This window comes from Helianthus annuus, chromosome 3 (assembly GCF_002127325.2).
Source record: "Helianthus annuus cultivar XRQ/B chromosome 3, HanXRQr2.0-SUNRISE, whole genome shotgun sequence".
Taxonomy (NCBI): domain Eukaryota; kingdom Viridiplantae; phylum Streptophyta; class Magnoliopsida; order Asterales; family Asteraceae; genus Helianthus; species Helianthus annuus.
In genome coordinates, this window is record NC_035435.2 from 175400378 (window position 1) to 175461325 (window position 60948).

General features: G+C 38.1%; 6 protein-coding genes across 6 annotated transcripts; 5 read left to right on the forward strand and 1 right to left on the reverse strand.

Moving 5' to 3' along the window:
- Positions 1-10901: 10901 nt before the first annotated feature.
- Positions 10902-13110, forward strand: LOC110931036 (pectinesterase 2). The gene is made up of 2 exons (XM_022174433.2): positions 10902-11818; positions 12248-13110. The coding sequence occupies exons 1-2, from the start codon at positions 10948-10950 to the stop codon at positions 12934-12936; spliced, it is 1560 nt and encodes a 519-aa protein (XP_022030125.1). The 5' UTR covers positions 10902-10947; the 3' UTR covers positions 12937-13110.
- Positions 13111-13428: 318 nt separating this feature from the next.
- On the reverse strand, positions 13429-13794 carry LOC110932658. Its single transcript, XM_022175978.1, has one exon. It carries the CDS (start codon positions 13792-13794, stop codon positions 13429-13431), a length of 366 nt encoding a protein of 121 aa, XP_022031670.1.
- A 15899-nt stretch (positions 13795-29693) lies between these two features.
- LOC110931114 (pectinesterase 2) lies at positions 29694-33520 on the forward strand. The gene is made up of 4 exons (XM_022174521.2): positions 29694-29865; positions 29999-30025; positions 31765-32607; positions 32832-33520. The coding sequence occupies exons 1-4, from the start codon at positions 29694-29696 to the stop codon at positions 33518-33520; spliced, it is 1731 nt and encodes a 576-aa protein (XP_022030213.2).
- A 4310-nt stretch (positions 33521-37830) lies between these two features.
- LOC110932667 (putative nuclease HARBI1) lies at positions 37831-42425 on the forward strand. Its single transcript, XM_022175987.1, has 3 exons — positions 37831-38014; positions 38069-38160; positions 41658-42425. Exons 1-3 carry the CDS (start codon positions 37831-37833, stop codon positions 42423-42425), a joined length of 1044 nt encoding a protein of 347 aa, XP_022031679.1.
- Positions 42426-43230: 805 nt separating this feature from the next.
- On the forward strand, positions 43231-44017 carry LOC118490575 (probable pectinesterase/pectinesterase inhibitor 17). The gene is made up of 2 exons (XM_035988288.1): positions 43231-43946; positions 44011-44017. The coding sequence occupies exons 1-2, from the start codon at positions 43231-43233 to the stop codon at positions 44015-44017; spliced, it is 723 nt and encodes a 240-aa protein (XP_035844181.1).
- LOC110931112 (pectinesterase 2-like) lies at positions 43962-60359 on the forward strand. Its single transcript, XM_022174519.2, has 3 exons — positions 43962-44107; positions 44328-44626; positions 59869-60359. Exons 1-3 carry the CDS (start codon positions 44017-44019, stop codon positions 60259-60261), a joined length of 783 nt encoding a protein of 260 aa, XP_022030211.2. The 5' UTR covers positions 43962-44016; the 3' UTR covers positions 60262-60359.
- Positions 60360-60948: the final 589 nt, after the last annotated feature.

The following is a 60948-nucleotide window of genomic DNA, read 5'->3' on the forward strand; positions in this document are numbered from 1 at the left end:
GTAATTGGAAAACAAATTCCAAAACTTTAAGTATGTCATTTAGACTATCCTTGAACAGCCAAATCAAAGAATTAATGATAAACTGAGAATTAATATTGTTGAATTTCTAAACTTCAACAATTTAACATGACGAAAACTTATCAATTGATACAAATCCATAAGGAGCAAAATAAGTTGAATCAAATAATATTATGTTTCTACGCTTTGCAAAAGAAAAGAGGGTATATCTCGAATTCGTATACTATAAAGTAATATGCATCGAAAGAGATGAATTCGATAACAGTACATGTCCAGCCGTGGGATTTTTTTCTTTGAGAAGGTGAAACTGAAGAGTGATGTTTCTGTGAGAGAGAGAGAGAGAGAGAGCGCTTATTTTTGAACCAAGGTGATAAGCATCTTTTAAGTTTAATAAGGGTAATTTAGTCATTACAAAAAGAGGGGAAATATGCAATTTCATTTTAGGTTTGGGTAAATATGCAATTGAAAGTAATTGTTAAGGGGAAATATGCAATTATTCCTTTTTTAAACATATACTTTTTTAAACATATAGGAGATGTATGTGTTGATTCAGTTCTGTTTGTGCATGAAGGAAAACAATATAAATCATACCTGTCACAGCAGATAGTGCAGAGGAGAATCCAGTAATGGAGTTCGACATGCTTGTCATCTTGATCTGGTTCCTCCTTAGGGTGCTGACTGATGATGGGGACTTAGAAAACCGAAAAGGGTATCGGTTAGGAGAGGAGGTTTCGTGATGATGTTATGGCTTATGGGGTGTGTGTAATTGTGTAACTGAGTAACCCTTAAACCTCCACATAACTCTCCTTATATAAGCACCCAGGAGGAAACCTAATTAGTTACTAAGGGTAATATGGTCCATCAACAATTACCAACTAATTAAATAATAGGTTCTAATATATTTTGATCTCTATAATGTAAATGATTATGATGGCTATAGATTAAATATTAATACGTAATATATTTAATCTTACATTCTCCCACTTAGCCGAGTAATCATTTACTATGAGTATTAGATAAGCCTGATCAGGAGTTAACACTCATTTTAGCCTTAAACAAGTACTATAGCAGAAAAATACAGCCGTTGAATCATTATGCGACTCAGGACCCCCATTAATCATACTATAGCCTTAATTTAAAACCTAATCATCATGATCAAAATACGCGTAAGCCCTTTGTTTGATTTGTAACTTTTATTTGTCTATATGCCATTATACCGGTTGAACATATTCTAACAGACATACAAAATCAAACTTGAGGAAAATTAACTAATACTTAGTCATTCATAGTACGATATGCAATTGCGCACGACTATTAATTAATACCCGTCTATGAGCTCTCTTAATAAGACTTATGGGTAATAGCCCTTCAGTTATAGGATCCTTAAGCATATCATGAATGTATTCGATACAAAACTTAGTTTCCTCAATTCGTTCATAAACGAATAATTAATTGCGTATCGAAACTTAATGCAGCACCTCTTGAACTGTTACTGTTCAAGGAGTTATGGTAGCTGACTTTATCACACTAATTCTTCAAAACATTATATGGAGTTAATAAACTTATGAGTCCACTGATTAAATTTCCAACAACATTTAGTGACCATGTTATGTCGTTATAACTTAGGTTGTTAATATCAGTGCATTATGACTCCTCCATGAAATAGGTTTTTGTCTGCTGACATAAAGATATACCCGAAACTGCATTTTATAATCTTTGAATATCTCAAAGTTAGAGTAATAAACCGGTTTTAATTCTCACTTCTTCTTTAAATTGTAGTCTCTCGTTTCTTTTAAAGATATTGTAATACTCCATTAGATGCTACACATTAATCTAGACATATCTAGTGTGTTGCAATATGAGTAATATCTAAACGAGTATAGACTTAAACTTACATAAGGCTTCTAATTAATGAAGCGTAAATAAATAATCTCCTATTATCCTCTAAAGGAGAGCAATATTGATTGTTACATATGTAAGGACCCATTTAATGTTAAACTTATGGAACGAAACTAATATCCCATTGGGTCTATCTCAGTATGTTATGATATCAATCACGTAAGAGATATCTCTGAGTTTTATTATATCAAAGTTTGTGTTAACAATGCTTTGACTTATGTAACATATGCTTGTCAAAGAATGTCATCTATATAGACAAGTTTATTTTAGTTGCTCCCACTCATCTTGAGGTAGGTACATTAATCCACTTGATTCTTGATGAAAATAATTACGTTAGCTTTTCATCACATTATGATGTTTGCATTAACCCATACATGGATATTATTGGCTTACAAATAAAGTGTTCTTTAACCTTCAGTTTGAAACTTTAGGTTGTTATCTAATGAACATGTAAATGTGTCAGCCATTTATTAGGGAAAACGTTTTAATGTTCGTCTAATGTAGCTTAAAACTATTATAAGCTACTAGAACAGTAATGATCCTCAAAGAAATCTCTTGTTAGATATGCAATAAAGATTCTTTAATAATTTATCTCTTCCTGAGAACAACCTTTGACAACCAATCATGCTTTTGATTGTCTTAACGCTTATATTAGGATTTGGTTTAGTTATGAACACTCTAAGGTAATTCAATCAAATCCCAAATGTTACACAAACACATAAAATCAGTTTTACTAGAAAACTGTTTTATTCCATTCAAATGATTGATTTACACTAATGGCTTAATTTGAAGAGATAGGATCAGTAAACATTTCCAAAATCCATTTCAACTTCATTAAGGAGGTTATGTAATCATCAAAGTTAGTAGGCTTTTAAACCTAGATGACCTCCTGAGTTGATTATTGGGTTCATTAGAAGTTTCAGTTTTATGGATTAGCTCTTGGTTAGGTTGCTATCATTTTCATTCTAAGTTTGTAAGGGTTGGTGCAGTATGATATACAAGAGGTGTAATCGAAGTTAAATTCGGAGTGAAATTTAATGACACTCTTCCCCCCGCCTCTTGTATTCCTTGCAAATCATGATAAGGACTTTGACTGCTCCCACCGAGCTTAGAAATTTTTAGGAACTCAGCATGCTTAGGGTCAATACTTAACGACCAACAAATTCTAATAGAGAAAACAAATTAATGACATTAGTCGTTGTAGTTTCTCTTGTTGAGGATTATGTTAGTTTAGGTAAGAAATCTAAGTGCGCCCACAATTAAGCAACAATGAAACTTTTGTAAGAGTAGCATTAGATTTAAGGAGATAAGGTTTGATTGAACAGTGTCGTGATGGAACGATGTCTTGTACAAGAGGTGGAAATTTAAAATTTTCAATCCCCATCTCTTGCAACTATTGCAAGTTATTTTTAAGACACTTAATGCTCCCACTGATCTTTAATATCTCTAGAATGCTACAAGAGAAGTTTCAATGAGCTACGTGACGTGGGAACCTATCACATATACGTTAGACTTTATTTGATTTCTTTAATGTCCAGACATCATAAGAAACTTTAAGGACATATTTAATAGAAATCTGATTAACTACATATATGAATAGAGTTCTTCTAAGACCGTAGGCCATATGCGACAAAATTTAGATACAAGTTGATAGTCTTTCAAATGATAAATGAATTATGTCTGAATATTCCATTTGGAATAAGTTCCACGAATGTCAATGAATGACTTATGATAGACCCATACTTATTCCTTAAGCCAAGTAATATTTAGGGCTGTAACGTCATGATTTAGAATCACTGAAAATGAGATTAGATGAAAAAATCATCCTCATTAACCATGTTATGATTTCTCATGAATTTTGGTTCTAATGGATGAAATTTATAAGTCTCATTTTCCTTTTGTCAAATTCTCATTTGCATGATGACAAAAGTTGTGAAAAAGTAAGGTATCATCTAGTTTCATCACAGTAATGTTTCTATCCAGATATTTAGAACAAATAAGATGAGAATTTAAGATAAGTGTGACTTTATGTTGACTATGCAAACCTCACAACCTTCATAACATTGCTTAATTATGATACTATATTCTGATTAATCAGAATATACAAGGTATCGAAAACGTTGTTGGAAGACTGTTCATTATGGTTCTTATAGTCTTAACATTTAATTTTGTCACTAACTCTCATGTTAGTTATTTGTCGAGTTCTGGTAAGGAAACGTATGGAACTAGAGTCAACTAATCATGTGTTAATTGGAATATTAAAATTATCAGACTTAAATATCATTAGTAAGTTACTATCTAATTAATTTATCCAACTGTTCTTTAGAATAATGGATAGTCTCGTTGCTTATGCCTAGTCTAATGACATAATTATGCAGTGAGATTTTCCCTTGAAGAACCTTAACGTTGGGATTAGCACTTGTAATTTGTCTATGGACCTTAGAACAATCCTCTTGTAAAGTTCTTAGTGGTTGTAAGGTGAATAACATCTTATTTTCCAGTTTCAAACATTTATTTCTATGTACATATGTTGCTTATCAACACACTCGTTATACTTTGGTACTTTTGAGTGTTATAGCTGATTTATAATGCATCAAATTGTACAAATGAAAAAAAACTTAGTATGTAATGTACTGGGAAATGTACTTATTTCCATGCGTAATCCCTTAACTTTACGGGTCATGGTATTGTACATTATAATATATTCACATATACCACTTAACCTTATAATTTATAATTTTAAATGAAGACATGCACCTTAGGAGTTCTTGTGATTATTCCACAATTATAGATTAGTCTTAGGAAAAACTTAATCTGGAATAACTTAGTGATAGCAATTATGTTAGAGAGTTCTTGATTATCATAAGAGACATCATGTTCGATTTATCCTAATCATCATGCTCTACTTTTCTTCCGTAGTGCCTTATCAGAAGAGAGCAATAAGGTTATCGTGTCTTAAGAGATAATCAAGGATTTAATTTAAGAGCTAATTCTTATAGAAACTTTAAATAAAGCAAAACATTTTAGGCTTAGGAATTAGAGTGGATGAGATATAGATTTATAGAAGAAAATTATAGTGAGAAAAATATGGGTACTAAGAATAAGGCACACAAAATGATCACAAAAATTAATTGAGGATCATTCATATAAGGATCATTATGTGAAGAGGTTGTGATATGTCTATTACTAACATCAAAATAATAGACTACTTAAAGTTCTACTTAAACGAAGACAAAACAGCTTTGGCCAGAAGTGTAATCATTTAAGCATATGTGCAAAGTGGTTGTAACAAATCAGCTTTGGCCAGAAATTGAGACAAACACTTTAGTTATGCACTTGTTGAGTATGCCATCTATGAATGAATTAGATCAGCTTTGGCCAGAAATTAAGACATTCATGCTTATGATGCACACACAACATAGCTTTCGTAATACTTGGATGATAAGTAGATGCATCAAGTCAGCTTTGGCCAGAAATGATGCATCAGAAGCTCATTCAAGTAAAGCCATTTTGGTTTTGTAAAACATTATTTGATCCTCATTAATTAACTAAATAATTACAAAACCAATCATTTAGTTCACATTTAAACAGCTTAAAATAATGAGATTGCGAGTCGCAACCACGATCTCGACTAATGACGTTATGGTTGCGAGTAGCAACTACGGTCTCGACTAATCACGTTATGGTTGCGAGTCGCAACTACGGTCTCGACTAATCACGTTATGGTTGCGAGTCGTAACTACGGTCTCGACTAATCACGTTATGGTTGCGAGTCGCAACTACGGTCTCGACTAATCACGTTATGGTTGCGAGTAGCAACCTCATGGTCTCGAGTGATGACGTAATGGTTGCGAGTAGCAACCTCATGGTTGCGAGTGATGACGTTATGGTTGCGAGTAGCAACCTCATGGTTGCGAGTGATGACGTTATGGTTGCGAGTAGCAACCTCATGGTTGCGAGTAGCAACCTCGCTAACAACTGTTAATTGTGATATCATAACCGAAAATTCGAAATCTAAGGGATTAAGAGATATTCTTTCCTGTTTTAAGCTGATCTAATTTTGTCAACAGATTTCGAAATTGCAATCTCTTTATCTTTTAACAGTTTTCTAAAAACTTTAGAGGACAAAATAGATCAAAACCAGGAAAAAACACTTAATAATCCGAAACATATTCCAAATCATAACAGAATACTTCGAATTTTCTCAAGAACATGATGAACCCTAAAACATAAAACATAAATTCTGGAACCCGAAACCTGAATTTTAATAGTTTTTTTTTTTTTTTTCTAAACAGATTTCGGCTAAACATAAACAAGTTAATTCCGAATGAACATATCATTAATCTTTTTCCGAAAATCATGATTTCGAGTCGATCTTCATGACTGAAACCGGCTGTGACGGTTTTGAAAAATTATAAAGAAAATAATCCGTTTTCCAAGTTTCAATCCCAGAATTATGGATACGAAAACAGAACTGACTAATCAACATATGCTCTGATACCACATGTTGGTTCAGTTCTGTTTGTGCATGAAGGAAAACAATATAAATCATACCTGTCACAGCAGATAGTGCAGAGGAGAATCCAGTAATGGAGTTCGACATGCTTGTCATCTTGATCTGGTTCCTCCTTAGGGTGCTGACTGATGATGGGGACTTAGAAAACCGAAAAGGGTATCGGTTAGGAGAGGAGGTTTCGTGATGATGTTATGGCTTATGGGGTGTGTGTAATTGTGTAACTGAGTAACCCTTAAACCTCCACATAACTCTCCTTATATAAGCACCCAGGAGGAAACCTAATTAGTTACTAAGGGTAATATGGTCCATCAACAATTACCAACTAATTAAATAATAGGTTCTAATATATTTTGATCTCTATAATGTAAATGATTATGATGGCTATAGATTAAATATTAATACGTAATATATTTAATCTTACAGTATGCTTATCAACTTCAAGAGATATGTTGACGTTGAGCGAGCACTACACCTACAGATAACACACAAAAGTGTATCGATCTTCCTAGCCTGAAACCAGACCTTATTTGTACTTAGGATATAAGAGACACACTAAGGATGGGATTTTGGTTTATTCGGTTCCAAATGTAACACCACCACAAATGATGTTGGATGCGATTTTGAGATAATTAACCCAAGCTTTATATCGAAGGAAAAGCTTGAAAATGTTAGAAATTGGAATCAGGTTCATGGACAACAAACCGCCTCAATTGACTTTGGATGATTTTTTATTAGCATTTTGGTTCATTAATGGGGTCCCCTTCACCCTCGCAGGGCCGTTTCTAGAATTTTGAAGGCGCAAAGCGAATTAAAAATTCGAGACTCTTTGTAATTTTTTTACGCTTATAATTTCGGTTTGTATCTGACATGAAATATATTAGGAAGAAACTTAGAAAGCACTTAACCATTATATAAAGTAGATGATTTCCATAATCAAATAATGTTGGGATCTAATACATAAATCAAATCTAAGTTAGTCAAAAGAGTTTAACTTAACAAATAACAACTTACATTATTTGTGAAAGGAATTAAAAATGCTACTTATTTTAAGTATGCTATTGTTATTAGTTAGAAACGATTTTTTTTTTAAATAAAATTTTACATGGGCATATCATGTTAAAAATTGTGTGGACAGAATATTTTAGCTTATTAAATTAAGAGACGTGACTAAAAAAGATTCATTTATAACCCTTTGACTTAATTACGGTTTTCGTCCATGTGGTTTGTCAAAAATCACTATTTCAGTCCATTAGTTTAAAAATTGCGATTTCAGTCCCTGTGGTCTCACTTTCGTAACGATTTCACTCCCTGTGGTTTCCCTTTCGTAACCATTTCAATCCATTATTCTGTTAAGAACAGGGACTGAAATGGTTACGAGGTGCACTGAAATGGTTACGGAAGTGAAACCATAGGGACTGAAATCGCAATTTTTAAACTAATGGACTGAAATAGTGATTTTTGACAAACCACAGGGACGAAACAGTAATTAACTCTAACCCTTTATTAAAATAGTGAGTGAGATGATTAATAATTTTGAAAATGGGTAGCATGTGGGTTTCGGACCCAGCCCTCTACAAAAACCAAATTTTGTTCTCACCACCAGACTACACTTGTATTAATGTTAACAAATATTACCGTAATATAATATACTTTTTCTTATAAATATAGTTGTTATTTTATATTTTGGAGGCCCTATTTTTTTTGAAGACCCTAAGACGTTGCCTAGCCCAATTACACTAACGGGCCGGCCCTGCACCCTCGCATAAGATGTCAATATAATACCAAATTAACAAAGCTTTAATTACGGTTATTAACTAATTTATCTATTTATCAATACTTCTATTTTATTTACCATTTCCTAAAGAACATTTTACCAAAGATGTGGCTTGTGTGCATTGTAATAAGTATGAAAAACATACGGAATCTCTAATTATGATCGAGTTAGAACAAACTGAGTTAACTACACATACCCTTTTTTTCATGAAGAACATTTTACTAAAGATGTGGCATGTGTGCATTGTGTTATAAGCAAGAAAAACATAACAGTCGAGTTAGAACAAATTGAGTTAACTACAATACCTTTTCTTCATAGGCTCTTAATTTTTTTGAATAGTTAGTTTACCAACTTATTAAATATGGTTAAAACATACTTGGAGATTATAATAATTCAAATATCCACTCAAACCACCACTTTTTTCGATCGGGCCACTATGTTTATGGTTGATTAGTTGTGTTTGCTTAACTCTACCTTTTCAACACCAAACTATAAACGAAAAGACTCTTCAGCAACCCTTCAATTTCTATTGACATTAAAGAAGATAAGGGTTTATTGATTCGTTGTATGATGACATCAAACATTTAACCCAATTAATTTTGTTTGTATACGTACATAAATGATGTATTTACGTACACATGCACGCAAACACAATTTTTTAAATTTAGTATTGTGAGATATATATATGCACACAGACATTTTTCATAATTATTATATGAAATTGAAATAGAATTTAATAAATTATTAATTAAAAGCAAAAGCAAACTGATAGACAACACCAGCAAGATCAAGACTTGCTAACAAGAATTCACTCCATCAAATGATATGCATGAAGACTTCCTGGTTGTGTATTATTTTTTAGATATAGTTATTAATTTATTTTCTTTTCAAACACTTCTGTTTAATGAAGAAATTAACAATAGTCATAAAAGTAAAGCTTTTGATAATATCCAAGATATGTTACTAACGAGCTAGCCTATTATTATGTATACATTTTTTAGTAAAGATTTTATAACTAATATACATTTTATAGTAAAGATTTTATAATTAATAAGGAGTAAAGACTAAGGGGTTGTTTGGTAGCCTCTTAATGACCATTCAGATGTTACCTCTTAATGGTTTAAAACCTCTGAATGAATAAGAGGTAACCTCAAGTCTGAATGGTTAAGAGGTAACCTCTGAATGATTAATCATCACATGTCACATTCTTCTACCTTTTCATTGGTAAAATTCTTAATGATTTCATTAAGAGGTAGCCTATTAATGACCATTTAGAGGCTACCAAACAGCTCTAAAGAGTTGTTTTCTCTAATATGCAAATTCAGTGACGTCGCATTCAATTCGAATGTAGTTGCATAATTCTAATTGGTCCTCGGTTAAAAGTCAAACATTTGACAATAAAATGTTATCTCAAGTTACGTTGTATTTTGACTGAGAGACAAAAAAATGATTAATCAAGTATAAACTTTATTAAATCCAAGATGTGTTATTGGATGTGATTTTCTGTTTGCTACTAGTAGAACATATATTAATTAATTGAGAACACCACAAGAACATATAAATATTGTATAAAAGTCGTCATGCAAAAAGGTTATTCAAAACCCTCTTCCTTCAAATCCTTTTGGCACACTCTTGACGACTTACAAAATTACGTGCTTCCCGTCGGTTGTAATCACCACATGCATAAATAAAGCATGCAAATGAAATATGACATTTTTTTTATTAAGATTAATAAAATTCCCACACTTTTATTTTTTGTATTTCTTTTATAGGAAACTATCACTATTTTAAATATTATTTACGTACTCTGTATCTTAGAATTGAGATTTGTATGAAAGGAGTTTTACTTTCAACATATTAAATCAGCTTGTTACGCTGGGGAGTTTCACATAAAAAAAAGTCATTGCATAATTTTCTTGCATATATGATTTCTCTTGATAAATATTTTTTTTATAAATACAATTAACTGATATAAATAACTAATTTACAATTTTTTTTTCTGTCAAATATTTGAACGTGTCTTGCATGAAAACAGCGGCGGAACTAGCCCAAAAATTTAGGGGTATCCCAATTTTTTATTTTTAGACCAGGGGTATCCTTTGTATAACGGAGACGAAGTTACGGGGTATTTTTACACTACGGAAACGGAGTTAAGAAGTATTTTTACACTACGGAGACGAGGTTAAGGAGTATCACGTGCTACCCCTACTAACATTGTAAATCCGCCACTGCATGAAAATGTAACCTACGAACTTATTTTTATTCTTTTTAATTCTAAAGAATAAAACTATAAGTGCCAATTTTGTTAAAAAATGGAAACTTAACATGTCTTGTTTTTTTTTTTTTTTTTTTTTTTGAACGGCAAATTTTGGATCACTGACGGACCACTGGAGTATCATCGTGCCACCAGCGGAACCACCCGATCATATCCATCTCCACTAGGCATATTGCCTATACACCAATTCAGGAGGAAACCCAATAAATATGGGAAAAACCCCCTTTGTGGGAATCGAACCGAGAACCTATTGGTCCCAAAGCCTTATCCCACCCCCAAGATACCACTAGGCTATAAAGCCATGGGTAACATGTCTTGTTTTGGAACTAACCAGCTGAAAGTGCACCCTTTAATTGGTTGGATTCACTTCTATATAAACCAACCCTTTGCAGCAAACACTCACCACAACCAAAAAACCCTCAGCTTTATCTAAACCTATTTTTGTTAACAATTTGTTTTATTCAGATGACAACCTTTCCATTTTTTGCAACCCTAATTTCATATCTGGTCCTTCTTCTACCTCTAGTAGCGTACGGATACAATAAGTTGGATATTACTTCATGGTGTGACCAAACACCACACCCGGAATCATGCAACTATTTCTTGGCCAATAATCAATATTCAGGTCAAGTGAAACAAAAATCTGACTTCATTAAGGCGTTATTAAAGGTGACCTTAGAGAGGGCGCAACACGCTGAGTCCAACACTCGTGGGCTCGGCCTAAAATGTCGCAACAAGCGTGAAAAAGCCGCATGGGAAGACTGCATTGAGCTTTATGAAAACACAGTTGAAAGGCTCAACATGACTGTTGATCCTCATAAGCCGTGTAACCAATATGAGATGCAAACTTGGCTCAGCACGGCTCTCACAAATGTCGAGACGTGTATAGCTGGGTTCCGAGAGCTTGGTGTTGGTGGCTACTTGTTGCCTCTACTGAGCAGCAATGATGTATCTTCTTTGATTAAAAATACACTGGCCATGAACAAAGGAGGATCTCCACCAAGTAGTTACAAAAAAGGAGGGTTCCCAACTTGGGTGAAGCCCGGTGATCGCAAGCTGTTACAATCTTCTAAACCTGAGGCGTCTCAGCAGGCTAATGTTGTGGTGGCTCAAGATGGTTCGGGTAATTACAAGACAATAGGAGAAGCTATCGCGGCTAAGTCTGGCAGCGGTAGGTATGTGATATACGTGAAAGCAGGTACTTACAAGGAGAATATTCAAATCGGTGCAAAGTCGAAGAACATAATGCTATTAGGAGATGGTATTGGAAAAACAATCATAACTGGTAGCAAAAGTGTTGGAGGAGGTGCTACCACTTTCAATTCAGCCACTGTTGGTAAGGAAATTCAATTATTTACAAGTCAAAATCACAAAAATAATATCCTATCCTTCGTGGATACCAAAATAACCATTGTCTAAAATGTTAGTCACTTGTTGGATGTCAATAGTTTCCTTTTCTTCCAACACGAGTTATTGTGATTAAAGCCATGTTGACCTTTAACATGGAATTTTTCTAAAAGGCAATATTATCTTAATTAGGAAGTTAATGATTTTCACAATTATATATTATTGTTTTTTAGAATTCACTCACCCACTAATACATTTATACTTACACATTTTTCATCATGAGATTAAACCTTAACCATTATAGAGAACCCTTTCTAGACACTTTGATAGAACTAAGCCATTTAGTACGTGTCAGTGCTCTTATATTTAATTTATTAATCAATATTGACTTATAGTAGTTTTTTTTTTATAAAATCAGGTATCCTGGGAGACGGATTTATTGGTCGTGGCATCACCTTTAGAAACACTGCGGGACCACAAAACCACCAGGCGGTGGCACTTCGGAGTGGTTCCGATCTCTCAATGTTCTACCAATGCAGCTTTGAAGGCTACCAAGACACACTCTATGTCCACTCCGATAGACAGTTCTATAGAGAATGTAACATATACGGGACTGTTGATTTTATTTTTGGTAATGCGGCCGTGGTTTTTCAAAATTGCAACATTTACGCCCGCAACCCGCCTAACAAGATGAACACTGTGACCGCACAAGGCCGGTCCGATCCAAACCAAAACACGGGAATCTCAATCATAAATTGTCGTGTCATGGCCGCCTCGGACCTCAAAGGGGCCACAGGGTCCGTTAAGACATATCTTGGCAGGCCATGGCACCAGTATTCAAGGACCGTGTTTATGAAAACATTCCTTGATGGTCTAGTGGACCCCACAGGCTGGATGCCATGGAGCGGAAACTTTGCGCTCAACACATTGTACTATGGAGAGTACATGAACACAGGCCCTGGTTCGTCAACTGCAAAACGGGTTAGCTGGAAGGGCTACCGTGTGATCACTAGCGCCACTGAGGCTGCAAAGTTCACCGTTGGAAACTTCATTGCCGGAGGTGCATGGTTGCCTGCGACCAAAGTGCCCTTCACTCCTGGCCTTTAATTCTCTCATTAGATATAACACTGAGGTGATATATTTTGAATCCGACATCATTAGTTACATTTATAAGGCTCAAGAATAAGGGGTTGGTAATTCAAAATCGGACATCGTTAGTTCATTCTTTATGCATTTATTAACGGTGAAATGTAAACATATTTTAATATTGTATAATATAGTCATTCGATTTTTTTACTTGAAAAATTATTGAAGTTTTGATACTATGATATTATGTTTATTTTTTTTTGAACTGCCGACAGAAAAATTTTATTCATTGTAACAAGGCGCTACCACTATAATTACATCAAACAAAACACATACACCAAACGACAATACAAAGTTACATTACTTTAGCCAAAGCAACTAAACCGGCACCATTCTTCCCATGTTAAGTGCATCTCCTTTGAGCGATTTTTAACCCACAGGTACGCCATTGCCTTCACTTCCTCCAAGACTTTACAGTATTCGGTGATCCTTGCCTGAAAATGACCTCATTTCTCATCCTTCAGATGCACCAAAAGTAACCAAAACAATAGCATTTATAGCTTTTTTCTTTTTCTTCGAACCTGTGCTGAATCCGTGTAACTCTAGCAAATCTTTAACATCGAAGGCAATGATCGGAGGCATTCTACACCATCCTGCAATATTCTGCCAAATGGTTTGCGCAAAGTGACACGAAACAAACAGATGTTCACTAGTCTCGTCATATTCACTGCATAACATACACCTTTGATTTTGTACCGGGATGTTACGAATCGATAACGCACACTTGGTCGGTAATCGTTCCATCTCTGATCTCCATGCTACGATAGCCACCTTTTTTGGAACCCAGTTATTCCACTCGAATACTCTACTTGGTCGCATTCTGTTAGCCGAGCTAAGTATTTTTTTCAATTTGAGTTGTAAACCATCTAAGTAGAATTTGTCTGTCTAAATTCACACATAACATATCATATATAAACTTTTATAAAATATTATACGAACAAGGAAACTAACTTAAGTGCTATACAATATATCACGAGATTATTAATAAAGTAATAATCGGTGACAGTTGTTGCACTACTAGAAAACAAATAAATAACAGTTTTTGTAGGAAATCCGTAGCAAGTGGGATCAGTTTGCTACAAAATTTTGACTAATTTAACATTTTATTTTTTAAAATTATTGATTTTTCTAAAATTGATAAATAACAAATAAATTAACTTTTTTTTTTTGTAGGAAATCTGTAGTAAACGGTGTTAGTTTGCTACAAATTTTTGACAAATTTGACATTTTATTTTAAAATTATTTATTTTTTTAAAAATGAATAATTACAAGTAAATTAAGTTTGCTTTGTAGGAAATCCGTAGCAACTAATGTCAATTTGCTACCAATTTCCGACGAATTTAATTTTTTTTCTTTTAATTATTTACTTTTCAAAAATTAAGAAATGAAAAATAGATTAACTTTTTTTTGTCGAAAATATGTAGCAAACGGTATCAATTTGTTACAACTTTCCGACAAATTTAGAAATTTTATTTTTTTAATTATTTATTTTGTTGTGGTTACAAATTATATAAACTTTTAATTTATTTTGTCTGAATTTTGTGGAAAAGCTAATAAATGTTGTGACCAAATTGCTACAAATAATTTTTGTGTGGAAATTTTGTTGGTAAATTGTAGAAAAGTTTTGGGTTTTTTTAGGTTTTCTTTTTTGTTAGCAAACCGAACAAAATTTGTAACAAAATTTGAGTTGTGGGAAATTTGTGAGAAACTTTTGTAGGAAAATATATAGTTTTCTAGTAGTGCAACAACCGTCACCGATTATTACTTTATTAATAATCTCGTGATATATTGTATAGCACTTAAGTTAGTTTCCTTGTTCGTATAATATTTTATAAAAGTTTATATATGATATGTTATGTGTGAATTTAGACAGACAAACTCTACTTAGATGGTTTACAACTCAAATTGAAAAAAATACTTAGCTCGGCTAACAGAATTGTTGGTGCACTTGTGTCTGTACTTTGTCTGTGTTCGGTCACGATGTAAAACGATGTTCCTGTTAGTCTTGTAAGTTTGACCAAGTCAACCATCCTCCGGTTTGACTTGGCCAAACAGTTGTTAAATGGTTGTAATGTGTCCTGTGTCGAAGGTTGGGCCATCGAAGGATTGTTTCTATCCTTCGATGAGCTCGAAAGATATACCACGAAGAATACTGATGGACTTCGAAGGATATGCAATCCTTCGAAGTATATGTGGATCCTTCGATGGCTTTGTGATCGACAGATGATCTTTCGGTCAATCTGCATGATCCTTCGACCAGACTTGCTGGGTTGGGTATAAATACCCATGCAGTGTGTTCACAGAATATAGATGCACACAGAAAGATAGAAAGATATTGAGAGCATTCTGTCCAGGAACACACACACACACTAGAGGGTTTGCAAAACTGATTTGTAAACATTGTGCTTGTAACCGGAACCTTTCATTCGCATTAATACAAGTGGTGTTAATCGGTGAATCTTTGTGTGTTTGTGTTTGTGCTTGTTTCATCCCGGTTTGCTCACTAGCTTGGATTCCGCACTTGCTAGTGTGTTAGTATAACAAGGTTAAGGTTGAATCTCATCCTCCGAGAGGGACCTACAAGTGGTATCAGAGCCGTGGCTCTTTACCTTGTTTAAAACCGGGTTTGTTCAAGTTCTTGGTGTGTTTGGACACTTGGTTTAGCACCCGTTTTTGGTGGTTTTCTTGCATTTTTAAACATAAAAACGTGTTCTAAACTAACCGGGAGTGTTCAAGAGCGGGTTGGGTAACTTCAAACTTGTTTTTAAGGAACTCGGTGATTTCCGGCCAAATTCCGGTCATAATTCCGGTGACCGGTTTCTGGATAAGGTTGTCCATTTTGGGTAATATTTTATTTGAAAAATCAAAGTTGGTAGAAAGGTACAGCCTGTCCATACCGTTTTGCCGAAAGTTGACTTCACCAACCCATCACCTTTTCACCAACCTGTCACATCAGTGTCAGTTGTGTCAGCTGCATTCGAAAGATATCCTTCGACATCGAAAGACCATCTTTCGATCAAAGACAGTTCGATAGATAAGCATCTTTCTAACAGTCTTTCGAAGTTTGAGGATTATCCTTCGATCAAGGGAATCTATTCGAAAGATAAGGACCTATATTCGAAAAATAAGGATCTTTCAAATTGTGAATCGTTCGAATTTGTGAATCTTTCGAAAACATTGTTCGAGATTCAACAGTGATCTTTCGAACACTGTTGATCTTTCGAACAAGTGTTGATCCTTCGATTGTGTGTCTGTTTTAGTTCAACAAGTTTCTGTCTTTCGAGCTTGGATCTTTCGGCTGGTCACTTATAATCTTTTAGTTGTTTTGAGTGTTATTTTCAGGAGTTTAATTTATAAAACATGAATCCGAGTTGGTGGGGAACTCCGGCTCCAGACAGTGGAAAATATACAAGTTCGGGTTCAACTTCCTCATGGTGGGGTACACCGGCTCCAGACAGTGGAAAGTACACATGTACAAGTCTGTCACCTTCATGGGCCGAGTCTCCGGTGTCTACATCTTCACAAGCAAATGCCATATCGTCAAGTCAATGGGCATTAGTATCGAATCAAACTCCGAGCATCCAAAGTATCTTATTGAGCGAAAGTGAAACCGGAAGTTTGAATCGACCTCCGAAGTTGATGCATTTAAATGAATATCTGGGCTGGGTTGATAGATTCCGTACATACGTTCTTGGTCAAAACACCGAACTGTGGATACGTTTCACCACAGATTTCGATCAAGCTATAGAAGTTGCTGCTTCGACTGCTACGTTTGCCGATCTTCCTGAAGATCAAAAGAAAACGTATGATCTGGAAAAGAAAGCATACGCCATTCTCACTCAGGCGTTGAGCAAGGATATCTACCACCGGTCTGTCAGTTTCAAGACAACTAAGAAGTTGTGGGACGGGTTGAAAACCAGAGGAGTAGGGAATGAAGCAACACGTCAATTGCGTCATGATCTGCTCAAGAAAGAATTTGACTGTTTCACGTGCATGGATAAGGAGTCTTTGGGAGACATGACAAGCCGGTTTTATCATTTGCTTACTGAGTTGAATAATTTTGGTGTAGCAACAACTCAAGCAGAAGTGGTGAAGAAGTTTGCTGATGCTTTGCCTCCTCAATGGAGTAGTTTCTTGGAAATCCTGAAGTATAACGGAGTGTTGAGAACTACAAATATCAACGACTTCGTGCAGCTTTTGGAAAACAAGGATCAGGAGGAAACATTAAAGGCGAAGAGAGTTCCATTGCCACAAAATCCAGAAATGTATTATGGAACTTCCAGTACTTCGTCTGCAAGAACAGGTCCACATGCTCCTCTACAAACGGCGTTTGTCACAAGCACGGATATGTATGGCAATCCGGTGCAAGTTCATGTTAAGCCACCTCCCACCACAGACATGTATGGAAATCCAATACAACCACCTCCTCCTCCTCCTGCTCAACAACAACGTGCGTATTATGGAGGAACATCATCTGCTGGTCAGCAATCAAAGCCAAGTACAGTACAGCTCGACACTTCAAGCTTCTCTAAAGTCAGTGTAGAAGTAGCTAAGGAACACATGGAGCTACTTAACACTGTAGTGAGCGCGTACTGTGGGTTAATAGAAGGTCAGATTGGCAACATTAATCTGACACAAGAAGACTATCGGCAGATTGATAAGGAAGAGATGGACTTGATGGATATCAAGTGGGCCTTTGCTAGTGCTGTGAGAAGGGCAAAGGATTGGATGGAAAGTACTGGCAGAACCAGCTTGGAGAGTAAGAGAGACACCAAGTATGGGTTCGATAAACAGGCTGTAAAGTGCTTCAACTGTGGTGAACGAGGTCACTTTAAAAGGGAATGTACAAAGCCAGCACAGCACGGGAACCAAAACCCCTTCAGAAACCAAGGCAACCAGCAGAACCAGAACATAAACAATGAGCGTACATTGGTGCCTGTCAACAACCAAACCAACCGGGCACTTGCGGTTCAGGTGGATGAAGGTTGTGACTGGTCAATCCAGTTGGGTGGTGATGCTCCTGATGGAACAGCATGTTTTGCTCAAGTTGTGAAGGATTTAGTTCACACCAGTGGTGGAGAATCTTCCGCCAGTGGTGGTGAATCTTCTGAAGATGAAGACTCTTCTGGGTACAGCAGGAGTGTTGATGAAGAATCATCCAGTTCAGGTGATGATCATGTGGGTGAGACAACAAATGCTTCGGTTGATGCTGATATTGATGAGCTCTTGGAGGAAGCTGCAGCTCTAAGTGATAGAAGATCTATTCTGGTGGATCAAGCTGCTTGTACTTCGTCTTCTCCCAATTCAGCCTTTATGGCTAATGTCGACGGTTCATCAAGTCAGGTATGTGTCGATGAACCCGCTGTTGTTAATTGTGATGAATGTGATAGGTTGCGTGCTAGATGTGCTGATATAGAGAAAAGTATGTCTGAGTTGCAAGGCAAACATGATGCTGTACAAGCTAGTTTGTTTGACTTGCAAGACAAACATACTACAGTGAATGAGAATCTGTGTGACTTGCAAAGTAAGCATGAAGCTTTGCAAGAAAAGTATGATGTGACTTTTATTCACAATCAGAAATTGACTGTGGACCTTTCCAAATGCACTGAAGCCAACATGTTTTACGAAAACCATGAAAAGGAATTTAAGTCGGTAATCGAAAAATTAAAGAAAGATAAAACCGAACTAACTAAAATGGTTTCCAGAAAACAAACGGACATTAATTTGTATATATCTCGTCTTGAGACAATGCAAAAAGAAATGGCTTGTGTAAAAACGGAAAGTGAGGCAATCCAACTCAAGTTAGATAGTTATTTGAGTTCTAGCTATGTGTTGGATCACATCATTGATGTCCAAAAGGAGAAAAGGGACGTCACGTGCATAGGCTATAAGAATTGTCCACCACCAGTGAGACATAATTATGATGCCATGCCGGATGAAGAGGACAGAGGTTCTTTGAACCATCTGTGCCTCTAGATGTGAAAGAGTTTGCAGCAGGACTCGGATACCAGAAAGAAGTATCCTCAGATTCAGATGTGTCAGCAGATACATTTGTAACTGCTGAACAGAATCAGGATCCTCCAGTTGTGATTGAGGATGCTGATTCTTCTGATGATGAATCTGATGATACTGATTCAGCAAAGTCTGATGCGGTAGTTAAAAATGAGGACATACCTCTTGAGAATCATATTCTATGTGATCCTCCTGCAAAACCTGCTAAGACTGTTGCAATCAAGTCCTCATCTGCAGAAGAGTCGGAGAGTGTGAACTTGCTGTACACTCTTGTTGGTGATGATAAGATTTATTCAGACAAAGATTTTCCTATTAAGAATGTTAATCAATCCTTAATCAGTAAAGTCTTTGAGAATTCGACTAGTAAGTTTTTGGGAAAGACAGGACCACGTGTTACAGTTACACAGTGTCCTCCTATTCCAAAGGATGAAATTCGAAAACAATATGGCAACAAGAAATTACCAACAGTGCAGAAACAGCAAAATCACACCAAGCCAAAAGCAAAATCACCGGCTCAAACTCAAAAGAAGCCGAATCAGAAGAAAAACAAGAATGTAAACTTTGTGAAATCGACGGGAACGGACAAAATTGAAACGTTTGAAAATAAATCTAACTTAGATTTTGTCAAGAAAGCTACTGTTTTGAAAAGAATTGAACAAAACAGTTCAAAGCCTAGTACCTCGGGTTCACAAAATTCAACATCATCGGCTAAACAATCACATGATACTTCGGGGTTTGTTGAACGAAGATCATGTTTTGAGTGTGGAACAATTGGACATATAATTCGAAATTGTCCATATCTTCATAAACAAAAAGGAAAAGTTGATGTTCCCTGTGACCAAACTGACCGTAAGCAATCTGTTTCTGTAAAGCAAGATCCCCGCCTTGTAAAAGAAAGGGAAAAGAAACAAAAACGCCAACAGGTCAAGAAAATTGAAAAGGCAATTAACACCGATGTGGTTAACAAATCATCTGTTTCTGTCAAACCAGAAAATTCAAAAACTTCAGACAACCATGAAGTTAAAATTTTAAAGAAAGACACTGGTAAAACAAAACAGACATGGAAACCTAAAACGGTTACTGAATCAGGGGGAACATCACAATTCACCAACCATCAAAGACAAGAAGTTATTGTCATTGATGAAAATGGAAGACCCAAGACCACAATGGCTTGGGTCCCCATCTCCAACTAATTCATTTGAGTTCATGTGCAGGGTGTTCCAGGAGGAACTATCAGTAGTCATTGGATTGTTGATAGTGGGGCATCCAGGCACATGACAGGCGACATGAAGCTTCTCTATGACGTCAAATCTATTAGAGGAGGTTATGTTGCTTTTGCTGGAGATAAAGGTGGATATATTACGGGTGAAGGAATGATATCCAACGGGATTGTCAGCTTTGACAAGATCAACTTTGTGCAACAACTTGATCACAATCTTCTTAGTGTTTCTCAAATCTGTGACAAGCAGTTCTCAGTACACTTTGATGCTAATGGATGTTATGTGCTGAAGCCGGGCTTCAAAATTCCAAAAGAATGGATTCTCTTGTCAGCTCCAAGGATAAATGATTTGTACGTCCTTGATATGAGCCAAGCTATTACTACGTCTGCACAAGCAACTTGTTTCGTTTCCAAAGCCACAGAAAAAGACACTATCTCTTGGCACAGACGAATGGGTCACATTCACTTACGCAAAATGAATCATTTGGTTTCAAATGAACTGGTGAATGGTGTTCCCCTAAAAAATTTCCATCTTCAAGACGTCTGTGTTTCGTGCCAGAAAGGAAAGCAAACGAAGAAGAAGCACCCTACAAAGAAGATCAACACGGTGGCAGTTCCTCTTGAACGTTTGCATATGGATTTGTTCGGTCCTGTCAAGCACAAGAGTATTCGGGGTGATCAATACTGCCTCGTGATAACTGATGATTATTCAAGATTTTCTTGGGTGGCGTTCATGGCACACAAGAGTGAAACCTTTGGTATTATCAAAAACTTGATCATTCAGATTGAGAATTTGTACAAATTGAAGGTTAGGCAGATACGTAGCGACAATGGTACTGAATTTAAGAATCATGCCATGACGGAGTTTTGCACTTCAAAGGGTATTCTTCATGAGTTTAGTGCAGCTTATACTCCTCAACAGAATGGCGTCGCTGAACGTAAGAACCGCACATTGATCGAGACTGCTAGGACAATGTTGGTAGAGTCGCAGTTGCCCATTCCATTCTGGACTGAAGCTGTGGCCTCTGCATGTTACACATTGAACCGAGTTCTTACAGTCAAAAGACATAATAAGACCTGCTTTGAGCTTCTTCAAAAACGGAAACCAGATTTGTCTTATCTTGAACCGTTTGGAGCTCCTTGTACAATCATCGATCCTAATGGAAAGTTTGGGGCAAAAGCAATTGACGGATACTTTCTTGGGTATGCCACCCCTAACTTACGAGTCTGGAATCTAGAGACTAAAAGGGTCGAGGAATGGTCTGAGGTCAGAGTACAAAGGCACACTTTGCCAGTCAAATGTCCTGGTCAGCCTTGGATGTTTGAGTACGATGACTTTTTCAATTCGATCAATGTTGAAGCCGTTGAAGAAAGTGCTGCGGCAAGGATGTTTTTCGAGAGTGACAATGCAACAGTTTCACCAGTGGTTCGTCCAATTCTTGTCAATCAAGAACCATCTTCGGTGAACAACAATACTCTCGACAATGAGGATTTTCACGATGCTGCCGAATTGAACGAATCTTCAGAGGATGATGAATTTCTAGATGCAGATCAAGAAGCTCCAACAGCAGTTCATGGTACTTCAGAGGGTACTCCTCCAGTGGATGCCCATAGAACAGCTGAAGCAACTGCATCATCCTCTTCGTCAATTCCGGGCATTGATTTAGTTGTTGATCTCAATCTCAACAACCTGGGTATAAATATTCCAGTTCCAGATAATCCAGAAACAAGGATTCATAATACCCATCCTCAACAAAACATCATCGGAAATGTGCAAAGTGGCATTCAAACACGAAACATGTTGCGAAACAACAACAATGCAGGCCTGTATGCAGCTATTCGAGAATCCGGGCAACAAAATGATTGGTCTTTCGCGTGTTATGTCTCACAGGAAGAGCCAAGAACTTGGAAAGAAGCCATGAAAGATAATTCTTGGGTTGAAGCAATGCAGGAAGAACTGCAACAATTCCAGAAGCTTGGTGTCTGGAAACTCGTAGAGAAACCTGCTGGATACAAGAAGATTGGTACCCGTTGGGTTTTCAAGTGCAAAAAGGATGATCGCGGAGTTGTTATCCGGAACAAAGCACGTTTAGTCGTTCAAGGTTTTCGTCAGATTGAAGGGATCGACTACAACGAAGTCTATGCACCTGTTGCACGTCTCGAAGCAATTCGAATCTTTCTAGCCTATGCGTCCTTCAAAGGATTCAAGGTTTATCAGATGGACGTGAAAAGTGCATTCTTACATGGTGTGGTTGAAGAAGAGGTGTATGTCGAACAACCTCCAGGTTTTGAAGATCCTATCCATCCCGATCGGGTTTGGTTGCTCAACAAAGCTCTATATGGTCTTCATCAAGCACCGCGAGCTTGGTATGCAACCTTATCACACTATCTGCTGGAGAATGGTTTTCGTAGAGGTCTTATCGACTGTACTCTTTTCATCAAAGAACAAGATGGAGATCTTCTTCTGGTACAGGTATATGTTGATGATATTATTTTTGGTTCTACTAATGATGTCTTGTGTAGGAATTTCGAGCGCATTATGCAGGATAAATTCGAGATGAGTGCTATGGGGGAAATGACCTTCTTCTTGGGCCTACAAGTGCAACAAACTGAGTCTGGGATATTCATCCATCAGACTAAATATGTTGGCGACATCTTGAGCCGGTTCCAGATGTCTGATGCAACGCCCATTGGTACCCCATTGCCAACTAATCACGGAATTACTCTAGACTTGAAGGGTGAAGCTGTTAGTCCTTCATACTACCGCGCAATGATCGGATCTCTTATGCATCTCACAGCATCAAGGCCAGACATAATGTACCCAACGTGCCTGCTTGCCAGATATCAAGTCAATCCAAAGGCCTCACATCTTGCAGCTGTTAAAAGGATTTTTCGTTATTTGAAGGCTTACCCTGACACCGGTCTGTGGTACCCTAGAGGTAATAACTTTGAACTGGTTGCATTCAGTGATTCTGATTTTGGCGGATGCAAAATCGACGGCAAATCCACAACGGCTGGATGTCAGTTTTTAGGAAATCGCCTAGTCACATGGCAGTGCAAGAAGCAGACATGCGTCGCTACATCAACATGCGAAGCTGAATACATTGCTGCCTCAAGTTGTTGCTCCCAAGTTCTGTGGATCCAACAACAATTGCGGGACTACGGTTTTGAATTCCTAACTACTCCTATTTACGTTGATAATTCTGCTGCTTTACAGATCACTAGAAATCCTGTGCAGCATTCAAAGACCAAACACATCGAAATCAAATATCACTTCATACGTGATTGCTTTGAGAAAAGGCTAATCGATGTTGTTAAGGTCCACACCGATGACCAACGTGCCGACCTTTTTACCAAAGCATTTGACAAATCAAGATTTGACTTTTTATTATTGGTAAACGGCATTAAGGTCAAGCAAGAGTAAAACCAACATCGGAAAATCATTTTTGTAAATACCTTTGTGTTTTAAATTTATCTTAGTTTGTTGATTTTAGGGGGAGTAAATCCAAAAATTTGAAATCCAAAAACATCGAAAAAATTTCAAAAACACAAAAACAATAGAAAAACAAAAATGAGTTTCCTGGCGAGCAAAAGAGAAAATGATAGTACATCAGTGGTCTATCCAAACCTCTTTAAACCTTAAATGAAAAACGATAAGCAGCTCTATATAAGATGTATCGGTAGGCTCACAATCATTTTAAAGTGTACAGGGTGATATAAATCTTAAATCGACTGAAGACCAGGTGGGAACCATTCATTGGCATATGGTCTTAGTACCGAAATTTCGTTTGATAGATTGCCGAGTTCTGAGATATTCGGTCTTTATGCTGCTTATCATCTGGGTATCATGGTTGTTTCTTTTACCGAAAAATAACGGGGACGCAAGTCTAGATCTTCCATGATACTATACATACGTGTACATATTACATACTGCATTCGACCTCAATAAGTGATAAACAATCACATGTCCAAACAAATAAGTGATAAAATATCACATTTATCCGGGAGTCAAGTTCGTCTCTCTGCTGTACGAAAGTACTGACCTGTTCACGGTCTTGCTCCTGTGCCCTCATGCATATGAAAATCAAGTTCCTCATCAATAAGTGATTCTATCACATAGGGCTTGTTTTCATTCAAAATAAGTGAGAATCTCACATCATATACGGTCAAACAGATGATAATCGATATACTCACCGGTAAGATGAACCCTCGTGCATACCTTGATACGGGAATGTGTCGTGATGTGGATGAACATCGGTCGGTAAGTATAAATCATACCTAACGTATCCCCTCACCATGATTACATCTGATAAGTTGAGTTTAAGTGGACAACAATACCGATAATTGTTATAGGATGCTTATCTTAATGTTAACTAACTGAACAACAAGAGCGTTTTGGCATGACCGTACACTGATATGATTCTCTTACCCTCGAAACTCGCAAAAAGAATGTCTGTATATATTTATTTACTGCTTTCAGTCTTTACATTTGAAATATTCAAAAATACCAAAAAGATTTTATTTCTATTTTATTTTCGATCGTACGATGTTGGAGCTCGAGTCTTCGTTACCTGAAACCTGAACGAAAACCGAATTGACTAAATCTTCATAAACGGTCGAAATTTGCAAGTTTTGAAAGTTGGAAACTAAAATTGATAAATTTGTAAAACTTTCAAACTGTCGGACGGTGTTTGATTGTGACATGGTCATTCGTGTGTCACTTGTTTATGCTAACTATATTCCAAGCAGTTGTTCTCATTACGCGTTTAGATTTCTTGCATGTGCAGATTCTAAAGGCTAGGAGAACATAGTCGATGACAAGCTTCGGAAGGAAGACACGACGTGAAGGCACTCAAAAGATGAAGATGATCGAGTTGCCGCTGACCATCATCAACACCACAAGGATCTCAAGCTGTAAAGATCAAGTTATTCACGAGCATAACTCAAGGGGGAGCTTATGTTAAGGGGGAGTTTGTCAACACACTTCCTACATGATACGGGTAGTTTGTTGATACACTTTCTATTTTCAAGACGTGAAGACTTTAAAGATCCTCCGACATTGAAGACTTGAAAGGACATCAGAGTCTTGAAGACATGAAGATCAACGATGATCAAGATCGAGACAAATCTGCACCCATCGAAGATCGAGACAAAGCTACAGCCAAGGGGGAGTTTGTTGGTGCACTTGTGTCTGTACTTTATCTGTGTTCGGTCACGATGTAAAACGATGTTCCTGTTAGTCTTGTAAGTTTGACCAAGTCAACCATCCTCCGGTTTGACTTGGCCAAACAGTTGTTAAATGGTTGTAATGTGTCCTGTGTCGAAGGTTGGGCCATCGAAGGATTGTTTCTATCCTTCGATGAGCTCGAAAGATATACCACGAAGAATACTGATGGACTTCGAAGGATATGCAATCCTTCGAAGTATATGTGGATCCTTCGATGGCTTTGTGATCGACAGATGATCTTTCGGTCAATCTGCATGATCCTTCGACCAGACTTGCTGGGTTGGGTATAAATACCCATGCAGTGTGTTCACAGAATATAGATGCACACAGAAAGATAGAAAGATATTGAGAGCATTCTGTCCAGGAACACACACACACACTAGAGGGTTTGCAAAACTGATTTGTAAACATTGTGCTTGTAACCGGAACCTTTCATTCGCATTAATACAAGTGGTGTTAATCGGTGAATCTTTGTGTGTTTGTGTTTGTGCTTGTTTCATCCCGGTTTGCTCACTAGCTTGGATTCCGCACTTGCTAGTGTGTTAGTATAACAAGGTTAAGGTTGAATCTCATCCTCCGAGAGGGACCTACAAGAATGCGACCAAGCAGAGTATTCGAGTGGAACAACCGGGTTCCAAAAAAGGTGGCTATCGTAGCATGGAGATCAGAGATGGAACGACTACCGACCAAGTGTGTGTTATCGATTCGTAACATCTCGGTACAAAATCAAAGGTGTACGTTATGCAGTGAATATGACGAGACTAGTGAACATCTGTTTGTTTCGTGTCACTTTGCGCAAACCATTTGGCAACTAACCGGAAACATGCATAGTCGCCGGGAACCTACACAACAACCGTCACCTACTTTAGTACGGTAAAAAGGAAGAAAGAGGGGGGTTACCTTGACACTCGTCGGAACAACCTGGACCGCCGCCGCCGCCTGCACCAGCACCGACTTCCGAACACCCCTCCCCCATCATTGTTTTCCGCCACCTCCCACCACCTCCCACCAACGGCTTCCCCACCAACACCTCCCCACCGTCGTCCTCTTTCCCTCTCCTCGGTGAGAGAGAGAGAGAGAGAGAGAGAGAGAGAGAGAGAGCATATCTTACTAGAGAGAGAAACACACTTCAAAGGCATCCCCGCCGCCGGCATCCCACCGCCGCCTTCATCTTTCTCAGATCTAGTATTAGGTGGTGGTTGGTGGTGAACGGTTGGGTGGCGGTGAACAAAATCAAGAACGATGGTTGGTGGTGCCAGTGGGGTGGGTTTTGTGACAGTTGGGTGGTGGTGAACGATGGTTGGTGGTGTCGGTGGGGTGGGTTTCAGTGGCGGTGAGTGATTGTCTGATTTTACACCAAGAAAATGGTGAGAGACAAATAGAGAGGAAGGATTAAATGAAGATATGAGAGAGGATGGATTTAAAATAGAGAGAGAAATGAGAGAGATGATCTAATCACATTGAATGAAGAGAGATGGTAGGATTTGACATTTAGGGTAAATTGACCAAAATACCCCTTTTTCTTATTGGTTGAGAGTGGTTCTCGCGGTTATTACAACTGGGGGTGGTTTTCATTTTAGCGGCTCCCTATATATATATACATATACATATATATATATATACATATAGGGGGCTGCTAGAATGAGAACCACCCCGAGTTGTAAGAACCGCGAGAACTACACCCCACGGAGCGCCGTTCGCCATGATTTTTTTTTACAAGTAGATGTGTGTATTTTTTCTTTTTTCTTTTTTTTTCACCAAACTTGTGGTGTAAAAAACTACACCCCACGGAGCGCCGTTCGCAATGATTTTTTACGGCTGTGTTTATAATATACACATCTACTTGTAAAAAAAATCATGGCGAACGGCGCTCCGTGGGGTGTAGTTCTCGCGGTTCTTACAACTCGGGGTGGTTCTCATTCTAGCGGCTCCCTATACATATATATATGTATATATATACATATATATATATATATATATATATATATATATATATATATATATATATATATATATATATATATATATATATATATATATAGGGGGCTGCTAGAATGAGAACCACCCCGAGTTGTAAGAACCGCGAGAACTACACCCCAAGGGTGGGCGTTCACCATGATTTTTTTTTACAACTAGAGGTGTGTATTATAAACACAGCCGTAAAAAAAAAAATTTAAACTCCGCGGCCGAGGGGGTAGTTTTTTATACCACAAGTTTGGTGTTTTTAATTTTTTTTCTTTTTTCTTTTTTTTTTCACCAAACTTGTGGTGTAAAAAACTACCCCATCGGCCGCGGCGTTTAAAATTTTTTTTACGGCTGTGTTTATAATACACATCTAGTTGTAAAAAAAATCATGGTGAACGCCCACCCGTGGGGTGTAGTTCTCGCGGTTCTTACAACTCGGGGTGGTTTTCATTCTAGCGGCTCCCAATATATATATATATATATATATATATATATAGGGTAGGGTTCCAGCGTGAACAACCTTCCAAGAGTGAACTGCGTGAACAGATATGGACCCTTGATTTCCTTTTTAGTTGTTAAGGGTAGGATTGTAATTATATAAAAAATTAGATTTAAGTCATTATTTTAATAATTGAATAAGTTACATCTTTCCTAATTTAAATTCATTATCCACATTATGTTTATTTATTAATAAGATAATTATCAAAACAAACAACAAATCACCAGATTTCAATTTTAAATTTTGTTTCAGATTTCAACACCAGAATTCAAATTTGATTTTTAAGATCCACGTAACCTTCATATTTCAACGGTATACACATGTGTACTTGGATATAAATAGAACAGTACACATGTGTACTCAGCATCGTACATATGTCTACAGTAATTCACAGGTGTACATCAACATTCAATACAAAAAAAAAAATTCTGAGATATCACAAAAACAGACCATATACACATGTGTACATCACATTAAAAAGAGGGCAAAATCAGAATACACATGTGTACATCGCATTTAAACAAATAATTATTTTAATAATTGAATTAAGTTACATCTTTCCTAATCCTTGATTTGATTTGTGAGAGATTTATGCAATCAATTTAAGAGGATAATTGATTACTTGATTTGTGAGAGATTTATGCAATCAATTTAAGATTAAAATTACACATATACCCTTTTTGTATTTAATTAAATGAAAAAAAACCAAATAATTACCATCATACCACTCAATTTAATCTCAAGATTATACAAATCAAGGGCACAAATCAGTTCACGCAGTTACTCTTAGGATTTTGTTCACGTTTGAACCTAATATTATATATATATATATATATATATATATATATAGAGTAAGGTTAACATACAAAAAGCCTTATCATACATCACGTAGGAGACAATGGTAACCGTTGGATCAGGGGTATAATCACGCATGGGACCACATAATCACACATGGGACCACATAATCACGCATGGGACCACATAATCACGCATGGGACTATAATCACGCACGTTCTATGATAATAACGCACGTTATATTTTTTGTCATGTATGTTAATGTAGGTTAAGCCCTGATGTACATTATACTTTCTATATATATATATTCTAAGCTAACGAGCTAGCCAATCTTTTGACTTCAACACACAACAAGTATTTACAAATTATGTCATCTCAAGTTACGTTGTCTATTATGCATTGAAGACAAAAAGTGATTAATCATATATAAAGTTTATTAATTGTAAATCGAACATATGACATTATTATCAATTGACATCGCCTACTTGCGCCAGAAATGTTTTCAACTTTTCGTTTCTGCCACTCAACTGTGTCTTCTTTGATTTTCCCCTCAACAAGTTGCTATTTGGCTTCCTCATACCACTTTTTACACAGGTTCTTGAGAGATAATCTAGACAGAGGAAGGGAGAGAGGTGGTAGGCACGATGGACGACCGACGGAGGGCAGCGGCTTACAACGCAGAAGACGGTCTTCATCGTTTTCCTCCGTCACTTGAAACCAGATCCGCCGGCTGTGGCTTCTAGAAGCCATACTGCCGACAGCATCGGCGAACTGAGATAGCGATCCTTTGTCTTTGAGATCAAAACGATATGAGAGAGAGGGAAAGAGGGCAGGGGCGGAGACAAGGCGGCGACTAGGGTTCCGGCGCAAGCTATTACTTCCATCAATCGATTATCCGGTCAGTATTGCTTCTGAATTCGATTCTTAATTTCATGTTTTTGGTAGGTTTTGGTTAGTTTACGGTGTTTCTTTTACTAGATCTATGGTTGCATGTCCCTTCAATGGATAGATTGACTACTTGCACAGTCGTCGGAATCATCTTCTCTCTCCTCCAGTGGTTCCTCCTCTCCAAAGTGTCCCTCTCACTTGATAAACCAGAGTTTATGGAGTCGTTGATCGAGGAAGAAGAAGGTGTTAATGATCATACCGTTATTCAGAACACTGTCTCTAAAGGTAGTTTAGATCTTTGTGATTTGTAGAATAATATTATCATAATTTGTGTGAGTAAATATGATTTTATGAAATTATTTTTGTGATTTTGTATTTTTGTATTTTTGTATTATTGTATTATATATGATGTTTTTAGGCTTAATTATTGGAATATTGTTTGTTTGTTGCTGGAGAAATCTATTCCTCTATCTATGAATTAGGTTCTATGGATTGAAAATCAAGTTGATACTTAATAGTTAATGATATTGTCTTTAAAAATTAGTTTCTATATTCAATACGTTGGTTTGAGATGAAGTTTATGTTTCCTTGAAATTTTGGGATTGATGTGGTGGTATTTGGATATATGATGATAGAACCTGCAACTCTGTTGACAGGATCAAGTTCTACAAGATATGAGTGATCAAGATCTTTATCAAGCACTTGGTGATTTATAATGAAATGAGTTAAAATCCAACTTTGAATGACTTTTGACATGTTCAATCCATTTGACCACTTTCATTTTAGCAAACGTTTTTGAATTTACCAGTTTGACCCACTATAGGTACTTAACCAAACTGGGTGTGTGGGTGATTCGGACTGGTCCGGTCCAGTTCGAAGAACATTACTTTAAACATATTACTATGAACTGAAGTGATTGTGTTATTATCATCTCATTATTTAAAGTCTAAACAATCAGAAAACCACTTAACTTTTTTGTAGTTATTAGGATTTATCTTCATTATTCATTAGGATATGTTATGTTTTTAGTACTTTTTTTGTTTCTTAGGAACGTTACAAATTTCTAAAATTTAAAACACGTTTCTCACAATACTGACTCAATATTCTTGCGAAACGTCCAACAGTTTTGTCAACTGGGAAAATGAAGGTAATACTCCTTATACAATTTATTTGTCGAAGCTCGAAAGCGTAAAGCTGCAGGAGGAAAAATGATGGTACAAAGTATTGATTGGTCAACAAGTCATGGGGTGCAAGTTGGATAGATAGGATACATAATGATCTAGAGATGGTGCTAAAGAAGGCATGTGTGAGATGGTGTTAAAGAAGGCATCTGTGGAATTGCTATCTAATCCCGCCGCATCGCGGCGGCTGCTCCATCTAGTTGGATATGATTTTCTGTTGGCTGCTTAATTTATTTAACAAATTTAGAAGTGGTCATGCAAAAAGGTTATTCAAAAACCTCCTTCCTCCAAAAACTTTTGGCACCATTTTGATGACTTACAAAATTACGTGGGCTCCCTTCAATGGTAGTACACCACAAGCAAAATATGTTCCATTCATACAAATTTAAGACGAAAAGATTCTTTTTTTTTTTTTCAGAAAAGAAAACAAATTATGTATTCATTAACCTCTCCAAATAAACATTATTCCCACACTTTTAAATTAACCTCTAAAAATTTTAGGCTACTATCATTTTTCTAAAAATAATTTACTATGTGTAATACTTTCAACATCACCAATTTTTCTAAATATTATTTACTATGTGTTATACTTTCAACATCACCAAAATAATTAACATGTTATGCTTAGGAGTTTTACATAAAAGTCAGTGTATACTTTTCTTGCATGATTCTCTTCATAAATATTATATTGTAGTTTTCATTACAAACATGAATATACAATTAATCAAATCAATACGACTAATTAAGTTATAATGGAAAGTTAGCATGTCTTGTATTTGACCTAATCAACCAGCTGACTGCATATGAAAGTGCCTGGTGGTGCATATCCCCCCCCCCCCCCCCCTCATAATTGGTTGGATTCCACTTCTATATAAACGAACCCTTTCCATGCAAAATCCTCACCGCAACCAAAACCCAGCTTAAAACACAGCTTCTTTAGTTAAGAGTTTTCACTGCTTTGTTGATCAGATGACGACAACCTTTCCATTTATTGCAACCCTAGTTTCATTTCTTCTACCTCTGGTAGCTGCTTACGGATACAATAATTTGGAGATTACTTCATGGTGTGGTCAAACACCACACCCGGAATCATGCAACTACTTCTTGGCCAATAATCAATATTATTCAGGTCCAGTGATCAAACAAAAACCTGACTTCGTTAAGGCCTTATTAAAAGTGACCCTAGAGAGGGCGCAACACGCTGAGTCGAATACTCGTGGGCTTGGACCAAGATGCCGTAACAAGCTTGAAAAGGCTGCATGGGATGACTGCATTGAGCTTTATGAACACACAGTTGAAAGGCTCAACATGACTGTTGATCCTCGCAAGCCGTGTAACCAATACGAGATGCAAACCTGGCTCAGCACGGCTCTCACAAATCTAGAGACGTGTAGAGCTGGGTTCCAAGAGCTTGGTGTTGATGGCTACATGTTGCCGCTAATGAACAATAACGTATCTTCTTTGATTAGCAATACGTTGGCCATGAATAAAGAAGGAGGATCTCCACCCGATAATTACCAAAAAGGGGGGTTCCCAACTTGGGTGAAACCAGGAGATCGCAAGCTGTTACAATCTTCAAAACCTGCATCTCAGGCTAATGTTGTGGTGGCTCAAGATGGTTCGGGTAATTACAAGACAATAGGAGACGCTATCGCGGCTGCTGCAAAAAGGTCTGGTAGTGGTAGGTATGTGATATACGTGAAGGCAGGTACTTACAAGGAGAATATTGAAATCGGTACAAAGTTGAAGAACATAATGCTATTAGGAGATGGTATTGGAAAAACCATCATAACCGGTAGCAAAAGTGTTGGAGGAGGTGCTACCACTTTCAATTCAGCCACTCTAAGTAAGGAAGTTCAATTACTCACACAAAAATACCATTTTTTTTTATCAATTAACTAAATAAATCTACCATAAGTTATGTGATTGAAGTCAGGTTGACCTTAAACATGCATTTTCTTCAAAAAAGTAACATTGTTAAAAGGGAAAAGAAATTACACAAACACAATTGTACATTATTTATATTACAACATTGATTTATAATATTGTTTTTTTTTTTTATAAAATCAGTTGTCGTGGGAGACGGATTTATCGGTCGTGGCATCACCGTTAGAAACACCGCAGGGCCACAAAACCACCAGGCGGTGGCGCTTCGGAGTGGTTCCGATCTCTCAGTTTTCTACCAATGCAGCTTCGAAGGCTACCAAGACACACTTTATGTTCACTCCGACAGACAATTTTATAGAGAATGTGACATATACGGGACAGTTGATTTTATTTTTGGCAATGCGGCTGTGGTCTTTCAAAATTGCAACATTTACGTCCGTAACCCGCCTAACAAGACAAACACTGTGACCGCACAAGGTCGGACTGATCCAAATCAAAACACAGGAATATCAATCCATAATTGTCGTGTCATGGCCGCCTCAGACCTAAAAGGGGCCACGGGGTCCGTTAAGACGTATCTTGGCAGGCCATGGAAGCAATATTCAAGGACCGTGTTTATGAAAACATTCCTTGATGGTCTTGTGGATACTGCGGGCTGGATGCCATGGAGTGGAAACTTCGCGTTAGACACGTTGTACTATGGAGAGTACATGAACACGGGCCCGGGTTCATCAACCACAAAACGGGTTAACTGGAAGGGCTACCGTGTGATCACTAGTGCCACTGAGGCTGCAAAGTTCACTGTTGGAAACTTTATTGCCGGTGGTTCATGGTTGCCAGCGACCAACATACCCTTCACTTCTGGACTTTAATCCACTCGTTAGATATATTACATATGTAGGTGACATATATTGAATTGGTTATTAGTTGCATGTTTGAAGCTCAAGAATAAGTGATCGGTTATTCAAAAAATCCGACATCATTATACAGCAAGGATTGTATTATTTTTTATTTTTATTGTAAAAGAATTAGTGTCATTCTTTATGGGTTTATTAAGGGTGAAATCATCTGTAAGCAAGTCTCTAATAGTGTATAATATAAAGTGATTGCAATTTAGTTTAACACATGTTTAATTCAACCAAATCATTTTTTATGCTTTACTTTTCACAATCAAATGAAACATGTAATACTAATTGTATGTTTCTTGTGGATACAACACTTTACTTACTCTAACTATTTAGTTTAATTGTATGATTTTAATGGATGTTCTTGTTAAATTTACGCTGCATAAAAACTATTTTCCTTTTATATGACTAGTTTATATGACTATTTTTTAACTGAGACCTTCTGGTTTAGGGCGTTTCAAGACGTGTCCAAACCAACCAAATAAAAGATGGTAAATATGATATGCCGGCTAAGAAGGCTAGAACTAAGCTAGCAAAAAAACCATGAAAAGTACAATGTGACCCAAAAGAGAGAACCAGTGAAATGATACACATGTAAAACCTGGGATAAATTTAGCCAACAGATGAAAACCCGAGGACAAATCAATCGATGAGAGAAAGAGCGGGTCTAAATCCTGGCCATTGGCTAAATTTAGCCCACACTATGCACAAGTCACAATCATATAGACTATAATGCGGGCCCTTTGTAACTCACCATGAGTTTTTGTGTTAATCAAGCCCTAGCCATTTTAGTCTATTGATCTTATTTGTCATCATCAGGCACTTTTGGATATGTCTATTTTTGCAAAGGTTGAAAATCAATGTCTATTTTATTAATTTCACCGGTCAACATCTCTATTTTGGTGACTTTTCATTTTATTTTTTAGTAATTTGTTTTCTCTTGATACCAAGACGGTGTAGTGTTTTTGATATGATATTGAATCAAACTTTCTAACACGTACCAAGCATAAATATATTTTTGTTATTTAAACTAATTGATGAATTAAGTATATTGATGTGTATAATATATTGTGTTTGACAAGACGAACTAATTTGATTGCTTCATTGTAGTGTTATCTGATATTTGATTAATTCAATTAGAGAACATGGTGTATTAATCTGTTTACACCCCAGGTGATTAACCTGTTTATGTGTCGGTGTATCAACCTATTTACCACATTATCATGTAATTTTATACTCATGTCAAAATGACATTTTACATGATATATGCAACAACAACATTCGATCACATACACCACTGTGATCCCAAGTTCTCCTATGTGATCTTGACTAATTATCAAACTAAATAAACTCATATGTACTAGTCACATAAGGTAATTTACATATACTTTCATATGGGCATGTAACTCTCACCTGTACACGTAAACATTTTGTTCACATGTCTGAATAGGTAAGAAAACTCAACCTGAACTAAGCTAGCATGGCACTACTTGCTAATTAGGTAGCCAAACCAAAAATCATTGTACAAGCCTCGTCTAATCCTATGTGGAAAGACGCTATGAAATGAGTTGGTACATCATGAAACCTAGAGTTAGTTTCGAGATCGTTGAACAAGCCTTGTCTAGCAGATGGACGTTAGTATTGCAATTTTTGTAATGACATTTGGATCTAGGTGGGTTATATGGATCAACCTACAGGTTTTAACTAAAAACTTTCCTAATTAGGTTTGTTAGTTAAAGAAGGCAATCTATGGGTTGAAACAGACACCTAGAGCTTGGTTTGGGACGATCTATGAATTTCCGAAGCATAACGGTTTTACACCAGCTGAGGAAGACAAAATCGCCATTGTTCATGTGTATGTGGACGATCTGATTATCATGGGTAATTTGGTGAATGTGGTGAATCAACTCAAAACTAATTTGTGTACTCGTTTTATTTTTCACGAAGGACTTAGGTAGATTGAAACACTTCATTGGTTTAGAACTTGAGTATGAGACAGATGGGGTTGTACATACTCAAAGCCGGTGTGTTGTTGATGAAGTTTGGAATGGAAGCTTGTAAGCCGATGAAGGGTAAGAGCTAAAAGATGTTACTATGTATTGACGTATTCTCATTTATCTAACTATGAAGCGACCATATATTACGTATGTTGTTGGGATTTTAACATGTCTGTTCAAGCTCAAAGGAATCCGACAGTTAGTGTTACATTTTGTGAAAACTAACCCTAGTTATGGAGTTAAGTATAAGGGGGAGCCTAAGTTGGAGTTAACTAGATTATCTGGTGTGACTATGCCATAGTTCTAGAGTTCTGGATACGAGACGTTGCACTATAGGGTATATATTCTTGATTAGTTCAAAGTGTTATTACTTGGTGTAGCAAAAGACAACCTACGATGTCACACTCGACTACCGGGGTTGAATATTGAGTAGTGACTACAAGAATGTGTGTGGCTTGTTTGATTGTTAAAGGTGTTGAACCTAGTTGCAAACGAAAAAGTGGTTATGTTTGGTGACAATTTGACTTCCATATTATTGGCCAAGAATACTAGAAAAAAAGCATATATAGGTTGCACTTTCACTTTATACGTGAGAAGGGATTGAATGGTGAAATTGATATCAAGTATATTAATACTTTGGATTAAGCGACTCGTGTATTCACAAAGAGTTTGCCTAAAGAAAATTTAATGAAGTTATGTCCTCTTTTAGAATGAAGGAAGAAAATATAGATTGAGAGTATCCAAAGAGAGTGATGAACGTGACAATGTTTATGAGGGTGGTATGGTTTAATCTCGTGGGGTGGCTTGATGGAGATCAGGAGATAACAATTAATTTAAGTTAGTATTATTTTATTTGAGTTAATTGCTCGGATGGTCCCTGTGGTTTCAACTTTTTTCACGTTTAGTCCCCACCTTTTGAAAATAGCAGGTATGTTCCCTATGGTTTGTCATTTTGTTACTCGGATAGTCCCTGAGTAGATGTCAGTTAGTTTGAAAATAGCAGGTATGCTCCCTATGGTTTGTCATTTTGTTACTCGGATAGTCCCCAGAGTAAATGTTGGGGGACTATCCGAGTAACAAAATGACAAACCATAGGGAGCATACATGCTATTTTCAAAATGTGGGGACTAAAATTGAAAAAACGTGAAACCACAGGGACCATCCGAGCAATTAACTCATTTTATTTTGTTTATTAGAATTTAGTTTTATATTTATCTAACTTGTTTCCTTAGCTATTGAATAGGTATCACAATTTGAGTAGAGTCTATTTTTGTAAGGATGTCTATATAAATCCACATTAGGTTTCAGTTTACTTTGATTTCGTCTGTTGATTTGACTAATAAAACGAGCCGCCGGGACAATCTTTCTTGTGTTCGTGAGATCGAGTTAGTTATTTTCCGCCGACTCCACTTCGTTTTGTTTAACAGATTCGAACCGATATTATCCGCTCTGACGAACCGAACCGAACCGAACAGATACCGATAGAATACGCCGCAACACGCGAGGATTCTCACCAGTTATTATAAAAAAAAAAGAAATATAATTTGTTAAGTTATTAATTTAATTAAAAAAAAAAGGCAAGCTGATCGACAACGCCCAGCAAATCAAGACTTGCTAAGAATTCACTCCATCAAATGATATGCATAAAGACTTCCTGGTTGTGTATTACTTTTTAAATTTTATTTAATATATAGCTATCAATTTGTTTTCTTTAATTTCAAACACTATGTGTGTGTTATATAAAGCTTTTGAGGATAATAATATCAGGTTTTTGAACCTTTCAAACTGGTTTCAAGTACATATATTCTAAACTAAACGAGCTAGCCAATCTTTGACTTCAACAAATATTTACAAATTATGCATACGTATTTATAGTAAAGATTCTATAATTATCCAAGATTAAAGAGCTGTTGTTTTTCTGTGATCTGCAAATTCAGTGGACATGACGACATAACGTCACTTTCAATTCGAAAGCGGCTTAATTCTAATTAGACTGGAAGGTATGGGGGCCGGCTGAAGCCCGGCTTGGCCCGGCGCCGGACCCCCACACCGCCCCCCTCACCCGGCTTCCATCTCAACCGGCGACCCACAGCCGGGTCCGCCGAGCCCACTTTTTGAATTATAGCCGTTACAAACGGCTCTTTTTAATAAAAAAAAAAATCCTTTTTTTCTATAAAATCACCTATTTTCAACATTATTTCCCCACTTTCAACCCAAAACCCTCTCACTTTTATACCAATTTCTCCCCACTTTTATAAAAAAAATATCTTTTTACCCACAATGGCTTCTAATCCTTGGTGGCCCTCGTCTTCGGATGACGAAGAGGAGATGTTTTTCGCAAACGCTGTACTACGGGCGGGACAGATTCTAATCGAAGAGGAAGAGGAAGAGGAAGAGGAAGAGGAAGACTTCTCGTCTGAAAATGTTATCACCAGACGAATACGCATTAACAGAGACCGCCAAGGTTTTCATTACAAAATTTCATTGTCCTTATTTTTTTTAACTCGAAATTATGAAGGGTTTACAACGTTACAAAAGTGTACTGCGGCCATTCGACAACTGGCGTACGGGACAGTGGCCGACGCTTTGGACGAGTACTTACAGATGTCGGCAAGAACTACGCGGGAATGTTTGTATCGGTTTTGCCATAATGTGGTGAAACTGTATAGCAAAAAATATTTGCGGAAACCAAACGCGTATTGTCACACCCCGATTTCCACGTGTCTCACCGGTGGGCCCGGTGGGGGATTACCGTGACGATGTTGGCAACAATATAGTCAAACCACACAATTATATAATGCACAGCGGAAGCTTAAGATAAATATATAAACTTCAACCTCTGGTTGTAATATCAAATGTATTACAGAAGTTGAATATATCCACAGCGGATCAAAAAGTAATAAATATTGTTCATTCAGATGCAGCATCGAGTTTGCGAGACTATGTACGATGCTTAGGACGCCTATACCAGCCCATTACGTATAGTACCTGCATTTAATCTTTTTGGGGAAAATACGTCAGTTTACACTGGTAAATACATTCAACTGACACATTTGAAAATGTTTATTAAAATTGATTTGAATGCACAAGGCACAAACTCTTTTATAACTTGGGAAAATTAAAATAAAATCTTGTGAACGTTTTACATGTTCTTTTATGCGTTCAGTAGCCCGGGTCGTGCCGGGTTAAAGATTTATAGACACACCACATTGCGTAAAACCGTAATATAAAAACCAACGGCTATGTCTTTTAATTTAATGTCGACACTATATACCGGGTGTACGCCTACACCGGGATGTCGATGGTCGTGGCCATTTCGTAAAATGATGCCAAGGATATCCGGGACAACGGTCATTAAACCCCCCAAAGGCTTTTAAGAAACAAAACTGTTTAAATGAGCCGATCATATTATTTAATTAACCACCTAAGCGATGGAAGAATATAATGCTCAATCAAGCGGTATTAATATACCGTAACCCAAGCCCATATAGGGGAAATAAGTTAAAGTATTTACCTTTGCAAGTATATTTCCTTAATTTGGATTAAATCACCGATAGCTTTTACTGGGGCTCCTAATCTGGAACGAAGGTTTTAATTAACCTCTTAGAATCCTAACGAGTCTTTATAATGGCCGTAGCCTAGACCGGTTGGTTCCGATATATATAGATATGGTTTAATCGCGCGAAAAGGCGAAAACCGAGAATGGAGTGTGATTCTGACCCAAAAAGTTCAGAGACTTGTTTTATATGGGTTTATGGTTCACACTCTGGAATTTGGGGTTCAAATAATATAATTTGACCCGTATCGGCTAATTTATGAAAACTAGTTTCATAAGCCGAACCGTGCGCGCAATAGGCGAAACGGTTAACCATGAGAGTCGTACGCTTATTTCCTACGTCAATATGCCTTAAAGAAGTTGTGGTATCAGTAGGATACCTTCCGTGATGCCCGTAACGAGTTTTAGTTAATATTACGCCCCGTAGGGACTTTTCGGTCATTTTAAAGTCTTTAAAAGGGCTTTTCGAGTTCTACAGGAAATCTGAGTTTCCCGAACAGCTTATAAAGCTTAAAATACTTTATTTATTATTTAAAATCAGTAGCAACTGGAATCGGGTCAAAAGACCTTGTAGAACTCATGTTTTGGCCGAAAAGGGCATATTCGGTATTTACCGAACCGTAGCCATAACCGCAGGTTATGAGCAAGGTAAAAATTATTAAAAATCTTTAAAATTCCCAAAATATTATTTTAATACAGTGGGTAAAAGTTTTTGTGACGAAATCTTGGGTTAGATGGGCGTTATGCTAATTGCGCCGTTAATTACTAAAGTTTACTTTAAATGCGCCATTTAGCATAACTCTCATTCTAGACCCCGGATTGACGTGAAACTTTTCGGACATGCTTATAATTTAATAAGCAAGGTTATGGTCCGTTCACGTGTCCGAAATACTCGTTTTATTTTCAAAAGGCCGTTACGGTCAACTTTTAGGCGATTAACGGAAACGCGTAAAAGACTCGGATAACTCATGAACCGATCACAGAGGTTTATACCATCATGTAACCTGGTCCTAAGAGAGTCCTAGGGTATATCTATACCTCATTAAAACGGGTCAGAACTGAAGTCAATGCAAAAGTCAAACTTTTGCGACATTCGGCTCCGAACCGGTTCAATATAGCAAATGGTCGATTCAAACGAGCGCAAACAAGTTTATATACTTAATATCATATTTTATGAGTGTCAAAACAGGTTTCTTAGTATGTACATTACAGATTATGCATAAATCGCTAAAATAGCTTTCTGTTGACTTTTTAACCGCACGTTTGACTCGATATTTGACATAGTTAGAGTGGTGATCAGGGGGAACCCTTTTAGAGGTTTATTACCCACATAATTACCTACTCAAAACTACTTTTGATCCGTCATAAGACTGATCTATTACTGAGTTATTTTAAAGTCAAACCGTATTTACGACGGTTTGGTTTTTAGCCATTTACTAAGGAAATGTGTAACCACAAAGGGTTAGATCACTTACAGAAGTTGAGTCTTGCTTATAGAGCAGAGATGGATGCTTGGGAGCTTCTTAGAATGATCAGTAATTGTGTTTTGAGTTGTGTGAATGTTGTAACCACAACATGGCCTTTTATAGTGAAAAATGAACCCCAAGATCATTCCACATTGGCCTATACTGATCATGGATCATGGGCAGGTGTCCCTAAGGGATATGGGTCGAGTAGGGGGCGCCCATGCTCCATTAATTATGTGTATGATCGTTCACAAGCTCCAAAAGGCAAGAAACTATAACTTTCTGCATCTGGGCACTTTACGCGACCCGCATGGAAGTTCCATGCTTGTTTAATGCGGGTCGCCTGATATTCAAATATCAGGCGCGTAATTTAGGAGGCTCGCGGCCCGCCTCAACTTATCCCATAACACAACGCGGGTCGCGAGAGGTCAGATTTCCAGAAATTTTAAATCTTTTGTAATGATTATCAGAATCCGGTAATTAATAACGAAATCTTTCGTAATGATTTACCTGACCTTTCGGGTTTGAAGGGGTAACTTTGCGGTTTGGCCCTCGGTTATTTACCGATAGGGGCCTCGTGTTATTTACCCGCATTATAAAGTCCCCGGTTAGTTTATTAATTATTTGGAAAGCCTTAACTTTCACTGTTGACGCTTTTAACCCTTCTCATACGAATTTGAGTATAACTCTCTCGTTTTAAGGCGGAACTTCGCGGGATTTATACAGTATATTCTAGTGAGCGTATAATACTGTTACGAAGTCTTGGGAACGTTAAAGGGTCACTCAGAGGTATAATTAAACATGTTGACACAGTTAACCCCTGTAGCTCGTAATCTCTCACTTTCTTCCGCGTTTCGCTTCCGTACGATCTATGATTTATTCGTTTGAAGGTACAAGCGTTATTTAGGGTTACTATACAGTATATTTACCCTTGTTGACATTTATAACCCTCGAATTTATATACTTTCAAGGTTTGTCAAAATTAGTCCTTTATTTATTATAGATGCCACGTGTAATCAAATGACACGTGTTAACACATTATTGGACACAAAAATTCGAGGTGTTACACGTATGATGTTCAACAGTTGTACCAAGCTCATGAAGCAAGGCACGGGTTTCCGGGAATGCTTGGTAGCATTGATTGTATGCATTGGGGGTGGCATAATTGCCCGACTGCGTGGCGCGGCCAATATACGCGAGGTGATCACGGCTATCCAACCGTGATACTTGAAGTTGTGGCATCACAAGATTTGTGGATATGGCATTCTTTCTTTGGTCTCCCTGGTTCACTCAACGACCTCAACGTGTTATACCAATCGGCCATCTTTACCGACGTCGTTAATGGAACGGGACCGGACACACGTTTTACAGTTTCTGGGGTTGAATATAGACGTGGGTATTATCTTGCTGACGGGATATATCCGTCTTGGTCTACAAGTGTGAAGACTATTCCATATCCCGAGGACGAAAAACGGAAAAAATTTGCCAAGCGTCAAGAAGCTGCAAGAAAAGACATCGAACGTGCTTTTGGTGTCTTACAAAAAAAATGGGCCATCGTTGCACAACCGGCACGTGCGTTCACCCCAAAAAGGTTGCGTCTTTGTATATACGCTTGCATTTTGCTCCATAACATGATTATTGAAGACGAAGGTCGGGCGATTTGTGAGTATGATGAGAATGCATCTTGGGGGAACACTGTCCCGGTTGATCCCCCACAACAGGATTTAAACTCGTTCTCGCTAACAAACGACTTCACGCATGCAAACCTTCAACAAGATTTGGTAGAACATATTTGGAACAACGTTAACATGGCGGACGGTGACGGAGCCGGAGACGAAGACGAAGACGAGTAATGTGTTTGTTTTAAACTTTTAAATCTAGTCTTTTTTTTTTCAAATTTTAGGTAGCGTAATTTTTTATTTTTTAGGTTATGTAATTTTTATTTATGTTATGTAATGGATTTTATTATCTTCCTTTATGTAGTATTTTTATTTAAATGTTGAATACTTTTTATAAAAAATAAAAGTTAAAGAAATAAAAGTTAAACAATTAAAATGAATTAAACAATAAAAAATATGTGGTGGGGCCCCATCCTCCATCCCCCTCCATCTTCAATTTGGCTCATCCCTCATGAACCGCCTACGTGGAGGCTCATCCCCATGGGGACGAGCCAAACCATACCCACTAGTCTTAGAGATTGAAAGACAAAAAGTGATTTATTTGAAAAATCCACTAGAACATATATAATAATATTCAAAAGTGGTTGTAGGTTATTCAAAAACCAACCTCCTTCCTCCAAAAACTTTTGGCATCATTTTGATGACTTACCAAATTACGTGTGCTCCCCTTCAATTGTAGCTAGCACACCACATGCAAAATATGTTCTATTCATACAAATTTAAAACACAATAAAATTAAAATCAGTACGACTAATTAACTTATAATGGAAAGTTAGCATGTCTTCTTGTATTGGACCTAATTAACCAGCTGACTACATATGAAGGGAAGGAAAGTGCCAGGTGGTGCACCCCCTTAATTGGTTGGATTCTACTTCTATATAAACCAACCCTTTGCATGCAAACACTCACAACAACAACAAAAACCAGCTTTATCTACACCAATCTTTTTGTTAACAATTTTCATTGCTTTGTTGATCAGATGACGACAACCTTTACATTTATTGCAACCCTAGTTTCATTTCTTCTACCTCTGGTAGCTGCTTACGGATACAATGATTTGGAGATTACTTCATGGTGTGGTCAAACACCACACCCAGAATCATGCAACTACTTCTTAGCCAACAATCAATATTATTCAGGTCCGGTGATCAAACAAAAACCTGACTTCGTTAAGGCCTTATTAAAAGTGACCCTAGAGAGGGCGCAACACGCTGAGTCGAATACTCGTGGGCTTGGCCCAAAGTGTCGTAACAAGCTTGAAAAGGCTGCATGGGATGACTGCATTGAGCTTTATGAACACACAGTTGAAAGGCTCAACATGACTGTTGATCCTCACAAGCCGTGTAACCAATACGAGATGCAAACCTGGCTCAGCACGGCTCTCACAAATCTAGAGACGTGTAGAGCTGGGTTCCAAGAGCTTGGTGTTGATGGCTACATGTTGCCGCTAATGAACAATAACGTGTCTTCTTTGATTAGCAATACCTTGGCCATGAATAAAGAAGGAGGATCTCCACCGGATAATTACCAGAAAGGGGGGTTCCCAACTTGGGTGAAACCAGGAGATCGCAAGCTGTTACAATCTTCAAATCCTGCGTCTCAGGCAAATGTTGTGGTGGCTCAAGATGGTTCGGGTAATTACAAGACAATAGGAGAAGCTATCGCGGCTGCTGCAAAAAGGTCTGGTAGTGGTAGGTATGTGATATACGTGAAGGCAGGTACTTACAAGGAGAATATTGAAATCGGTACAAAGTTGAAGAACATAATGCTATTAGGAGATGGTATTGGAAAAACCATCATAACCGGTAGCAAAAGTGTTGGAGGAGGTGCTACCACTTTCAATTCAGCCACTCTAAGTAAGGAAGTTCAATTACTCACACAAAAATACCATTTTTTTTTATCAATTAACTAAATCTACCATAAGTTATGTGATTGAAGTCAGGTTGACCTTAAACATGCATTTTCTTCAAAAAAGTAACATTGTTAAAAGGGAAAAGAAATTACACAAACACAATTGTACATTATTTATATTACAACATTGGTTTATAATATTCTTTTTTTTTTTTATAAAATCAGTTGTCGTGGGAGACGGATTTATCGGTCGTGGCATCACCGTTAGAAACACCGCAGGGCCACAAAACCACCAGGCGGTGGCGCTTCGGAGTGGTTCCGATCTCTCAGTTTTCTACCAATGCAGCTTCGAAGGCTACCAAGACACACTTTATGTCCACTCCAACAGACAATTTTATAGAGAATGTGACATATACGGGACAGTTGATTTTATTTTTGACAATGCGGCTGTGGTCTTTCAAAATTGCAACATTTACGCCCGTAACCCGCCTAACAAGACAAACACTGTGACCGCACAAGGTCGGATTGATCTGTTGATGCAGATTTTGTGTCCGATGCTTGTCGAATAGATTAGTTATTATTTTACGCAGAATTTGTAATAGTTAGTGAAACGGTCTATCGAACGTGTATAGACCCGCTCGTTTGAAGTGGTCAAACGAGAGGGTTATTCGTTTGACCGTGTGTGGTTGCAAGACAAATTATGGTTGTTTAATGTTGGTGTCGAAGGATAAGGCATCGAAGGATTGTGTATCCTTCGATGAGCTCGAAAGATATCCATCGAAGGTTGAAGATGGACCTCGAAGGATATGGCATCCTTCGAGGTATGTGTGTATCTTTCGAAAGCTGGATGGTCGACAGATGATCTATCGACCAGTCAGTTTAATCCTTCGACCGTGCAACCTGTGTTTGGTATAAATACCAACACCTTGTCATTTGCAACACAAGAGTGAGAGCACAAGTGTGTGCAAGAGAGTGATAGGAGGTTTGAGACCTCACCGGGAGAAATCACCACTTGGTTTCTCCCCGGATGTATACTTCTTTGGTATTAGTTCGGTTTCCATGTAATCGGGCCGACTTGTAATGTTTACTACCGGATTAATGCAAAGTTGTTTGTTTATCATCTCTATCTTCTTCCATCTATGAACATTATCATGAAAATCACGGTTTGGATCTCGAAACACGGACCTACAATTGGTATCAGAGCCATGGTGCCCGATTTAGTAAAACTAACCGTTTACTAAGTCACATGTGCTCTAGATCTGTGATTTTTGTGGGTTTTTGTTCAAGATGTAAAAATGGTGAAAATGAGAAAAACTCAGATCTGGACCCGAATATTCAGATCTGTGATAAAACGAGTGTTGGGTTTTATGTTTTTCTCCTAAATCTTCAAGTTTCCTTCATCAAAAATCGTTTACGAAGTGTTTTCATAAATCTGCAGATTTGAACAGTTGCTGTGTTCTTGTTGTTCATATCATCTTCATATTTCGAAAGATTTCAAATGATCAGACAGAAATTCGAAGGATCATCTATCCTTTCGAAAGGTCATCTTGAGAATTTTGAAAGATCACTTTTGCCCCTCAAAAACTTTGAAAGATCATTTAAATTTTCGATAGATTATTTGATTGTTTCGAAGGGTCAACCAACAAATTTTTGAAGGGTCAAATTAAAAATTCGAAAGGTCATCAATTTAATCGAAGGGTCATCAAACAGTTTTCGAAGGGACAGATCTTCATACTTCGAAAGATCACTTTTGTCTTGTTTCGAAGGAGCCACTTTATGTCTTGCCACTACAAACGGTTTTATAATAAAAAATAAAAAAAAAAAAATTCACAAAAACAAAAGGCACCGCTCCCATTAAAAAAATTGTGGCTCAATCTCCTCCCAATGCACCGCCCACTTTCAGATAAAAGCCCATTTGAGTGGTTGATAGTTGCCGCCCATACTACCCAATCACAGCCCATGTGTTGATGGGTCATCCTTGTTTTTCGAAAGATACATCATTGTTATCCTTTGACAACTTCGAAGGATACATAAGAAAACTTTGAAGGATCAATTTCTCGACAGCTCAATCTTAACCTCCTCACAACTTTGAAAGATCAACTATTCTTTTTCGAAAGACAACAACTTCGAAAGATATAGATGGTTCGAAGGATCCAGTTGTGATGTTTCGAAGAGAGAGAGAAAGAACTGTTACTGTTGTTCTCTGACATGAAGAATAGCGGCTTGTGTTTCGGTTAATGGAGGTTGGCTTCAAGTTTTTGATCTGTGTATATAAGAAATTTAGAAGAGAATTTTGGTTATTCAAGAAGGTATCGAAGAGAGTGAAAGCTGATTAATAAAGAAGATGATGTTTGCAGCTTTAACAGATGGATGTCGACATGTTGTTGACTTTTGGGGGAAAATGGGTGTTGATGAGAGAAATGAACAGCTCCAAGTGGGTGACAGCTCAAAAGTTTTTTTTTGGGGTTATGGACACTGTGTATCGAAGAAAGAGATAAAAGTGGTTGATTAATGGTATGAATTAACTCAAATGGATGGTGTGCAATTTAAAAAAAATGAAAAATAAAAAAAAAAAAAAATTTCTTGGGCCCACTTGCTAAGATGACGTGGTGATGTTTGTAAGTATAAGAGTTTTGCATGGACATAATTAATTTATTGGCTCATTGGTATTGCATCTTCAATTTATGGGCCATGCCGATTTCTTATATTTATATTTAAGTATGGAGTCTTAGAAGTTAAATTGTGGGACTTGAGTTTTGATGTGGTTCTTGATTTTCTTTTTTGGATCACTAAATGGGTATTCGCGGAGTTGATTCAAATCGCGCTTCTAAATATCAAGGTCAAAATTCGTATGAATTTGGGAGCGTGCGGGGTGATGCAGCATGATGAAAACAAGAGATGATGAAAACTTGATGTTTGAAAAATTGTGGGGTAGTCACGGTTACCGATGCAATGGCAAAAATGGTAACGCGACTATTATGGGCCAAAAACAACACGATATGTTCGCTTCCGCGCATCAGTATTTATGATTGTTACCGGTTATTCGGAAATGTTCGAAAGGATTTTGTTTATTGTCATATTCTCGCATTTGAAGACGAACGTATGAACCTGGAACGTCTATACCGGTCCTAACGAGTTCACAAAGTCTTTGGTCTTTGGGGGGATACAAGTCAGATCCTACGGGGTACCAGGGGACGTTCTTATTCAACTAGATTATGCAAAGAAGAAAGTCATGTTCGTGAATTTTCGGAACCGAGAACATTCAATGAAGATTGATGACAGTTCCGCTCAGTGGAGGGAATTGGTGAACATTTGACGACAGTTTCTGTAGGTCCCTCTCGGAGGATCGAGAACAAACCTATACCTTGTTATACCAACCCACTAGCGAGTGCGGAATCCAAGCTAGTAGGCAAACCGGGATGAGACAAGTATAAACACAATCACACAAAGATTCACCGATTAACACTAGTCGTATTAATGCAAATGAAGGTTTCGGTTACAAGCACAATGTTTACAAATCTAACATGTAAACTCTCAAGTGTGTGTGTGTGAGTTCCGACAGAATGCTCTCAAAGAAACTCTCTATCTCTCGGTGCAAAATGGCAGAACTCTATCACACTCAACACATGCATGGGTATATATACCCAGCTCAGCAGGTCTGCTCGAAGGATTCGACAGATGGTCCGAAGGATCATCTGTCGACCACATGTTACACGAAAGATCAGCATGGACCTCGAAGAATCATCCTTCGAGGTCTAATGGTCGAACCATGGTCGAACCATATCTTTCGATCACCTCGAAGGATCAGGTGTATCCTTCGAGGCTATCCTTCGATCAGAACATCTTTCAACTGTTGTCCAAGTCAAACCGGAGGATGGTTGACTTGGTCAACTTACAACTCAAATCAGGACATCGTTACATACAGACCGAATACAGACAAAGTACAGACACAAGTGCACCAACAAACTCCCCCTTGGCTGTAGCTTTGTCTTTGTCTTCCAATAAATGTAGACTCGTCTTGGACTTCGACGGTCTTTGGTCTTCGAGTTTCCAAAACTCTGACGTCCTTACAAATCTTCAATGTCGGAGGATCTTCAAAGTCTTCACGTCTTGAAAGTAGAAAGTGTATCAACAAACTACCCGTATCATGTAGGAAGTGTGTTGACAAACTCCCCCTTAACATAAGCTCCCCCTTGAGTTATGCTCGTGAAAAGACTTTATCTTTATGAAGTGAGATCCTTGTGGTGTTGATGATGGCCAGCGGCAACTCGATCATCTTCATCACTTGAGTGCCTTCTTGTCGTGTCTTCATTCCAAAGCTTGTCATCGACCATGTTCTCCTAGCCTTTAGAATCTGCACATGCAAGAAATCTAAACGCATAATGAGAACAACTGCTTGGAATATAGTATAAACAAATGACACACGAATGACCATGTCACAATCAAACACCGTCCGACAGTTTGAAAGTTTAAATTTGTCAATTTTAGTTTTAACTTTCAAACATGCAAATTTTTGACCGTTTATGAAGATTTAGTCAATTCGGTTTTCGTTCAGGTTTCAGGCAACGAAGACTTGAGCTCCAACATCGTACGATCGAAAATAAAACAGAAATAAAATCTTTTTGGCTTTTATAAAGCTTATATTAAAACACACCTAAAATCTTTTTGGTATTTTTGAGATTAAAAGACAACAAGTTAAAATCCTTTGAGTGTTATCAAACGACATCACCGCTAATGTCGTGCTGATATGCACCAAACGACGAAACTGTTTAAAAGAAATAATAAAAGTTAAGCAGTAAATAAATATATACAGACATTCTTTTTGCGAGTTTCGAGGGTAAGAGAATCATATCAGTGTACGGTCATGCCAAAACACTCTTGTTGTTCAGTTAGTTAACATTAAGATAAGCATCCTATAACAATCATCGGTATTGTTGTCCACTTAAGCTCAGCTTATCAGATGTAATCATGTTTAGAGGATACGTTAATGTATGATTTATACTTACTGACCGGTGTTCATCCACATCACGACACATTCCCGTATCAAGGTATGCACGAGAGTTCATCTTACCGGTGAGTAAACTGATTATCATCTGTTTGACCGTATAAATTGTGAGATACTCACTTATTTTGTTTTGAAAACAAGCCCTTTGTGATATAATCACTTATTGATGAGGAACTTGATTTTCGTATGCATGAGGGCACGGGTGCAAGTCCGTGAACAGGTCAGTACTTCCGTACAGCAGAGAGACGAACTTGACACCCGGAAAAATGTGATATTTTATCACTTATTTGTTTTGGACATGTGATTGTTTATCACTTATTGAGGTCGAATGCAGTATGCAATATGTACACGTATGTATAGTATCATGGAAGATCTAGACTTGCGTCCCCGTTATTTTTCGGTAAAAGATACAACCATGATACCCAGATGATAAGCAGCATAAAGACCGAATATCTCAGAACCTCGGCAATCTATCAAACGAAATTTCGGTACTAAGACCATATGCCAATGAGTGGTTCCCACCTGGTCTTCAGTCGATTAAGATTTATATCACCCTGCACACTTTAAAATGATTGTGAGCCTACCGATACATCTTATATAGAGCTGCTTATCGTTTTTCATTTAAGGTTTAAAGAGGTTTGGATAGACCACTGATGTACTATCATTTTCTCTTTTGCTCACCAGGAAACTCATTTTTGTTTTTCTATTGTTTTTGTGTTTTTTGAAATTTTTCGATGTTTTTGGATTTTCAGATTTTTGAATTTACTCCCCCTAAAATCAATAAACCAAGATAAATTTAAAACACAAAGGTATTTACAAAAATGATCTTCCGATGTTGGTTTTACTCTTGCTTGACCTTAATGCCGTTTACCAATAATAAAAAGTCAAATCTTGATTTGTCAAAAGCTTTGGTAAATAAGTCGGCACGTTGGTCATCGGTGTGGACCTTAACAACATCGATTAGCCTTTTCTCAAAGCAATCACGTATGAAGTGATATTTGATTTCGATGTGTTTGGTCTTTGAATGCTGCACAGGATTTCTAGTGATATCTAAAGCAGCAGAATTATCAACGTAAATAGGAGTAGTTAGGAATTCAAAACCGTAGTCCCGCATCTGTTGTTGGATCCAAAGAACTTGGGAGCAACAACTTGAGGCAGCAATGTATTCAGCTTCGCATGTTGATGTAGCTACACACGTCTGCTTCTTGCACTGCCATGTGACTAGGCGATTTCCTAAGAACTGACATCCAGCCGTTGTGGATTTGCCGTCGATTTTGCATCCGCCAAAATCAGAATCACTGAAAGCTACCAATTCAAAGTTATTATCCCTAGGGTACCACAGACCGGTGTCAGGGTACGCCTTCAAATAACGAAAAATCCTTTTAACAGCAGCAAGATGTGAGGCCTTCGGGTTAACTTGATATCTAGCAAGCAGGCACGTCGGGTACATTATGTCTGGCCTTGATGCTGTGAGGTACATGAGAGATCCGATCATGGCGCGATAGATAGAAGGGCTAACAGCTTCTCCCTTCAAGTCTGGAGTAATTCCGTGATTAGTTGGCAATGGGGTACCAATGTGCGTTGCATCAGACATCTGGAACCGGCTCAAGATGTCACCAACATATTTAGTCTGATGGATGAATATCCCAGACTCCGTTTGTTGTACTTGTAGGCCCAAGAAGAAGGTCATTTCCCCCATAGCACTCATCTCGAATTTATCCTGCATAATGCGCTCGAATTCCCTACACAAGACATCATTAGTAGAACCAAAAATAATGTCATCAACGTATACCTGTACCAGAAGAAGATCTCCATCTTGTTCTTTGATGAAAAGAGTACAGTCGATAAGACCTCTGCGAAAACCGTTCTCCAGCAGGTAGTGTGATAAGGTTGCATACCAAGCTCGTGGTGCTTGATGAAGACCATAAAGAGCTTTGTTTAGCAACCAAACCCGATCGGGATGGATAGGATCTTCAAAACCTGGAGGCTGTTCGACGTACACCTCTTCTTCAACCACACCATGTAAAAATGCACTTTTCACGTCCATCTGATAGACCTTGAATCCTTTGAAGGACGCATAGGCTAGAAAGATTCGAATTGCTTCGAGACGTGCCACTGGTGCATAGACTTCGTTGTAGTCGATCCCTTCAATCTGACGAAAACCCTGAACGACTAAACGAGCTTTGTTTCGGATAACAACTCCGCGGTCATCCTTTTTGCATTTGAAAACCCAACGGGTACCAATCTTCTTGTATCCAGCAGGTTTCTCTACTAATTTCCAGACACCCAGCTTCTGGAATTGTTGCAGTTCTTCCTGCATTGCTTCAACCCAAGCACTATCTTTCAAGGCTTCTTTCCATGTTCTTGGTTCTTCTTGTGAGACATAACACGCGAAGGACCAGTCATTTTGTTGCCCGGATTCTCGAATAGCTGCGTACAAGCCTGCATTGTTGTTGTTTCGCAACATGTTTCTTGTTTGTACGCCACTTTGCACATTTCCAATGATGTTTTGTTGAGGATGGGTATTATGAATCCTTGTTTCTGGATTATCTGGAACTGGAACATTTATACCCAGGTTGTTAAGATTAAGATCAACAACCAATTCAAGACCCGGAATTGACGAAGAGGATGATGCAGTAGTCTCAGCTGTTCTATGTGTATCCACTGGAGGAGTACCCTCTGAAGTACCATGAACTGCTGTTGTAGGAGCTTCCTGATCTGCATCTAGAAATTCATCATCCTCTGAAGATTCGTTCAATTCGTTTGCATCATGAAAGTCCTCATTGTTGAGAGTATTGTTGTTCACCGAAGAAGATGGTTCTTGATTAACAAGAATTGGACGAACCACCGGTGAAACTGTTGCATTGTCACTCTCGAAAAACATCCTAGCCGCAGCATTTTCTTCAACGGCTTCAACATTGATCGAATTGAAGAAGTCATCGTACTCAAACATCCAAGGTTGACCCGGATTTTTGACTGGCAAAGTGTGCCTTTGTACTCTGACCTCAGACCATTCTTCGACCCTTTTAGTCTCTAGATTCCAGACTCGTAAGTTAGGGGTGGCATACCCAAGAAAGTATCCATCAATTGCTCTTGCCCCAAACTTTCCATTAGGATCGATGATTGTGCATGGAGCTCCAAACGGTTCTAGATAAGACAAATCTGGTTTCCGTTTTTGAAGAAGCTCAAAGCAGGTCTTGTTGTGTCTTTTGACTGTAAGGACTCTGTTCAATGTGTAACATGCAGAGGCCACAGCTTCAGTCCAGAATGGAATGGGCAACTGTGACTCTACCAACATTGTCCTAGCAGTCTCGATCAATGTGCGGTTTTTACGTTCAGCGACACCATTCTGTTGAGGAGTATAAGCTGCACTAAACTCATGAAGAATACCTTTTGAAGTGCAGAACTCCGTCATGGAATGATTTTTAAATTCAGTACCATTGTCGCTACGTATCCGCCTAACCTTCAACTTATACAAATTCTCAATCTGAATGATCAAGTTTTTGATGATGCCAAAGGTTTCACTCTTGTGTGCCATGAACGCAACCCAAGAAAATCTTGAATAATCATCAGTAACCACGAGGCAGTATTGATCACCCCGAATACTCTTGTGCTTGACAGGACCGAACAAATCCATGTGCAAACGTTCAAGAGGAACTGCCACTGTGTTGATCTTCTTTGTAGGGTGCTTCTTCTTTGTTTGCTTTCCTTTCTGGCACGAAACACAGATGTCTTGAAGATGGAAATTTTTGAGAGGTACACCATTCACCAATTCATTTGAAACCAAATGATTCATTTTGCGTAAGTGAATGTGACCCATTCGTCTGTGCCAAGAGATAGTGTCTTTTTCTGTGGCTTTGGAAACGAAACAAGTTGCTTGTGCAGACGTAGTAATAGCTTGGCTCATGTCAAGGACGTACAAATCATTTATCCTTGGAGCCGACAAGAGAATCCATTCTTTTGGGATTTTGAAGCCGGGTTTCAGCACATAACATCCATTAGCATCAAAGTGTACTGAAAATTTCTTGTCACAAATTTGAGAAACACTAAGAAGATTGTGATCAAGTTGTTGCACAAAATTGATCTTGTCAAAGCTGACAATCCCGTTAGATATCATTCCTTCACCCGTAATGTATCCACCTTTATCTCCAGCAAAAGCAACATAACCTCCTCTAATAGATTTAACGTCATAGAGAAGCTTCATGTCGCCCGTCATGTGCCTGGATGCCCCACTATCAACAATCCAATGACTACTGATAGTTCCTCCTGAAGCACCCTGCACATGAACTCAAATGAATTAGTTGGAGATGGGGACCCAAGCCATTGTGGTCTTGGGTCTTCCATTTTCATCAATGACAATAACTTCTTGTCTTTGATGGTTGGTGAATTGTGATGGTCCCCCTGATTCAGTAACCGTTTTTGGTTTCCAAGTCTGTTTTGTTTTACCAGAATCTTTCTTTAAAATTTTAACTTCTTGATTGTTTGAAATTGTAGAAGTTTCTGGTTTTACAGCAACAGATTGTTTTTGAACCACATCAGTTTTAATTGCTTTTTCAATTTTCTTGACCTGTTGCCTTTTCTGTTTCTTTTCCCTTTCTTTTACAAGTCGGGGATCTTGTTTTGTGGAAACTGTTGGCTTACGGTCAGTTTTGCCACGGGGATCATCAACCTTTCCTTTCTGCTTATGAAGATATGGGCAGTTTCTAATAATGTGCCCAATGGTTCCACACTCAAAACATGATCTTCGTTCTACAAACCCCGAAGAATCATGTGATCGTCTAGCCGATGATGTTGAACTTTGTGAACCCGAGGTACTAGGTTTTGAACTACTTGGTTCATTTCTTTTCTCGACAATAGCTTTCTTGACAAAATCTAAGTTAGATTGATTTTCAAACTTTTCAATTTTGTCCGTTCCCGTCGATTTCACAAAGTTAACCTTTTTCTTCTTCTTTTGGTTCGGCTTCTTGTTAGCTTGAGCCGGTGTTTTACCTTTGGGTTTGGTGTGATTCTGCTGTGTTGGCACTGTTGGTAATTTCTTGTTACCAAATTGTTTTCGAATTTCAGCCTTTGGAATAGGAGGACACTGTGTAACTGTAACTTTAGGTCCTGCCTTTCCCAAGAACTTACTCGTCGAATTCTCAAAGACTTTGCAGATTAAGGATTGATTAACATTCTTAATGGGAAAATCTTTGTCTGAGTAAATTTTATCGTCACCAACTAGAGTGTACAGCAAATTCACACTCTCCGACTCCTTCTCAGACGAGGACTCAGTTGCAACAGTCTTAGCGGGTTGAACAGGGGGATCACATAGAATGTGATTCTCAAGAGGTATGTCCTCATTTTTGGCTACCGCATCAGACTTTGCTGGGATAGTATCATCAGATTCATCATCAGACGAATCAGCATCCTCAATCACAACTGGAGGATCTTGATTCTGTTCAGCACTCACAAATGTATCTGCTGACACATCTGAATCTGAGGATACTTCCTTTTGGTATCCGAGTCCTGCAGCAAACTCCTTAACATCCAGAGGCACAGTAGGTTCAAAGAATACTCTGTCCTCTTCATCAGGCATGGCATCATAATTGTGTCTCACTGGTGGTGGACACTTCTTGTAGCCTATGCATGTGACATCTCTCTTTTCCTTCTGAACGTCAATGATGTGATCTAACACATAGCTAGAGCTCAAATAACTGTCTAGCTTGAGTCGGATCGCATCACTTTCGGTTTTCACACAAGCCATCTCTTTTTGCATACTCTCAAGGCGAGATATATACAAATTAATATCAGTTTGTTTTCTTGAAACCATTTTAGTCAGTTCTGTTTTATCCTTCTTTAATGTTTCAATTACTGACTTAAATTCTTTCTCATGGTTTTCATAAAACATGTTAGCTTCTGTGCATTTTGAGAGATCCACAGTCAATTTCTGATTGTGGAGAAAGGTCACATCATATTTCTCTTGCAAAGCGTCATGCTTACTTCGCAAGTCACTCAAATTCTCATTCACAGTAGTATGTTTGTCTTGCAAGTCAAACAAACTAGCTTGTAAAGCATCATGTTTGCCTTGCAACTCAGACATACTTTTCTCAAGATCAGCACATCTAGCATGCAACCTAGCACATTCATCACAATTAACAGCAGTGGGTTCATCGACACATACCTGACTTGATGAACCGTCGACATTAGCCATAAAGGCTGAATGGAGAGAAGACGAAGAGTAAGCAGCTTGATCCACCAGAATAGATCTTCTTTGAGTTTCTGCTACAGCTTCCCCCAAGAGTTCATCAATGTCAATATCATCCGAAACATTAGATGTCTCACCCACATGATCATCATCAGAGTTGGATGATTCTTCATCAACACTCCTGCTGTATCCAGAGGAGTCTTCATCTTCAGACGATTCATCACCACTGGCAGAAGATTCTCCACCACTGGTGTGAACTAGCTCCTTCACAATCTGAGCAAAACATGCTGTTCCATCAGGAGCATCACCACCCAACTGGATTGACCAGTCACAACCTTCATCCACCTGAACTGCAAGTGCTCGGTTGGTTTGGTTGTTGACAGGCACCAATGTACGATCATTGTTTCTGTTCTGCTGGTTGCCTTGGTTCCTGAAGGGGTTTTGATTCCCGTGCTGGGCTGGCTTTGTACATTCCCGTTTAAAGTGGCCCCGTTCACCACAGTTGAAGCACTTAACAGCTTGCTTATCGAACCCATACTTGGTGTCTCGCTTACTTTCCAAGCTGGTTCTGCCAGTACTTTCCATCCAATCCTTTGCTCTTCTCACAGCACTCGCAAAGGCCCACTTGATGTCCATCAAGTCCATCTCTTCCTTATCAATCTGCCTGTAATCTTCTTGTGTCAGATTAATGTTGCCAATCTGACCTTCTATTAACCCACAGTACGCGCTCACTACAGTGTTAAGCAGCTCCATGTGTTCCTTAGCTACTTCTACACTGATTTTAGAGAAGCTTGACGTGTCGAGCTGTACTGTATTTGGCTTTGATTGTTGACCTGCAGCAGATGATGTTCCTCCATAACACGCATATTGAGGTTGTTGAGCAGGAGGAGGAGGAGGTGGTTGTATTGGATTTCCATACAAATCTGTGGTTGGAGGCGGCTTTACAGGAACTTGCACTGGATTGCCATACATATCCGTGCTTGTGACAAACGCCGTTTGAAGTGGAGCATGTGAACCGGCTTTTGCAGATGAAGAAGTGGAGGTGCCATAATACATCTCTGGATTCTGTGGCACTGCAACTCTCTTTGCCTTCAACGTTTCTTCCTGATCCTTGTTCTCCAGAAGCTGCACGAAATCGTTGATATTTGTAGTTCTCAACGTTCCGTTGTACTTCAAGATTTCTAGGAAGTTATTCCATTGAGGAGGCAATGCATCGGCAAACTTCTTTACCACCTCTGTTGGAGTCGTTGTGACTTCAAAGTTTGTCAGCTCAGTAAGCAGGTGATAGAAACGGCTTGTCATATCTCCCAAGGACTCCTTATCCATACATGTGAAGCCATCGAATTCTTTCTTCAATAGATCTCGTCGTAGTTGACGTGTGGCTTCATTACCTACTCCTCTTGTCTTCAATGCATCCCACAGCTTCTTCGTAGTCTTGAAACTGACGAACTGATGATAAATATCCTTGCTCAGTGCTTGAGTGAGAATAGCGTATGCTTTCTTTTCTAAGTCATACGTCTTCTTTTGATCATCAGGAAGATCGGCAAATGTAGCTGTCGAAGAAGCAGCAACCTCGATAGTTTGATCGAATTCCGTAATGAACCGCAACCACAACTCTGTATTTTGACCAAGAATGTATGTATGAAAACGATCAACCCATCCTGGATATTCATGAAGATGCATCAACTTTGGAGGCCTGTTCAAACTTCCGGTTTCACTTTCGCTTAGTAGAAGACTTTGAATACTCGGAGTTTGATTTGAAACAAACGCCCATTGACCAGCTGGAGTGGCATTTGTTTGTGAGGATGTAGATACCGGAGATTCGGCCCATGATGGAGATTGACTGGTATTCATGTATTTTCCACTGTCTGGAGCCGGACTTCCCCACCAACTCGGATTCATGATAGATAAGCAAAATAAATGCTAAGTAAGAATGATCCGAAAGATACACAACCGAAAGATCCTGGTCGAAAGATCTGAAATCACAGAAAGTTGTTAACAATAAACAGATCACAGTCGAAAGATCGATTTATTGTTCGAAGGATCAACAGTATTCGAAAGATTACTGTTGACTCTCGAACAATGATTTCGAAAGATTCAAGAGCTCGAAGGATTCCCTTTTGAAAGATCCTTATCTTTCGAGTTAACTCTTTATCTTTCGAATAACAGATCTCGAAAGATTCACCAATACGAAGGATCCTAATCTTTCGGACACTAATCTTTCGAAAAGATTCCTTTCTCGAAGGATATGTTTCAGACTTCGAAGGATGGGTCGAAGGATATTAATCTTTCGAGCCCTCCTTGGTCGAAAGATATCGAAGGATGATCTTTCGATGTCGAAAGATATCTTTCGAGAGCTCTGACACAATCTGATCTGATGTGAAAGGTTGGTGAAAAGGTGACAGGTTGGTAAGGTCAACTATCGGCAAAAGGTATGGTCAGACGTACTTTCCCACCAACTTTAAAAAGATTGCCTAAAAAGGAAAACCTTATCTTCACACTAGTCACCGGAAACCTTGATCGGAACTTGACCGGAAATACCAAGTTACTTAAAAACAATTTTTCAAGTTACCCAACCCAACCTTGAACACTCCCGAAGGTTTAGAAACCGTTTTTCAGTTTAAAACAAGCAAGAAAACCACCAAAAACGGGTGCTAAACCAAGTGTTCAAACACACCAAACACTTGAACAAACCCGGTTTTAAACAAGGTAAAGAGCGAGGCTCTGATACCACTTGTAGGTCCCTCTCGGAGGATCGAGAACAAACCTATACCTTGTTATACCAACCCACTAGCGAGTGCGGAATCCAAGCTAGTAGGCAAACCGGGATGAGACAAGTATAAACACAATCACACAAAGATTCACCGATTAACACTAGTCGTATTAATGCAAATGAAGGTTTCGGTTACAAGCACAATGTTTACAAATCTAACATGTAAACTCTCAAGTGTGTGTGTGTGAGTTCCGACAGAATGCTCTCAAAGAAACTCTCTATCTCTCGGTGCAAAATGGCAGAACTCTATCACACTCAACACATGCATGGGTATATATACCCAGCTCAGCAGGTCTGCTCGAAGGATTCGACAGATGGTCCGAAGGATCATCTGTCGACCACATGTTACACGAAAGATCAGCATGGACCTCGAAGAATCATCCTTCGAGGTCTAATGGTCGAACCATGGTCGAACCATATCTTTCGATCACCTCGAAGGATCAGGTGTATCCTTCGAGGCTATCCTTCGATCAGAACATCTTTCAACTGTTGTCCAAGTCAAACCGGAGGATGGTTGACTTGGTCAACTTACAACTCAAATCAGGACATCGTTACATACAGACCGAATACAGACAAAGTACAGACACAAGTGCACCAACAGTTTCTTTGAAGTGGAAAGAATCTGTTAAGGTTTAGAGATCTTACCAAAGAAATGGGGGGATAAAAATTTTCATTTGTTGAATTTCTTCGGTAAAATTCTAAATGCAATCACAGGTGGTAGAGTTTGTGATTTTCTGGTGAGACAAGGGGGTTCTGCGTGGAATGTTTTGCACAGAAAAGTGCATTACTTGGTCGATTCCACAAAGACGGTTTACAGAAGATAGTTTACCAGAAATCTCTATCAATGTAGTATGCTTGAAGATCAAGACTTGATGCAGTTGTTAAAGAATGGAACCCTTATCAAATGCCGGTTGGAGTATTGGAAGATCAGCGGAAGATCGGTCAATTGAGTCCTTTGAGGAAATTGCACAACACTCAACACGGATGCGCGTACTCTGAGGGGGAAATATTATACAATGAGCATCAAGATACTACTTACCTGGATCATCGGTCAAGGGGGAATTTGTCAACACAGAGAAGATGAATACTTGACTGAAGATTGATTGCAGTTGCATTTTCAGCATTCGACAGCAACGGACAAGGGGGAATTTGTTGATGCAGATTTTGTGTCCGATGCTTGTCGAATAGATTAGTTATTATTTTACGCTGAATTTGTAATAGTTAGTGAAACGGTCTATCGAACGTGTATAGACCCGCTCGTTTGAAGTGGTCAAACGAGAGGGTTATTCGTTTGACCGTGTGTGGTTGCAAGACAAATTATGGTTGTTTAATGTTGGTGTCGAAGGATAAGGCATCGAAGGATTGTGTATCCTTCGATGAGCTCGAAAGATATCCATCGAAGGTTGAAGATGGACCTCGAAGGATATGGCATCCTTCGAGGTATGTGTGTATCTTTCGAAAGCTGGATGGTCGACAGATGATCTATCGACCAGTCAGTTTAATCCTTCGACCGTGCAACCTGTGTTTGGTATAAATACCAACACCTTGTCATTTGCAACACAAGAGTGAGAGCACAAGTGTGTGCAAGAGAGTGATAGGAGGTTTGAGACCTCACCGGGAGAAATCACCACTTGGTTTCTCCCCGGATGTATACTTCTTTGGTATTAGTTCGGTTTCCATGTAATCGGGCCGACTTGTAATGTTTACTACCGGATTAATGCAAAGTTGTTTGTTTATCATCTCTATCTTCTTCCATCTATGAACATTATCATGAAAATCACGGTTTGGATCTCGAAACACGGACCTACATGATCCAAATCAAAACACAGGAATATCAATCCATAATTGTCGTGTCATGGCCGCCTCAGACCTAAAAGGGGCCACGGGGTCCGTTAAGACGTATCTTGGCAGGCCATGGAAGCAATATTCAAGGACCGTGTATATGAAAACATTCCTTGATGGTCTTGTGGATCCTGCGGGCTGGATGCCATGGAGTGGAAACTTCGCGTTGGACACGTTGTACTATGGAGAGTACATGAACACGGGCCCGGGTTCATCAACCACAAAACGAGTTAACTGGAAGGGCTACCGTGTGATCACTAGTGCCACTGAGGCTGCAAAGTTCACAGTTGGAAACTTTATTGCCGGTGGTTCATGGTTGCCTGCGACCAACGTACCCTTCACTTCTGGACTTTAATCCACTCGTTAGATATATTACCTATATAGGTGACATATATTGAATTGGTTATTAGTTGCATGTTTGAAGCTCAAGAATAAGTGATCGGTTATTCAAAAAATCCGACATCATTATATAGCAAAGATTGTATTATTTTTTATTTTTATTGTAAAAGAATTAGTGTCATTCTTTATGGGTTTATTAAGGGTGAAATCATTTGTAAATAGGTGTGTAATAGTGTATAATATAAAGTGATTCGATTGCAATTTAGTTTAACACCAGTTTAATTCAACCAAATCATTTTTTATGCTTTACTTTTCACAATGAAATGAAACATGTAATACTAATTGTATGTTTCTTGTGGATACAACACTTTACTTACTCTGACTATTTAGTTTAGTTGTATGATTTTAATGGATGTTCTTGTTAAATTTATGCTGCATGAAAGACTATTTTCCTTTTACATGACTAGTTTATATGACTATTTTTCGAAGTGTAAATCCATTAACTGAGACCTTCTGGTTTAGGGCGTTTCAAGACGTGTCCAAACCAACCAAATAAAAGATGGTAAATACGATATGCCGGCTAAGAAGGCTAGAACTAAGCTAGCAAAAAAAAAAAAAAAACACGAAAAGTACAATGTGACCCAAAAGAGAGAACCAGTAAAATTATACACATGTAAAACCTAGGATAAATTTAGCCAACAGA

Coding starts and splice junctions, on each gene's coding strand:
- LOC110931036 (XM_022174433.2), top strand. CDS start 10,948: ATGACAACCTTTCCATTTTTTGCAACCCTAATTTCATATCTGGTCCTT. Junction 11,819..12,247: donor TTTCAATTCAGCCACTGTTG/GTAAGGAAATTC, acceptor TTATAAAATCAG/GTATCCTGGGAGACGGATTT.
- LOC110932658 (XM_022175978.1), bottom strand. CDS start 13,794: ATGCGACCAAGTAGAGTATTCGAGTGGAATAACTGGGTTCCAAAAAAG.
- LOC110931114 (XM_022174521.2), top strand. CDS start 29,694: ATGGATAGATTGACTACTTGCACAGTCGTCGGAATCATCTTCTCTCTC. Junction 30,026..31,764: donor TATTGGAATATTGTTTGTTT/GTTGCTGGAGAA, acceptor TTGCAACCCTAG/TTTCATTTCTTCTACCTCTG. Junction 32,608..32,831: donor TTTCAATTCAGCCACTCTAA/GTAAGGAAGTTC, acceptor TTATAAAATCAG/TTGTCGTGGGAGACGGATTT.
- LOC110932667 (XM_022175987.1), top strand. CDS start 37,831: ATGGCTTCTAATCCTTGGTGGCCCTCGTCTTCGGATGACGAAGAGGAG. Junction 38,015..38,068: donor CATTAACAGAGACCGCCAAG/GTTTTCATTACA, acceptor GAAATTATGAAG/GGTTTACAACGTTACAAAAG. Junction 38,161..41,657: donor ACGAGTACTTACAGATGTCG/GCAAGAACTACG, acceptor GATGTTCAACAG/TTGTACCAAGCTCATGAAGC.
- LOC118490575 (XM_035988288.1), top strand. CDS start 43,231: ATGACGACAACCTTTACATTTATTGCAACCCTAGTTTCATTTCTTCTA.
- LOC110931112 (XM_022174519.2), top strand. CDS start 44,017: ATGCTATTAGGAGATGGTATTGGAAAAACCATCATAACCGGTAGCAAA. Junction 44,108..44,327: donor TTTCAATTCAGCCACTCTAA/GTAAGGAAGTTC, acceptor TTATAAAATCAG/TTGTCGTGGGAGACGGATTT. Junction 44,627..59,868: donor CTGTGACCGCACAAGGTCGG/ATTGATCTGTTG, acceptor CGAAACACGGAC/CTACATGATCCAAATCAAAA.